Source organism: Coenobita brevimanus, chromosome 102 (assembly GCF_032717465.1).
Source record: "Coenobita brevimanus isolate Jiangsu-jjx chromosome 102, ASM3271746v2, whole genome shotgun sequence".
Lineage (NCBI taxonomy): Eukaryota > Metazoa > Arthropoda > Malacostraca > Decapoda > Coenobitidae > Coenobita > Coenobita brevimanus.
In genome coordinates this window covers 25,455,428-25,527,516 of record NC_137055.1, presented here as the reverse complement: position 1 = coordinate 25,527,516, position 72,089 = coordinate 25,455,428, and the positions used below count along the sequence as shown (strand labels likewise).

The 72,089-nt window shown below is 40.2% G+C and overlaps 1 protein-coding gene and 3 pseudogenes across 1 annotated transcript; 3 read left to right on the top strand and 1 right to left on the bottom strand.

The window, feature by feature from the left end:
* The first annotated feature begins 19,477 nt into the window (after positions 1-19,477).
* Positions 19,478-25,153, top strand: LOC145415326 (NADH-ubiquinone oxidoreductase chain 5 pseudogene; annotated as a pseudogene).
* A 1,047-nt stretch (positions 25,154-26,200) lies between these two features.
* LOC145415300 (ATP synthase subunit a pseudogene) lies at positions 26,201-27,622 on the bottom strand (annotated as a pseudogene).
* Positions 27,623-33,764: 6,142 nt separating this feature from the next.
* On the top strand, positions 33,765-34,168 carry LOC145415487 (small subunit ribosomal RNA; annotated as a pseudogene).
* A 7,597-nt stretch (positions 34,169-41,765) lies between these two features.
* LOC145415420 (zwei Ig domain protein zig-8-like) lies at positions 41,766-65,160 on the top strand. The gene is made up of 5 exons (XM_080284701.1): positions 41,766-42,035; positions 56,257-56,467; positions 56,633-56,760; positions 64,018-64,186; positions 65,060-65,160. The coding sequence occupies exons 1-5, from the start codon at positions 41,766-41,768 to the stop codon at positions 65,158-65,160; spliced, it is 879 nt and encodes a 292-aa protein (XP_080140827.1).
* The last annotated feature ends 6,929 nt before the right edge of the window (positions 65,161-72,089 follow it).

Below are 72,089 nucleotides of genomic sequence, written 5' to 3'. Positions count from 1 at the left end.
ATTCAGAATACTGTGTCCACCTAAAAGGTCAGAAAGCATTCCGTACGTAGCTTCACAGTTACCTATCTTACAGAGTCCTTCCAATGATTGTTATGCTAAAAATGGATGCCAGTCCCTGGTCGTACGTTCGTCTCCACAATATTCATCAAGATACCTAGATCGTTTGTCAGTTCCTTAGCCTTGGTAGATCCTATACTTTTTTTTTTTCCCTCCAACTTCTAGCCTTATCACGTCCCTGCCCACCTTCAGAGTCCCCCCGATATAACTTTTCACCACTCAATTCACACTCATTCTCTCCACATGCCCATTCCATATAAAAACATTCTCTTCAGCTGTTTTCACAGATTCCTTACTTTGCATCTTTTATGGAACACATTATTCCTCATTACACATACATTTCTCGGCAGTCTAATCTCCATTGCGCTTGCGCTTACTCTTGACTTTTCTTTTTAATGCCATGTCAAAATAAGCACTAAAACCCCTTCATGCAAGCCTCTTGCAGCTGCCACACTCAGGCCGCTGCTTCTTATTAAGGTCTTCATAGCACCAGACACTTTTCCTCTTCTATGCCACTCTACGTTCCACTGTTTAGGCACATCTATCTGTTTTTTCTAACGCTGTATCCAGGTACTTAAATTCTCTCACTAATTCCAATCTCTCTCTGTTGATCATAACATCTCACTGGAAATCACCCTTCTTTTTCAACAACCAGCACTTTATTCTTGCTTTGATTTTAGTCATGATGGCATCAGAAATTCATTGCACCACCAGATTTAAAAATTTGGGTCTCACTGAATATTTCGAGGTATCGAGCAGTTGACACCACTTATTTTATTTCTACTTCCGTGAAGTTCGTCACGAGGGCAAGTTACACGGAAACGGGAAGCGTTTTATATGACTACTCCAACATCAGTATCCTCTTGCAAAACTTTGCCCAGCAGCGTTCCTACCTCGACCTCCGGCAGACCTTAAAATTAATTTTTAAACAGTTTCATAAACTCCTATTTAATTAAAAAGAATGTTCATAACAAAGGAAATTTGAACAAGAACACACACACACACACACACACACACACACACACACACACACACACACACACACACACACACACACACACACACACACACACACACACACACACACACACACACACACACACACACACATACACACACACACACATTGGCTTGCGCATATTTTTAACAGTTAAAAAAATGGTAATCCCTGTAAGATGGAGAGTATAATAATTTTGCTTCTAAACTATGACAGAAGTGGTTCAAATACAAGTAATCAAACTGTACGTGAGTCTGTGAAGTAATGATTTTGCTACCTTTCTTTATTCTGGAGGTTAAACTGATATTGTATTTTGCCAATACAACTCAAGTTATTACATCAAAGTCTGGAGTCATCTTTGTACGGGGTCAGCTCAGAAGTCTTAAGGATCAAGTCTCGAGTCAAATCAAAATACCCACTTGTCCAGATCAAATCGCCAGTGTTCAAATGCACTTTAGAGTGTGCTGGCAGACCAGAGAAACACGTCCACTATAATGAGTGAGAGATGCATGAGGACAGTTTAGGAGAAAAGTGAGCATTGTGGTAACAATGATAAATAGATAAAGGTACAATACTGCAGTGAAGAGAGATAGGCTGAAGGAAAATATTGCAAGAAAGTGAACTGATAATTTCAAAAACCTTTGACTTCATCCTGTTTAGAAGACCTGTATGTGGGGAACCTCCCACACCTGTGATTTGTTCTCCACACACGGGTTAATATAGTTTTACAGGAAGTTAAATTCTGTACACGCATAAGGAAAGCATGAACTTGACTTAGCACACCTCATCTTTTGGAAGTGGATTGTGCGAGAGATGTAATATGATCTTTCCATGATACACCCGGAGAAAATGAACTGCCAAAGATAATAAGAGATGATGAAGGGCTTAGCTGTGTCTTGTTAAATACGAAGGGATGCTACTGTGGCTGATTTTGACAAGTATAAATATGGAAATAGGTTTTAATGTAACTAAAACAACATTCTTCTTACCCGATTCAGTTATGACGGCCAGGTCAGAAACTGGCTTTGCCATCGCTTAAATTCGTGATTGTTGAAGCAGATGGTGTGCGGGCCGCTGAGGGAAGCAGGTGGAAATGTGAACTGTGAAGTCATAAGTATATTCACGGATGGTCATTTCAGTCCACCATTTATGAATGCACTGAATGAAGCTGGTGACATAACAGAACCCTATGGAACACCATAATTGATCGTCTTATAAAAGGTTACAAGAGGATGAGAAAAAGGCAGAGTATAAGAGAGAAGTGGAGGAACGATTGGGCAAATATGAATTGGAGCAGATGGGAGACGTGGAAGGTGTGTGTAAGATATTTACAGAAGAAATATGTGCAGCATGTGATGTGGTGTGTGGAAGGAAGAGAAGACGGAGGGGGGTGCAAGGAACAGCGTGGTGGACTGAAGAGGTGAAACAGGCTGTGGCACAAAAGAAGAAAGCATACAATGAATGGGTGAGAAATAGGGGCGTGGAAGAAGTTGAGAGGCGGAAGAGAGAGTTATATGTGGAAAGGAAGAGAGAGGTGAAAAGATTAGTAAGAGAGAGTAAGAAGAGAGTGGATGAGGAATTTGAAAGGAATTTGAGTGTAAAGTGGAGGGACTGTAAGAAAATGTTCTGGAGAGAAGTGAAAAGAGTAAGACAGGGTGGAAGTGAAGTTAGCAGAGGAGTGAAAGATAAAAGTGGTAGATTACTAGTGGAGAAGGGAGAAAAAGTGAGCAGATGGAGAGAACACTTTAAGGAATTGTTGAACGTAGAGGATGGAAGTAATGCGAGTATAAGTGGCTGGGGAATGGTTGGGAGGAGGAGGGAGGTGAGAAGACAGGAAGAAATCAGTAGGATAGAAGTTGTGGAAGCAATGAAGAAAATTAAATCGGGGAAAGCCCCAGGAATTGATGGAGTGTGTGGTGAACTGCTGAAGCATGGGGGAGAGATAGTAGTAGAATGGATGTGGAAGATGTGCAGATTGGCCTGGGAGGAAGGTAGAGTCCCGGAGGATTGGAAGTCAGGTATAATTATTCCCTTGTACAAAGGGAAAGGGGAAAAAGAAGTGTGTGGTAATCATAGGGGCATTTGTCTTCTTAGTGTAATAGGAAAAGTGTATGGTAGGATACTTATAGACAGAGTTAGAGAAAGAACAGAGAAATTAGTTGGGGAAGAACAGGGCGGCTTTAGGAAGGGAAGAGGTTGTGTAGATCAGATATTCATTCTTAGATCTTTAGTGGAAAAGTTTCTAGAGAAGGGAAAGAAGTTGTATGCGGCTTTCATGGATTTGGAGAAAGCATATGACAGGGTGGATAGACAAGGATTGTGGAAAGTGTTAAGAATATATGGAGTAGATGGGAAGTTGTTGAATGCTGTGAAGAGTATGTACGATGGTGTGAAGGCTGCAGTGCGTGTGGATGGTGAACTAAGTGAATTTTTCTCTTTGAAAGTTGGTTTGAAACAGGGATGTGTCATGTCTCCATGGTTGTTCAATCTGTACATGGATGGGGTAATAAAAGAGGTACAAGGTAGGGTAGTGGATGTTGGAGTGGCCCTGGTGAGAGAGGATAGTGTTTGGAAACTCCCTGTACTATTGTTTGCAGATGATACTGTGTTGTTGAGTGAAGACGAAGGGGAGCTGCAAGGCTTGGTGGATGAGTTTGAGAGAGTGTGTAAGAAACGGAACCTAAAGGTGAATGTAGGGAAGAGTAAAGTGATGGTCTTTGAGAGAGGTGAAGTTAGTGAATGTACAGCGAGGTTAGATGGTGAGGAATTGGAAAATGTGAGTACGTTTAAGTATTTGGGTAGTGTGATGAGTAAGGATGGAGGTTTGGAGGGTGAAGTGCTTGAAAGGGTACAGCAGGGAAGAAAGGTTGCTGGTTCCTTGAAAGCAGTGATAAGAAACAGGGAAGTGAGCATGGAAGTGAAAAAGTTACTACATGACAGTATTGTGATACCAACTCTAACGTATGGAAGTGAAGCTTGGACATTGTTGGAAGGACACAAGTCAAGAGTGAGAGCAGTGGAAATGAGTTATTTAAGAGGAGCCTGTGGAGTCACGTGGAGAGACAGGCTGACGAATGAGGATATAAAGGAGCGTTGTGGTGTGGATGTGGATGTGATAGGAAGCATTATGAGGAACACACTGAGGTGGTTTGGCCATGTGGAGAGGATGGAGGGTGAAAGACTGACGAAGAGAGTGTATGTGAGTGAGGTGGAGGGGGGAAGAGGGAGGGGGAGGCCGAGGATGAGATGGAGGGATGGGGTGGAGAGGTATATGAGAGAGGGGGGTGTGAGTTGGGAGCAGGGCAGTGAAATGGCGGGGGACAGGGCGACTTGGAGGCGATTTGTTTGTGGCCACCCCAAACGGGATTGAGGCGTCTGGCAATAGATAGATAGATAAAAGGAATAGTGACAGAAACCTAAGGAGCTCCATTACTGAGAGCCTCAGAAAAAGTTGCGAGTCTACAGCAGCAACTGTAAAGCACCCACAGATGAAGCTTGAAAGGAAGACGCAGATTGAAACTAAAACAGAGCAACCTGTGAAAAAAATTGTACCAGACTTGGTCGATGGCGGTGGTTTGAACAAAGTCCCAAAAGACTGTTGACAAAGATTTATTAATGAAGGTGAGAATATGACCAGTGGAGCATTCCTGGTCGACCCCATGCCGGGGATCGGATGGAAAGTTATGAGAGAAAAGGTGCATTAAACCTTTCTGTTAAGCACATATTCAAAGACAATATATGCATGCAATAGGGAGAAGATTTGATAGCTGGGAATGATCACCCTTTTTAGGAAGAGCTGAGTAAGAGCAGATTCCAGCAAGAATGAAAGGTGCAATTTTACAAAGGCAAAAAGGGTTAGCAAGGCAGGGTGTTTCCACAGAAGCACAACTATTGGAAACAGGAGCTGATATCTTATCAAGTTCATAAGCCTTATGAATGCAGATCTATCCTTTGAAGAAATTTCAATGACAAACATGAGGAAGGCAGAGGCCGATGAAAATGGAGTGATAGTACTAGAAAGACGCAAAGTGAATTTGGGGGAGAGAGTCTGGACAAATGAGCTCTTCCTTATCATTAAAAGAAGCAACTACAGAGCAATTAGGATGGGAAAAAAAGGAGGGAAAGAAAATGGCAATATGTTGAAAGGTTTTGGGCAAGATGAGAGAGGGTCTGGAAGAATACGAGTTGGAGAGTTCAGGCCATTTGGAGCAACAGAAATTGTTTTAGCAAGACGATGAACAAAATTAGCACTGTTCCAGGCAGATATATTTAGAAATAGAAATTTTGGGGTAAATTGGAGCTGGCATCCTTTGCAAGCTGCCTCCTTGTTGTGAAGAGCATACGAAAAAGCATTGTCAAGCCAAAGCTTTTTTTGCATTAGCTAGATAATGCGTGAAAGTAATGCATACGTCTATGCCTAAGAAGATAACCTCCACAATACACAAAACACACTCGGAAGGCTCTTGGCATTGAAATAACTAATCATTCTGATGTAAGTCGAAAGAAGTGTTGCCTGGTATTCTCCCAGTCAGGAACACCAAAATGCCACACTTCTTACTTCTTTGGAAGGTCTACACACCTTAGTGGAGAGGTAGGATAGTTCCTGAGATATGATTGTGATCAGAGGAGACAAAAGAGAGATAAAAGACTGGCCTAGTAAGCAGAAGGATTCGTTGCAAAAAAAGTCAGGTATGTTGGAACTCTCTCGAAAGTAGTCAGGGTTACAGATAGGGTGCTGTACAAGCTGTTCTAGGTCATTACGAATAGGAAAGATGTGGCTCGATCATCAGTTGGATTATGAAAGGAATGGAGAGCCAAAGGTGATGGTGAATACTGAAATCACCTGAATGGACGTGTAGAAGAGGAAGAATTGGAAGAAATGTATTCCACTTTAGAAGTAAGATAATCAAGGAATTTGGCAGCGTCCGTTGAATTACTGGGTACAGACAAATTCGACCAGATGAAGACAGGAGAAGCAAAGGCAAAGTGTAGAGAGTTCTCATGATTGAAGTTCAGGAACACTAAAGTTAATTTATTGCATAAGTGTACGAGTATACAAAATGTACGAAGATAAAAAGAAATGCTTTACTGTTACTCCTTTTAAACAGATGAGTCTTAGTAAGAAAACGCATGTGAGGTTCTGAGAAGAAGTGGTGCTTAAAAAAAAAAAAAAAAAGGACATTAGAGGAAATGCAATGGATGATTCACACATGAATAGATTGAGAGTTAGACAAGGGTCCAGTTCATCTCATTTGGTAATCAATGGGAGATGGTGTTTATGAAGCCTCCCCTGGAAACTCCTTGGACGGGTGTTCATACGCCACTATTACGCCATTTTCCCATTTTTAAAACAAAGTACGACGTGTACAATGAGTGCAGTTTGGTGTAGACAAATGGAAGTGTTTTCAATTGTATTGTGGCATACTTTGTGTGTACCAAAACACTGAAAAATGATCAGCATAGGGGAATGGTCTGGAGCTAGTCCTGAGGGCTGTCTTTTATCACGTCTACTGCATTCCATCCACCTCGGGAGTGCAAATGAGCACAAAGGAAAGCAAACAACAATAGACATAACGGTCCTTTTGAATTTTTTTGTTACTAAAGACTATGATTATGATACCTAATTCTATGAGATGAAGGATGGCAAAACAAGAAGGTTCTCATCCGCCCACCAAACCCTCCAACCAAAACTGGAAAGAGAAAGTGAAAAGGACCGCAGCCATTCACTGGGCTAATTGCACCAAATTTTTTATGTTTCTTCAGTAATTTTTAATGTCACGGAAACAACAAGTGAGATTTGCTTCAGTTTGTTGCTTCAGTCTATAAGGATAAGTATAATGAAATCATACTGTAAAAACATAGCTGCTGCACAAAATAACTCCACTGATGTAAGGGAAAATATGATGGTGCAATGGTCCCCTGGTTTGGAACAATCACACAGGTAAATTTTTGTGCATAAACGTTGTTTGTCAATGGCATTTAAACGTACATACAAACATTAAACACTGCCGAGAACAGGACATTATGAAATATTTGAAAATCATGTATACAAAGAGTTTTTGTTAAATCAAATGAAAATGTACTGACAACGTTTGAAAGGACAAACTTTTACGTATCCTGAAACCCTTGACAAAATATCTTTAAAACACGCATCTCCCCTTAAAAACATCAAGTTTCTCTAATCTCAAAACAATCTGCTCTGTAAATGTGACAGCAGTGTTTGTTCCTCGAAAGTCTGAAACCCAGGCGCACTTTCTGTTATTCCATTCTATGGAAATGCGAACATCGCACGCACTGTTTTCGTCCTTGCTCAGGTTACGTAACAAACCTATATAATGATAGTCTTTCCCATGGCCTCTACTAGGATAGTGCACTAGAACATTATCACCCAATTTTACTACTTGAAACTCCGCTTTTCCAATAAGATGTACTGGTAAATTCGGGACGGTGTTGTCGACATCTGAGGCCTCTGACAAAGTTTCTTTTTCTATAGAATCATCCTGTTCATCGTCAGACGAATCATACAGAGATGCGGCTGTTTTGGCACGTGACCTCCGCGACGATGTCACAGAGGTTGATACGTTTATGTCACCAATGGTCAAACTCTGTCGTGGCTCTGCCTGGATTATCTTGGCTCATGCTCTTAACGGCTCGCCTACAACATCTTCCCTAAGCTTCCTCAGGAGCTCATTCACCAAAAGGATGACAATTTTCCTTGGTGGCTGAGCTGTCGAGATATACTATGATTCAGTTCTTGAATATAGGATATATACTAAATGCACGAAACACACATTTGGCAAGTTACTGTTTAATTTTTTCTGATAATGAACAATACATATTACCTAGTTGTTTATAGTAGGTGAAATATGTTCGCATTAATCAATTATTAACACTATTACATGCATTAATACCATGGTTGCAGTTGCTCCATACGTCCTTGGCACAATTACCGTCTCGAGCTATTGGCCCAAAACTATAAATTCACGTGACTGCTGTAACATATCTTTTGCTATCCAGACTTACCGACAGTATTTTGCAGTATGCAGGCAGTTTTACTCATTTAACACGAAATCTAAGCATTTCCAACAAATACTTTTTTGTAAAGATTCTGGTAAGCATTTTTCTTTAACGAATACAAGCTAAGCATAAAACGTGATTAAATTTTGGGATTATGTAGAATTCTGAGTAGTGAATACATTCCAGATGGTTTTATTTCTATAAGTATGGGAGATCGGATGTAGTTGTTACAATTTTTATATTTTTCCACATCACGTCATAGGTGAAAGGTATAACATAACGATTTTTTCCCTAAAAGAAGGAAAATGTATATGTCAATTATAATTACTGACCAAAAAAATTTCGAACACATTTTTGACAGAGGGTAATTAATGATTTGTGATGGCATGTCATCAGTCAAAATTTACTCCAGATACGAGAGAACTTGTTACTCTCCCTCGGAAATTTATATATATATATATATATATATATATATATATATATATATATATATATATATATATATATGAGAGAGAGAGAGAGAGAGAGATCACCACTGCAGGTCCACTGCAGAACAAAGGCCTTCCCCAGCCTTCACCAAGAATTCCATGACTGAGCCAATCCCTACTACGTTTTGCCTCCACCTCCTATCTGGCCTTTTTCTGCTATGCTTACAGTCTCTTGGAGTCCAGTCAGTCAGCCTCTTGCTCCATCAGTTATCCCTTATTCTTGCTACATGACCTGCTTATTGCCATTTCAGTTTTTTTATAACCTCTATAATGACTTTGTATTCAGTTTGCTCTCTTACCCAAGTTGATCTTTTCGTGTCTGTCAAAGATATTCCCAGCACTGAACTTTCCAATACTCTTTGAGAACGAATTGGCTGATTTTCCATCGATTTTTTCAGTTTCCAGGTCTCACAACCATCCATCATAGCTGGGATTATACATTCGCTATAAATTTTTCGCTTAATACATACAGGCAAGCTACTTTTCATGGTCTCTAGTTTACCGTAAGTTTTCCATCCAATTGTACCGAGTTTTTTATTTAACTATCATGGTCTTTTGTTAGTTTTAGTATTTGCTTCAAGTAATTGAACTTCTCGACTTCTTCAGGATTATTTTTTAGCTTATTCTAATAACGCTCTTTGGTGTATCTGGATCAAACATTATTTTAGTTTTACTGAGATTCATCTTTGCCCCTGCTTTGGAAGTTTCTCTGATCATGTCATTTAACATTTCTTGCAATGTCTCTGCTGTGTCTGCGATTAGGACACTGCCGTCTGCAAATCATAAATGGTTAACGTTTTCCTGTCTCTATCAGCGTTTACTCTTTTGTTCTCCCAGCCAAGTTTTCTTCAAATAAGAATGCTGTGAATAAGTTTTGCGAAATTGTATCTCCCTGATGCTCGCCCTTCTCATTCTTATTTTTTTCCCCCAAGTCTTTATGTAGTTTAACTGTAGCAGTTCCCTCTTATTACAGGCTTTCGAGTAGTTTTACAATGTCCTCATTTACTGTTAATTCCCACAATGAATTTATAATTCCTCCTTCCTCCATTGAGTCAAAAGCCTTTTCATAATCACCGAAACCCAAATACAATGGTTTAATATATTGTTTTTTTTTTTCTCCCAATTTTTGTGGTTGGTGGGGGCGCTTTTGTGGCTTGTGGGGACGCTCACCATCCACTCACTTGGTATAGTGCTGATCTCTGGTGCCTCCCCTTTCCTCTCTTCCTTCCTTCTTTCCATACTTCCTCTTCTTTCTTTCCTTCATTTTTTCCTCCTTCTTTTGTCTGTGGGTGACTCTACAGCGAGTGACAAGCCAAATGGTGTCCCTTTCACCAGGAAACCATTTTCTACACTGGGTGGTAACCATATTGCCAAATTATGGCGACTGGTGGTTTAGTGGGCAATTAAGGTACTCCAATCTGATTGAACATGTGCAGGTTTATATCCAAGGGATGGTTAGGGTTTATTGCTCACGTAATGTCACTCAAGGATCAGGGAGACTGGCCACTCTCATATATATATATATATATATATATATATATATACACACACAGTAGGTACCCACAGACCGCGAGTTCAGAGTATGCAAGGACCAATTTTTTTTTTAATTTTAATGCATTTTTAATAGTGACGCGAATTTAATTCGTAAGAGGCAACACGGCAGCAAAGAGTGGCCCAGATCCGGGGTTTACCCTGAGCACGCGACACTGCCACCCCAAGAAGCGCCAACCACCAGTGATGGAGAGTGGAGACTTGTCGATGAGCCATTTCCTGAGGAGGATCAAGAGGATGATGCAATATCTGAGGTGTCAGAAATAGACTTTGAAGGGTTTATGAACGAAGTGAGTGCATTATCTAGTGAAAGTGTCGTATAAGTGCTGGTGACTGGAGTGGTCAGGAAGGTGGTGTGTCGAGTGGTGCAGGAGTTGCACGCTAGGGTTCAGAGACAATTTGCCGTCAAGTCAATTCTCTGTCAGACAATTCCCCATCAAAGTATGGACGATTCTCCATCAGTATACTTATTATCAATTAATCAATACTTTAATAACTATATTTCAGGGGGATCCATAAAAGTCAATATTCAATAGCATAGGCTTTGGATATTATTATTTATTAGTTGAGCTTTTAGTCAATATTGACTAAAGGTGCAGCTAGAACATAGACTTCGATGGTTGTTAAAGTATTGATTAATTAATAACATTTGTTATTGTTGATGATGGTGGTGGTGTTGGGGATTATTGTATAATACTACTACTATTATTACTACTACTACTGCTACTACTACTACTACTACTACTACCACTACTGCTACTACTACTACTACTTCTACTACTACTACTAAAGCTTAGTCCTGATACACGATTTCAACATGAAGAGGTTGGCTCTGTTACAGGTCAAAATCTTCATTATTAAGCAGGTGATCAGCTGCGTGACAGTTATCTCATGTCGCACATGAAGGTGGAGAGCTGAGTAAAGGGTGGTTACCACGATACGGTATGACTTCACTTCGTGTTCAAAAATCCGTGTGATATAGCACTCTGATAGTAGAACCTACATAACAAAAATTACATTTCGAACATTTACTTCGATACACAACACAGGATCTCAGAAGACGAGGTAATTCTTCTGTGTTACGTAACACACTTCTAAATGGTGTAACTGTTCTAAAAAAATCAATGTGAAGATAATAGTTCTCTAACATACAGTTAAGGTCCTTCCTAATGGTGATACTACCGCGACCATGATAGGGAAGGGTGACCTAATAAATATCTTTAGGGACAGAGTATACTGGTGGGGATGGCTTAAAAAAACGTAAAAAATGGTACTTGGGTATGCACTTTGTTCAAATGGTTATACGGAATTTAAAATGATCATCAAAGTAAGAGTAGCTACAGCAAAATATGGTAAGTTCTATTAATGTGTGTCTTGATACTATCTAATTTATGCAGTTTAGGACAAAATCTAAGGAAATTCAAACCTAGTCTGGTAAAAGTCTCTCTCCTGTACACAGCTTACGAAAAATGATCGCCATGATTATGTACTCGCATGACTGTGTCCGAAAAAGCTAGTTTTGATTCCTTTCCAACTGTATTGGCCAATTTCATATCGAGGTGCAAAGAATTTAAGTATGGTGGTCATTTTGGTTGGCTATCTACAGGAAAGAGACTGGGATTGTGAAAGTGGATGACTGTACAACTGTAGGTCAGTGAATAATATTGAGAAACTGAATCAGAATATGAGATTAAAATTTGCAGTTTCAGGCTCATCTGACATAAACCCAGTAAACTGCAAGAGGACTGACACTTCAGCCTGGCAATCCCAGAGGTCTTTAACTGAGCTAATGTTGAAAGACTACCACTGCAGTTATGGTGGGTGGGAGCATGAGGTGACTAAATGTGTTTTCATGCTTCGGGGTGGGTTGGCTGCATTGCAGTGTGAACATTGTGAATTGTTTCTGAGCTTCATTTTGTGTTGGTACTGAGCATGGAAGAGAGATGGCCATATCAGAGAATTTGAGAGTGAATAAGTGAGTCAGCTAGCAATTGAGAATGTTGTTTACAGCAGCAGCAGCAGCAGCAGCAGCGTGGTCGAAGGATCAGTGAAAGATCGAAAAATTATGAACACAGTGATTCCCAGCATTACAGTCAACAGAAATAAAGAAGGCATTGAGAGGAATGATGAATAGTAAGGAAGCAGATGATTGACCCCTCAAGATGCCGGTCTTTTTGTATTAAATTAGCTAGCAGAACTATTTTGAGACACTAATGAACATACACATAGTCAAGCATCTAGAAATCAATAAATTGATCAATGATCGGCAGTATGGATTTAGACAGGAACGTTCAACTGTAGATATTCTTTGCCTTCTTACCCAGCAGATTAACAAAACAATAGACCAACATGGTGAAACACACACAGTAGCACTTGATATTTCAAAAGCATATGACAGAGTATGGCACCTGACCTTATTGTTTAAGATGTCACACTAAGGCCTTGCATCACTGGTTCCTCTAATTTCTTCTTACCTTCATAGTAGAAAAATACGGGTCATGGTAGATGGAATTTATTCTCAGTTTCATTCCATAAATGCTGGCAAACCTCAGGGATCAGTTTTAGAGCCAACCATCTTTCTCATTCATATAAATGACCTCCTATCTGTCACGCACAACCCAATACACTCTTATGCTGATGACTCGACCCTTCATAGTTCTTTTACATTTAGTACCTCCTTTACACAATTTGATATTATTAATTCCCAAATAAACAGCATTTTCTCTGAACCAGGACCTTTCTAAAATTAATCAGTGGGGACAAAAAAAAATCTGGTCTTATTTAATGCTCAGAAAATTAAATACATTAATTTCTCCAACAGGAGTCCCTCAGACTCTCACATAATTTTAAATGATGTCAGCATTTCCATATCCACTACAATTGATATCCTAGGTGTCACTCTAAACCCCAACCTAAGCTGGACAGCTTATGTTAAATCTCTGCTAAAAATGCTTCTAAAAAACTGGGACTTATGCACTGAGTTCGTGAGTTCTTCACTGACGAGCAGATGGCCACAATGTACAAAAGTCATGTGCGTTCTCAGATCGAATACATTTCACAACTGTGGAGTAGATGTGGAGCGGTTGCATTGAGGCAGTTGGGCAAAATTCAAAATAAAGCCATTAGATTAATCAATAATCCTGCCATAATGCAGGACCTTACTCCATTATCAGTACGTAGAGATGTTGCTTCTTTAGCACTATTTTATCGATATTTTTACCGTAAGTGCTCTAACGAACTGGTTTCAATTGTGCCTCCCCTTCACATTTTTTCCCTAAATACTTGGGCAGCTGGGAGCACCCATGAACTCACACTCTCTCCCCCACAATGCAGAACCTCTGCTTATCAAAATTCATTTATCCGCAGAACTATTACTCTCTGGAATTCACTTCCTGGGATTTGCTTCCCACATACATTTAGTCCTCTCAGTTTCACTTCCTGCGAGTTGCTTCCCACATACCTTTAATCCTCCCAATTTTAAATCCAATTGTTATAAGTATTTTATGAATGGAGGATGCCTTTAGGCACATGGACTTATTTGTTTTTCCTTTGTTTTTCCTTCATTCATTATCAAGGGAAAAAAATACGAAATTAGAAGTCAACACTTTCTTTTATACCTATTGTACTGTATTTCACCCTCACACTCACCGCCTCCTCATTCTCACTAATTCTCTTTTTCTCCGATTTTCACTCAGGCTTGCTCGGACACGCCCCGCCAAACTATCACATAAGCTTTTATTGACACGTGCACTCTCTCTTATACTCGCTTACTCCGCTTACTCACTCACCCTTCCATATTTTTGCATATATATATATATATATATATATATATATATATATATATATATATATATATATATATATATATATATATATATATATATATAAGTACAGAGAGAGAGAGAGAGAGAGAGAGAGATTCATAAATATATGTGATTACATACATACTGTACAAAGAAACCGACTGTTTCACCCCCAATATATATATATATATATATATATATATATATATATATATATATATATATATATATGAGCCTCTGTGGTACAGTGGGAGAGTGTGCGTTTAATACACGGGTGGGCCAGGGTTCGTGCCCCGCCAGGGTAATAAACTTTGGAAGTGTTCACCCGGCCACGTACTGCATTGGCGGACACAAGGGGTGCTGTGGTTGAACCAGTGTCGCTTACTATAAAGTATCCTTGCACCCAGTCGGCTTGCACGGGCCAATTACACTTGGTTCACAGACTACACACACGTCCAAAGCCACTCCAACACTACAATTACTCTTACAAGCACTTCTCACCCTACATACAATCTCTACCAGACAGCCTAAGCCACTTGGTAGAGATACATTGGCTGTATCGTCCCGATTTCGGTCGGGATAGGCCGGTCCTGCAGTGGATACTCAAACGGGTGATGATGATTTTATATATATATATATATATATATATATATATATATATATATATATATATATATATATATATATATATATATATATATATATATATATATATATATATATATATATATATTGTCACTGATGTAGTTATCCAGTAATGAAATGATGAAATAAACGATCTGCAGATAAAGTAGGGAGATAAGACGAGCCATCAAGAATGTTTAATATTTAATTTTTCGAGGGTTTCCATATCAGTTTTGCTGCCCCTAATTGAAGAATTCAAGACTTCACTATTTTCCCTCTGTTTGCCCAGCAGTCAGAAAGTTCTTTAAATATTTTCATGTATTTACGCGTCTATGCAGAATAACATTTAATATTGTTATGAAGGGAGATTTGCCAGTTAGGTAGCCGAGATCTTTCGAGACGTTTCTGGTACCGTGAGTTCGGTACAAGTCAGATTTGCCATTTTGCCTGCTGTTTGTGAGCATAGTTATTTCGTAAGTTATGCATTAATTTAATCTCTATCTATCTATCTATAGCCCGACGCCCTAATCCCGCAAAGGGTGGCCGCAGACAAAACGCCTCCAAGTCACTCTGTCACCCACCATTTGACTACCCTCCCCCCAACTCACCCCCCCCTCCCTCATATACCTCTCAACTCCATCTCTCCACCTCATCCTCGGTCTACCTCTCCCTCTCCCTCCCTCCACCTCACCTACATACACCCTCTTAGTCAGTCTTTCATTCTCCATTCTCTTCACATGTCCAAACCACCTCAGTGTATTTCTCCTAATCTTCTCAACCACATCCACATCCACCCCACAGCGTTCCTTCACTTCTTCATTCGTCAACCTGTCCCTCCACGTCACTCCACATGCTTCTCTCAAGTAACTCATTTCCACTGCTCTCACTCTTGACTTGTTCCCCTCTTGAAAGGTCCATGCCTCGCTTCCATACGTCAGGGCAGGGATCACAATACTATCATGAAGTGACTTCTTAACTTCCATATTCACCTCCCTATTTCTCATCATTGCTTTCAGTGTACCAACAACCTTCCTTCCCTGCTGTACCCTTTCACGCACTTCATCCCCCAAAGTTCCATGCCTACTCATCACAGTACCCAAGTACTTGAATGCACTCACATTCTCCATATCCTCACCATCCAACCTCACTGCACACTCTGTGACTTCATTCCTCTCAAACACCATAACTTTACTTTTGTTTACATTAACTTTCAGATTCCTCCTTCTACACACTGTCCCAAATTCATTCATCAAACCTTGCAACTCCCATTCATCTTCACTCAACAGTACTGTATCATCAGCAAACAGCAACACCGGAAGCTTCCAAATCTCACCCTCATTCATTAGAGCCACCCCCACATCCACTGCCCTACCCTGCACCTCCTTTACAACCCAATCCATGTATATATTAAACATCCATGGAGACATCACACAACCCACACTGAGATCAAAGAACTCACTCAGCTCACCATCCACTCGCACCGCAGCCCTAGCTCCCTCGTACATACTCTTCACAGCACTCAACAATTTCCCCTCCACTCCATATATTCTTAATACCTTCCACATACCTTGCCTATCTATTCTGTCATAAGCTTTCTCCAAGTCCATGAAGGCAGCATACACTTTCCTTCCCTTCTCTAGATACTTCTCCACTAAACATCTTAGAACAAATATCTGATCTACACACCCTTTTCCCTTCCTAAATACCCCTTGTTTTTTCTCCAACTAGCTCCTCTGTCATATGCCTAACCCTATCTATGAGTATTCTACCATATATTTTACCAGTCACACTAAGTAGGCAAATACCCCTATGGTTACCACATACTTCTCTCTCCCCTTTTCCTTTGTATAAAGGAACAATTATACCTGATTTCCAGTCCTCTGGAACCCTTCCCTCTTCCCAAGCCAATCTACACAACTTCCATATCCACTCCACAACAATCTCACCCCCATACCTAAGCATTTCACCACACACTCCATCAATTCCTGGGGCCTTTCCCAACTTAATCTTCTTCATCGCTTCCACTACTTCCGCCCTACTGATCTCTTCATCCCTCCTCTCATCTCTTCTCCCAGCCATTCCCCAACCACTTATACTCGCACTGCTCTCACTCTCTACATTCAACAAATCCTCAAAGTGCTCCTTCCATCTCAGTTTCTCTCTCTTCTCCACCAACAATCTATTATTCCTATCTTTCACTCCCCTACTATTTTCCCTTTCACACTGCCTTACTTCCTTTACCTCCTTCAAAAACAATTTCTTACTCTCCCTCCATTTCACACTCAGATTCCTCCCAAACTCTTCATCCACTTTCTTTCTACTCTCCTTCACCAGTCTCTTAACCTCCCTTCTCCTGCTCACATATACCTCTCTCTTCTCTCTCTCATATTCTCCCCTACCTCTACTCGCTAACCATTCACTATATGCCTTCTTCTTTTGTTCCACAGCTCGTTTCACCTCATCATTCCACCATGCTGTCCCTTGCACACCCTTGCATCTCCTCCTCACTCCACAAACCGCCTCACACGCTGCACCTATCTCTTCTGTGAATATCTTACATACGTCTTCCACCCCTTCCATCTACTCTAGCTCATACCTTCCCAATCTTTCTTCCACTATGCTCTTATACTCTGTCATTTACTCACTATCTTGCAATTTCTCCACTCTTCTCACAGGAGTTGCTTCCTCCTGTCTTCCCCTTCGTCTCCTCAACCACTTTCTTTGCAGCTCTACCTTGGCCATCACTAAGTGATGGTCCGAGACCATTCCTCCACCCTCTCCACACTCTTGCATCCAACACTTGTCTTCTCATTCGCTCATCCACACACACGTAGTCTATCATTGCCTTTCGTTCAACAAGTTCACCATCCATCCTCCTCATTACTCTCCATGTTTACTGGTGGATCATCTTATGCCGAAAGTAGGTGTTGGCTATTGCCAACCCCTTACAAGCACAGATGTCCACCAAAGCACTTCCATTCCCATCTACGTCAGCTGGCACACCCCACTGACCAACCACTCCATCCACTCGTGCATTCCCAAGTTTGCCATTCATGTCTCGAATCAACAGCACTCTCTCGCTCCTCTCAAACTTGTCCATACACGCTTCTACACTCGCCCAAAACTCATTTTTCACTCTTGCCACTCGATCTTCTGTCGGGGCATACACACATACAATCGCCCACGCTTGTATACCTACTTCCTTCCTCACCCATACAATCCTTGCACCCACTGTTCCATACTCTCTTATATTCTCCTTCCACTTCTTGCTTATCATCAGACATACTCCCTCTCTTGCCCTCTCATTTTCATTGACTCCCGCACATATACCTAAACCATATTCCCATTCTCTCACCCTTTCACCTTCCCATTTAGTTTCAGTCAATCCACATATATCCACTTTTGCATCCTCAAGCATCTGAACAATCTCTCTCTCTTTCACTTCATCATTCACTCCTCTCACATTCCACATTCCCACTCTAAGAATGTCCTTTGTCCGTTCCTTAGTCATCAACATATGGTCCGTCCGGGTCCGAGGCGCTTTATTCGCTTTTTTAGTTAGTTCTTTTTACGGGGTGGAGCACTAACCCACCACCAACCCTTTTAGTCGCCTCGTACGACAAGCAGGGATACTGGGGGAGTATTCTTGAAACTCCCCCTACCCCCAGGGGACTAAGGATTCGAACCAGCACTTGCAACTGCGTGAGTACAGCAGCTTACCAAGTGAGCCATTTAGGCGTTTTCTTTATAATGTTTTATTTAAGTAATTACTTGTTAGATTATGTAATTCAAGTTCATATGGTTAATGATTTAGAGTGTTATGTAATGTAAGACAACTCTAGCATGTGTTGATGTCTCGTAGTTGGTAACTGTTGTTGCTAGGGGCTGATGCAAGACAGTATGTCCTAGAATGTTGGAGAAGTAGGAGTTTCGAGAGCAATGCAAGCTTATATAAGATGGGGTAGTGATTATTACAAGGTCAGTCGGGTGTCAAGTCAGTTTGGAGTTTAGTCGGGTTTCAGGTCAGTGAAGGTTGTATATATTTGGTACTTGTGAAAACAGTGGCATACAGTGACGGGATATCGAAGTTTCTATATCAATGGAACTTGAGAAGACAGTGAATTGTATTAAGTGTAGTGTAATTACTGTTAGTGAAGATTATTTTCAGTATTTGTGTAATAAGTGAAGTGTTAGCAAGAATTAAGTGTACTAACTGTGAAGTGTTGTTAAACATTAAGTGTAACTGCAACCTATAAAGTGTGTATAGCTCCAGCGCTTGTGAGAACAGTGAAGTTGGAAAGAATTAAGTGGAATTATTTGGAAAATAAAGACTGAACTTTAAGGAGCCAGTGTTTATTTTCGCCTCAGCTGATCTTGTGTCACACCTAAAGGCTGACCATAAGAAGAACAACTCACTGGGCAACGTCCTTCCTATACTGTACTACTGCTGTTGGAACCTGTGGCAATGTGGGGACTGGGACGTAACACTGGTGTCAGGAGTGTGGGATTATTATTTCAGGGCTGCAGTGAGTCTAACCTTCGACATGGAAACAGAAGGTGTGAAGACAAGATCTAGAGCTGGGCAGGAGGAGGAAATTTCTCTGGCGATAATCGTGAAGCTAATACATGCACATCGTGAAGAACACAAAAAACAAAAGCACAGAGTGAAAAACTCCAAGAACAATTACAAGCACAAAGTGAAGGGCAGAAAAGGCTTGAAGAACAATTTCAGGCACAGAAGAAAGAAATCAAAGAACAAATGCAGGCACAGAACAAAGAACAGATAGAATGATATGAACAGCTTCAGGAGGCACTACAGGAGCAACAGAGGGAATTACAGCTGAGAATGCAAAGACAGTTAGATGCTTTCATGGGGAAAATGAAGGAAGAACACGAACAATTGAAGGAGGAGGTATACGCTGAGCTACGGCAGTAGAAGTATGAGGTAAGAAATTATGTGATAAGAGTGTAAACAGCATGTAGACGAACAGTTTGAAGACAGTTTGTGAGGAAATAGTGAAGGAGTGCAGATGGCATGTAGATAACCAGTTGAAGCATGTAGTTGACCATGTGAAGATAATCATTGAGAAAATTGAGGCTGTAGAGAAATATTACACTACTGATCCTCAGGTTAGTGTACAGGGAGCATATGAAGGGAATGGACAGCGTATGGTGAATCTTGACGGATTCCAGGCATCTAAAGGTAGCATTACAGGGTTGAATAATCAGAGTGCAGAAATTTTAAGTCCTGGCCTTAATTATGATGCCCCAGTTTTTAGGCCCCAAACCAGTGAAGTGCATGGCTATAATCGGGGTCCAATTAAAAAGAAACCTTAGGAATTTGATGGTAGAGTATCTTGGGAAGCTTACCGTTCACAGTTTGAGTTACTTGCGGATCAGAATGGTTGGGATGATGGGCAGAGGGCAGTGCAGCTTGCTACTAGCCTTAAGGGTGCCACAATGGAAATTCTGGGCCAGATGTCAGTCATGGAGAGGAACAGTTATCAGTCCCTAATAGAAGTGCTGGAGTGCAGATATGGAACCATGTACCAGACTGAGGTTTATAGAGCAAGATTCCGGGGCCATGTACGGGCTCGAGGAGAATCCCTACAGCAGCTTGCTCATGACTTGAGAGTATGGCATACAAGGCGTACCCTGGAGCAGCACCTAACCTGTTGGCTATTCTACTGAGGGACCAGCTCATCGATGCTCTTGACAGTGCAGAGTCGAAAGTTCAAGTGAAGCAGGCACAACCAAGAAGCATGCAAGAAGCATTAGCCAGGGCTCTAGAACTTGAGTCCTATGTCAGGTCCAGTACATCATCCTTTCAGGCAGGTCGTAGTGCAGGATTCAAGGCAAGAAAGGGGCAGGTATGTGAAAAGGAAAAATTTCCGGGAAGTTGCTGGTACTGTGAAAACCCATGACACAGAAAAGAGGACTGCTACAAGTGGAAGAGAGAACAGAAGACCGGAGGAGGCTGCTGGTTCTGTGGGAAGTCAGGGCACAAGAAAAAGGACTGCTACAAGTGGAAGAGGGAACAGGAGAAGGTTGCAGAAGACCAGAAAGAAACGGGAAACTAGTGGAGGCTGGTGTGAAGGGGCAACCACCAGCCAGCTCTTCCCAAGTAGCCCCACCACCGAGAAAATGCAAGAGGACGGCGATTGATAGTGTGCGAATAGACGGAAAGATAGACGGAAGGAAGTGTTCCCTGGTGATTGATTCGGCCTCAGAGCAGACTTTTGTGAGGCCTGACGTCTACTTTATCCACTTGCCTTAAAACACCCAAAGGATTATTCGCCCCAGCCTGATGAAGAAACAAAATATGAACCAAAGTCGCAGCAGCAATAACAAATGGAAACAAAAAATGAAAAGTGAAAAAACGAGTTAAAGTAGCATTTTCCACAGCAAATCCACCTCAAATCCACTGAACCAAAGAAGTATCAATATAAGGAATTGCTGAAAACAAATTAGTAATCACAGTCGCACCTCAAAAAGACATTTGACCTCATGGTAAAACATAACCTAAAAAAGCCGTCGCCATTACCAAAAAAAAGAATCACAACACCTACTATTCAGGCGTGAAAAATCATATAAGAACCAAAATACATCCCCCGACCAATATGAAGATACAAACAAATAAAGAAAAAAGACGCCCCATTAGCATGCAAAGTCCGTAATAATCACCCATAATTAACATCTCGTTGAATATGAGCTACCCTAGAAAATGCCAAATCAATATGCGCAACATCATGTATAGCAAGAAACAGACCAGTAACAATTTGAACAACCAAACACAAACCAAGCAATGATCCAAAATTCCAAAAAATAGAGATATTTCTCGGAATAGGCATATCAACTAATGCCCCATTAGCAATTTTTAACAATGGATGAAACTTACGCAATGGTGTTATCATAAGTTATTAACCGCAAAGGACTAGAAGACGAACTTATTACCTTAACAACTACAAACAGCGTCAATAACAAATAGCTAATAATAAACATCGTAAACATAGCCCTAGGTTCATTATAAATAGTCCTCACATTCATAGCAGAGTTTCTAATATCAGAATACTTAGATAAAAAAGTTGTAGTTGACTCTCCTATTTTATTTGCCACTATTACAGGATCCACAAAAATCAGAAAAAACCTCATAATCAATGCCAAAAAAAAGATAAAAAAAAATTCTCTTCTAACCTTAAATTGCTCATTAGCTGCTAAAGACGCAACATAAATAAACAATACCAATATTCCACCCAAAAAAATCAAAAATAAAATATACGAAAACCAGTAACTCTTAGCAAACAATCCAGTAGTAATTGAGATCAAAACCGTTTGAATTAATAGCACAAGACCCGTTGACAAAGGATGAATTAAACGCATAAAAATCAAAGAAAACAAAATAATAAAAGGAAGACCATACATTATCACTCCAATCTCTTGGTGTTTCAAGAAAAAAATTTCATTACTGGTTTACAAGACCAGAGTTTTTATTTAAACTATTAAAACTAATGTTAACTTTAAATAACTTGTTCTTATTTATTGCATTCACTATAATTTTCAGGGGACTATGAGCTTTCGCTTCAAACCGAAAACACTTATTAAATACTCTCCTAAGATTAGAATTCATTATACTTGGAATTTTCTTCTTAATATCCAACTGTCTTTCCTCAATCGGAAACGAATTATTTTTCTCTCTCTTTTTCCTAGTCCTAGCAGCCTGCGAAGGCGCCCTAGGTCTAGCTCTTCAAGTCTACATTGTTCGCTCCCACGGAAATGACTACTTCAGAACCTTTAATAGTTTAGAATGCTAAAATACTTATTCATACTTCTTATATTAATGACATTCGTAAAGGACTGATACCTAATTCAAACAGGAATCCTAACTGTATCGTTTTTATTCGCCATCTTATACAATCACGACTTCTTCATATATAACCTAGGATTTAGACTAGGCACAGACTACCTAAGCTACATTCTAATCCTACTAAGCATTTGAATTATAGCACTCATTGTTATATCCAGAGTAAAAATTACATTCACCTCAAACTTTCCTAGACTATTTCAATTAGTCAACTTAGCCCTATTAATTTTCCTAGTATTAACTCTTAGATCTATAAACTACCTACTATTTTATATTACCTTCGAAGCTTCCCTAATCTCAACTCTAATCCTTATCTTAGGTTGAGGATATCAACCAGAACGAATCCAAGCAGGAGTTTACATACTATTCTATACCCTATTTGCATCCCTACCACTCCTAGCCTCCTTGCTTTACATCTATAGAACAAACGGGACACTCACCATCGGAGCTATTTACCAAAGAATCAACCTAAGAATACTATCCCTTATTTGATTCGTCTCCTCTATTATAGCCTTCATCGTAAAACTACCTATATACTTATTTCACCTTTGACTACCCAAAGCACATGCTGAAGCTCCAGTAGCAGGATCAATAATCCTAGCCGGAGTCTTACTAAAACTAGGAGGTTATGGCCTAATCCGGATCCTACCTCTATTTACCGAAATAAACAAGAACTTAAGATGACTATGAGTTAGATTAAGAATCCTAGGAGGATTCTTCGTTAGTATTATCTGTCTACGACAAGTAGACATAAAATCACTCATCGCCTACTCTTCTGTAGCCCACATAAGATTAGTACTTTGCGGGCTTTTGACCTTTGGGTGATGAGGAATAAACGGAGCTGTTGTAGTAATAGTAGGCCATGGTCTATGTTCTTCAGGGCTATTCTGCCTTGCAAACATAGTATACGAACGAATCAGAAGACGAAGCCTTCTAATTAATAAAGGCCTATTAAACTTTATGCCAAGAATAGCACTATGATGATTCTTGCTAAGAATAAGTAATATGGCCGCACCTCCTTCCATTAATTTACTAGGAGAAATCAACCTAATCATAAGAATCATTAGATGAAACAAATTAACTGCCCTAAGAGTTAGATTACTATCTTTTTTCAGAGCAGCTTACACTCTCTATCTTTATTCACTCAGACAACACGGTGTATTCTCTAGATCCCTCTACTCCTGTTGCTCAGGAAAAGTACGAGAATACTTAGTTTTAAGACTTCATTGAATTCCCCTAAATATCCTAATTCTAAAAAGGAACCTGATTATACCTAACATCTAATCAAACCTTTACCACCTTCTTATATTTTAACTATATTTCAACTCAGCTCGTTCGGGTAGTTTATTACTAAAACGTTAGTTTGTGGCGCTAAAAAAATAAAAATCTTATCCTGAACCATGATTTGAAAAATTTCAATACACCTAACAAGGATAGTTTTCCTAATATTCCTCTCCCTAATCTCATTATTCATATCCCTCCTATGCTTATTCGACAAAACATGCTATGTTATTGAATAAGAAATTCTAAGAATCAACTCATCCTCTATCGTTGCTACATACATTTTCGACTGAATATCTCTAATATTCATAGGATTCGTTATATTTATTTCAGCAATAGTACTTTTTTATAGAGGAAGATACATAGAAGGAGACCCCAACATAAACCGATTTATATACTTAGTTTTAGCTTTCGTTCTATCAATAATCTTTTTAATCATCAGCCCTAATTTAATTAGAAATCTTTTAGGATGAGACGGCTTAGGATTAGTATCCTATGCACTAGTAATTTATTATCAAAACGAGAAATCCGCAAACGCCGGAATGCTAACCGCCCTATCCAATCGAGTCGGAGACGTGGCAATTCTCTTAAGAATTGCCTTAATATTCGTTGAAGGAGGCTGAAATTTCATTTTCCACGTATTTTACCTGGATGACAACTCCACGCTATTAATAAAAAGACTTATTATTATTGCAGCAATAACTAAAAGAGCTCAAATTCCATTCTCCGCCTGGCTTCCCGCTGCCATAGCAGCCCCAACACCAGTATCAGCTCTAGTTCACTCCTCAACCCTTGTTACAGCTGGAGTCTACCTCCTCATCCGATTTAGGCCCGCATTATCAGAAACAACTTTACCAACCCTACTACTATTTAGATCTCTAACAATATTTATATCAGGTCTAGGAGCTAATTTCGAATACGACTTAAAAAAAATCATTGCCCTATCAACCCTCAGACAACTAGGAGTAATATTAAGAATCCTAGCCCTAGGGTTTAAAGACCTCGTATTCTTCCATCTTCTCACCCATGCATTGTTCAAAGCTCTTTTATTCATGTGCGCCGGAGCCATAATTCATAATGTAAAAGAATACCAGGATATTCGGCTAATAGGAAGACTAGTAACCTCCATGCCCCTAACCTGTATATGTATAAACCTGGCAAATCTAGCATTATGTGGAACCCCATTCCTAGCAGGATTCTACTCAAAAGACCTTATCCTGGAAATTGCCTTTATAAGGTGAATCAATACTGTAATCCTATTTCTCTATATCTGCGCAACCATATTAACAGTATGTTACACCTTCCGCCTAATCTTTTACTCTATAACCGGAGAATTTAACTTAGCCAGATTCAGAAACATTGACGACTCATCCTCCATTATAACTTCACCTATACTAGCCCTTAGAAGAGGAGCAATTCTCAGAGGAGCACTATTATCTTGACTAATCTTTCCAGAATCCTACATTATTTGCCTTTCTCCCCTTATAAAAAACCTAGTACTAACAATCAGAATCCTCGGGGGACTAATAGGCTATCTACTCAATATTATAAACGTAAACTTCAAATTAAACTCACTCAATCTCTATCCTCTAGTAGTATTTTCAGGTTCTATATGATTCCTACCATTCCTATCCACCTTCAACCTATCAAAATCTAGCCTTAGTCTAGGCCAAAACTACTCCAAAATAATCGATAAGGGATGATCCGAAATCAGAGGAGGCCAAGGAATCTTCCAAACATTAATAAACTCGTCCAAACTACATCAAATAATCAGTGACAGAAACTTTAAGTCTTTTATAAAAATCTTCCTTATTTTAACCCTTATACTCTCATTCTTTAATATTTACTTTTATAATTTATTTGTAGAATATCGCGTTGAAGTTGCGAAAGAGATGAATACATCTAAAAGTGATTAGCTTCTGAAAAAATATTTTAACTATACAGCGAAAACGTATCGTGTTATACTTACACCACAGAAGCCCTCTCTTGATAGGAAGATAACTTCAATTCAATCATTAACAGTGATTAGCCTCTCCTTTGGCTTCTACCAAAATTAGAGACTACATAGTCAAAGCTTAGGCCGAAACTAAGTGCAAAACTTCGCTTTCTAATCTACTTACTTATTTTTTAACCACCTCATCAATAAATAAAAATTTAAAGGAACAGTCAAACTACATCAACAAAATGCCAATATCATGCAGCAGCCTCAAAACCAAAATGATGAGTCGGAGAAAAATGACACATATAAAGACGATACAGACATACCATCAAAAAAGTAGTACCAATAATCACATGTAAACCATGGAAACCTGTAGCTACAAAAAAACAAGATCCAAAAACCGAGTCAGCAATAGTAAACGGAGCCTCAAAATACTCAAAAGCCTGAAGAGCCGTAAAATAAACACCTAAAAACACAGTAATGCCAAGACTCTGAAGAGCTTCATTATGGTTAGACCCCATAATAGCATGATGAGCCCAAGTCACCGTAGCTCCTGAAGACAAAAGAATAATAGTATTCAAAAGAGGAATTTGAAACGGATTAAACGGAATAATTCCCTTAGGCGGCCAAGTCATACCAATTTCCACAGCAGGAGCCAACCTTCTATGGAAAAAAGCCCAAAAAAACGAAAAAAAGAAGAAAACTTCCGAGACAATAAACAAAATCATCCCCCACCGCAATCCAGCAACCACAACTCTAGTATGTAATCCTTGATAAGTCCTTTCACGTACTACATCTCGTCACCACTGAATTATAGTCAAAATAACAGCAACAAACCTCAAAACAAGAAGGTCTATATTAAACTGATGAAATCATTTAACTAACCCAGTAGTCAATATTATCGCTCTAATAGACCCAGTTAAAGGCCACGGTCTTATTTCTACCAAATGATAAGCATGATGTCCATGTGATGATGCCATTAGTTAATTTCTCTCGCAAACAAAGTTCTTAAAACGGCAAAAACATAAGATTGAATAACTGCAACAGCAAATTCAAGCAAAAGAAGTAAAACCTGAGCAACAAATAAAAGAACTAAAAAATAAGAAGTTAGTGAAGGACCAGTCCCCCCTAAAAGAGTCAACAACAAATGGCCAGCCATCATATTAGCCATCAGCCGAACCGCCAAAGTCCCAGGCCGAATAATATTTCTAATACTCTCAATTAGTACCATAAAAGGTATTAAAACTACAGGCGTTCCCTGAGGAACTAAATGACCAAACATATGCTGAGTATGATTAAACCAACCATAAATCATAAAAGTCAACCAAAGGGGAAGAGCTAACCCTAAAGTCATAACTAAATGCCTAGATCTAGTAAAAACATAAGGCAAGAGACCCAAGAAATTATTAAAAACAATAAACGAAAACAGAGAAACAAAAATAATAGTCCAACTTTGTAATTTAGGCCCAAGAATATTTCTAAACTCTTGATGTAAAGCTATATTCAACTTATATCATACAACAGACCACCGAGAAGGAGAAACCCAATAAATATAAGGCAAAAATATCAACCCCAAAAAAGTAGAAAGTCAATTTAATTCCAACTCCATTAAACCAGAGGAAGGTTCAAAAATAGAAAATAACCTTGCTATCACTTTCAGATCTTTTCTACAATGCCAATCTCCCCCGATCTTGATTCAATTTTTTTTGGAACTCTAATATAATAATTCATTACAATAAAAACAATAAACGTAATTAAAAACATGATAACTAAATTCAGCCACAAAATAGGAGCCATCTGAGGGATCGGATGATATCCTCACAGGATAACTTAAGCCTGACAAACTTATATTATTTTTTAACCAATCAACCAAACAATTATAATCACAAACGGAATCAAAAGTCCAAAAAAATTAACAAACATACAACACGGCGTAACCCATTTGAATCCCTGCTGATCAGCAAAAGAAATTACCAACCTAGGAGTCCTAATAGTCAAAGACATAATTGATACTCGAAGATAAAAGTACAAAGTCACAAGAGCAGAACCAAGAAGCACAACCACCAAAACAAAATTGCCTGCCCCTACCAACTCTTGAATAACTAACCACTTAGGAACAAACCCAGTAAAAGGAGGAAGACCCCCTAACGACAACAAAGAAAAAAATACTAACATCTTCACCTCAGCAGGGAAATTATAAGTCAGAAGATGATTAAAATGGAAAGCTTGCTTATAATGGAAAAGGACAACAATAGATAGAGAAATCACAGAATAAAACAAAAAATAAACACCTATAGTCACTTCTCTTACCAAAATAGAAGAAAGCATCCAACCAATATGATTAATTGAAGAAAAAGCCAGCACCTTACGCAAAGAGGTCTGATTAATACCACCTACCGCACCTACAACAGCCGACAACATCCTAGCCACAGAAAAATACACTTCCATCATCCTCACTCTAGCCAAATAACATAATAAAAACAAAGGAGCAACTTTTTGAACCCTCATCAAAATTATAGCCTGAGGCCAAAGCAAACCGCCCATAACTTGAGGAAACCAAAAATGGAAAGGAGCACCCCCTAACTTTAAAATTAAAGCACAAAATAAAATAACAGAAGCAACCCCAAAATAAATTAATATAAAAGAAGCTGAAAAAATAATCAAAGAAGAACCCAAACTCTGAATTAAAAAATACTTCAAAGCCGCCTCCGAAGAATACTGGTTACTTTTAGTAATTATAAGAGGAACAAATGACAGCAAATTCAACTCCAACCCAACTCAAGCCCTAAATCACGAACAAGATGAAATAGAAAGCAAAGTTCCCGAAACTAAAGTAGAAAAAAACAACAAATTAGGATAAGAAAAATAAATTCAAAAGAGAAAACCTTTTAATTAACATAAATTAATTAACTACTTCTTTCGCAAGTGTAGGTAACATCTAAATTACAAAATTGACATTATCAGCGTCAACCTCACTAAGAACTACACCACTTTAACCACTAAAAAGAGGGAATTATACCCATAAATGGGATATGAACCCATCAGCTTTATCTTAGCTTATCTTTTTAATTACTCACCAGAAGTAATCACTCTATAACAGGTTTAAAAGACCTACACTTAAACTTCAGTCATCTGGTGAAATTTAACCTAAGCTTCATCAGAAGATGTAACTCATGACAAAAAGGACTTAACAGAAACTCTTTCTACTACAATAGGCATAAAACTATGATTAGCTCCACAAATTTCCGAACACTGACCATAAAACAGACCTGGACGAGAAATTAAAAACCTAATCTGATTTAAACGACCAGGAATAGCATCAACTTTCACCCCTAAAGCAGGAACAGTTCAAGAATGAATAACATCAGCCGCCCTTACCAGCACCCGAATCTGAGTATTGAAAGGCAACACAGCTCGATTATCAACATCCAAAAGCCGAAATCCAGCCTCTCCTAACTCCTCAGTAGGAACCATAAACGAATCAAACTCCAACTGAGAAAAATCTGAATGCTCATAACTTCAATAACACTGATGCCCAATAGACTTTAAAGTCACACTTGGATTGTTAACCTCATCCAACAAGTAAAGAAGCCTCAGCGAAGGTAAAGCAATAAAAATTAAAATCAAAGCAGGCAAAACAGTTCAAATCACCTCAATTGTCTGATTTTCTAACAAAAAACGATTAATAAACCTATTAAAAAATAACCTAGCCATTATATATCCCACAAGAGTTGTAATAAGAATTAAAACCACTATCGCATGATCATGAAAAAAAATTAACTGCTCCATAAGAGGTGAAGCCCTGTCTTGCAATCCTATATACCCTCAAGTTGCCATTAATTAGTTCTAAAAGAGAATAACATTCTCATTCATAGGTCCTAAACCTAGTGCATTAATCTGCCATTTTAGAAATTAGAAACTAAAGGAATTTCCATATATCTATGATCTGCAGGGGGGTGAGCATGTTTTCACTCAATAGAAGTAGGAAAATACATCGAAAACACGACTACACGATAAGACACTATTCTCTCTCAAATAATAATAATGAATCCCAATACAGCCACTAAAGAAATCATAGACCCGAGTGATGATAAAACATTTCAAGCCGTATAAGCATCCGGATAATCAGAATACCGCCGAGGCATCCCATTCAACCCAAAGAAATGCTGAGGGAAAAAAGTAATATTAACTCCTAAAAACATAGTACAAAAATGAATCTTCAACCACTTAGGATTTAATGCCAACCCAGTAAACAAAGGGTATCAGTGCGCCAATCCAGCAAAAATCCCAAAGACCGCACCCATAGAAAGCACATAATGGAAATGCGCCACAACATAATAAGTATCATGTAAAATAATATCAATTGAAGAATTAGCTAACACAACTCCCGTTAATCCTCCTACTGTAAATAAAAAAATAAACCCTAATCCCCAACACATAGAAGGTCTATAGTTAATTTGCGTTCCATGAAGAGTTCCCAGTCACCTAAAAATTTTAATTCCAGTAGGAACCGCAATAATCATTGTTGCTGACGTAAAATACGCTCGAGTATCCACATCCATTCCCACAGTAAACATATGATGAGCTCACACTACAAAACCAAGAATCCCAATAGCTAACATAGCGTAAATCATACCTAACCTCCCGAAAGCCTCTTTTTTCCCAGACTCCTGACTAACAATATGCGAAATCATCCCAAACGCAGGTAAAATTAAAATATAAACCTCAGGATGCCCAAAAAATCAAAACAAATGCTGATAAAGAACAGGATCACCCCCTCCAGCCGGATCAAAGAAAGAAGTGTTCAAATTACGATCTGTTAACAACATAGTAATAGCACCAGCTAAAACAGGCAAAGAAATTAAAAGCAAAATAGCCGTAATAAAAACTGACCAAGCAAACAAAGGCATACGATCCATCGTCATACCCCGCGGACGCATATTAATAACAGTAGTCATAAAATTAATAGCACCCAAAATAGAAGAGACCCCAGCCAAATGCAAAGAAAAAATTCCCAAGTCAACAGATGCCCCAGCATGAGCAATAGCCGCAGACAATGGAGGATACACAGTCCAACCTGTACCAACTCCACTCTCTACCATTCCTCTCATTAAAAGCAAAGTCAAAGAAGGAGGCAACAATCAAAACCTCATATTATTCATACGAGGAAATGCCATATCCGGCGCACCTAACATCAAAGGAACCAATCAATTTCCAAAACCACCAATTATAATAGGCATAACTATAAAGAAAATTATAATAAAAGCATGAGCAGTTACTACTACATTATAAATCTGATCATCCCCAATCAAACTCCCCGGCTGACCCAATTCAGCCCGAATTACTAATCTTAAAGAAGTCCCGACCATTCCAGCCCAAGCCCCCAAGACAAAATATAAAGTTCCAATATCCTTATGATTTGTTGAGAAAAACCACCGTTGCATTATAAATCTCATAGTGGAATTGTTAAGACGTTAGATTGCAAATCTAAAAATGTGAGTATTCACTGAGATTTAACGTATATGTAAGTCTATAAGCACAAGAAGTTTTGATCTTCTAAGATAAGGTGAGATTCCCTACCATATATTCTTAACCCAACTAAAGGTTTTAAGTTAATCAAACTAAAAGCCTTCAAAGCTTTCAATAAAAGTAAAAACCTTTTAAACCTTGCAAACTAATGAAAGAGCAATAGCTCACCTTTAGATTTACAGTCTAATACCTTCAAATTTCGGCCACTTCATTCTAAAATGGCAGATGAATGCCTAAGATTTAAGCTCTTATCATGGAAATTAGATTTCCTTTTAGAACACGTTTTTTTAGTATACACAGTATACGTGACTTCCAATCATGAGGACTAGAAACTTCTAGAAAAAACAATGATCATTCTATCATTTATTACAATTCTAACTCTTTTAATCAGATGTGTTGTTATAATCCTAGCTTCCATTTTAGCCAAAAAAACAATTATAGACCGAGAAAAAAACTCACCATATGAATGCGGCTTTGACCCCAAAGGATCCGCCCGTTTACCATTCTCCCTACGATTCTTCTTAATTGCTGTTATCTTTCTAATTTTTGACGTAGAAATCACTCTAATCCTCCCAGTCGCCTACATCTTAGAAATCTCTAATGTCTACTCCTGAAGAATAGTAGGACTATTCTTCATTTTAATCCTCCTTCTAGGCCTTTACTACGAATGAGCCCAAGGAGCACTTGAATGAAGATAATACACTAACCCTACTCTAGGCTATAGTTTAATAAAAAAAATTGATTTGCACTCAAAAGATGTCCTCCTGGACTAGCTTAACCACAGAGATTTAAGCCAGAAGAGAGGCTTCTAACCTCTACTTAAAGCGGTTAAACTCCGTTTACTTCTCTTACACAAAATTATTAGCTCCTCTAAATAGAGTGTTTACCAACTCTCAACACACAGTCTCCCCCTCCCCCCACTAAATTTTTCATAGAAAGTAAAATTCTTAACATAGTAAACACACCCTCAAATATCACCTTGTTATAGTTATATATATCAAATCGCCTTATGTACTAGCTTATACAGGAAAATAAAGACAATGTAGAGCGACAGCCATATACAACTGTAAAAGAGCTGGGCCAAGAACATTCCACCATCAGTCCTGCTTATCTAAGTTATGATATATACACAATCTAGGGTCAAATAAATATACACATCGAATGGGACTAAGTTCTTATCTGGAAGAGCTCGATGCGGCCATATCTCTGATGGAACGGGGTTCGGCTGTGCTTGAATACCCTTTCACACATGCTCTCAACGGCAGTGTTCCCAGGGTCCTCATGAGCCTCACCTCAAGATCGGCCCCATAATTTTTATTCTAAAATGGGTCTAATGCCACTCGTTAACTCAGTATACCCGGGAGGTCTGAGTCAAGTCTCTCTCATGAATATATAGTGGCCCTTTATTTAACAGATTAGGGTATTGGAAAACTAAATTTTACTTTACTAAGTATAGTCTCTTTTTCAAATTGTAGTCAGACTGACAACAGAAACTTTATAGCAATTCCAATCTAGAAGAAATTTTGAGCTCCACAAAATATTTTATTATTTTTTTGTTCCAACCCCCTCTCATGCCGGAACAATCTTTTTAGAAAAATTTTTAAATTCGCTTTCCTTCTTGATCAAATACACTGTAAAAAATTATAGTAATACAACGCTTTATTTTAACTAAAAGACAAAATCAGGTAAGATCAAACCAAGCTTTCCAATACCCTAATCTGTTAAATACAGGGCCACTATATATTCATGAGAGAGACTTGACTCAGACCTCCTGAATATACTGAGTTAACGAGTGGCATTAGAACCATTTTAGAATAAAAATTATGAGGGGGATCTTGAGGTGAGGCTCCTGAGGCTCTATGAGCATAAGTGCTTTCAGCACATGCGGGAGAGCCTCTTAGGCACAGCCGAACCCCGTTCCATCAGAGATATGGCCGCATGAGTCAATACCTTATAAGATCAAGATAGGGTTTCTTATATATCGATATCAGGCGCTTAGAGTTTGCTTGGAATGAAATTGATTGGTTGGGGGTGTAGCTATAGGAGGGGAAGGAATGTGTGATGCTATTTATGTTTGCCTGGATTCTTGTATAATTCTGTATCTAAGTTTTAGTTTGATGTATATATATAACAACGGAGAATTGGAAGAAAATTTACTATATTTAAAAATTTACTTTACATACTTTAAAGTTATACACAATCGAGCGCCATTTATCTCACCAATATAAATATAAGTTTGATTCTTGCTTTAAATATTCGCTTTTCAATTAATAACATATGAAAACTCCAGTACTCCCAAGCTAACAAGTTCAAAACTTCAAGCTTTAGTAGATCTCAGTGTGTATTATTTTCATATCAGTGAAAACTGGAAAAAGTAAATTGAATTATCTCCGGCTAAATCTTGTGCCAGCAGTCGCGGTTATACTCGAAGGGAGAGTGAATACAAATCGATATTTAACTCTTATGCCAGCAAACAATGATTTTTTTAATTTTATAAAGGGTGAAATCAATTTTTCAAAGATAAATAAATCAACCCATCTCAATTAATAAGTTAACAAATAAAGGAAATAAACAAGGATTAGATACCCTCCTATAACTTTAAGAAAAATTTATATCTGATTAGTAACAGCTATGTGCTCTAAATTCAAAGAATTTGGCGGTATTTTAGGCTAATTAGGGGAACCTGTCTTTTAAACGATAAACCACGAAAAATCTTACCTATGTTATATAGTTTGTATACCGTCATTGAGATAACTTTTACAGAACAAGTTATTGAAATAATTACATTAAAATATTAGATCAAGGTGCAGCAAATATATAGGCTAAGATGGGTTACAATAAAATTTATATTATCACGAACAAATTTCAGAATACAAATTTTGAAGGTGGACTTAAAAGTAAGGCTTGCTTTAATAAGACAGCCTGATTTTAGCTCTAAAATGTGCACATATCGCCCGTCGCTTTCATTAACCTAAGATGAGATAAGTCGTAACATAGTAGGTGTACTGGAAAGTGTACCTGGAAAGCAAGATAGAGCTTGAAATAAGCAGCTCGTTTACACCGAGAAGAGTAACTATGGTCTAGGTTATCTTGAAATCAGTAATCTTACTTTTGTTATAAGAACGTTAACATTCTAAGAAAACTAATTTTGCACTTTTCTGAATAGTAGATTTTATCGAAATATGAATATAGTGAAAGTAAAAAGTATTGTGAAAGTAGAAATAACACTTAAAATTCTTAAAAGTAAATATAAAAAATTGTATCTTGTGTATAATAGGTTTTCAAAATTAGATCTACAAATAATCATCCCGAAAAAAAGATAGCTAATTTTAAGAGAAAGTTTTTGTAGCAATAAAATTTTAAACTTAACATTAGAGGTGATATGCCAATCGAGCTTTTATATCTGGTTTTCTAAGAAATAAATTTAATTTACGTGCTCAGCTATTTAGCTATGCAACTAAGAAGATTAGGGTAGAGCTTTTTCTTCCAAAATGAAAAATCATAGAACCAATAAATAGACACTTATAAAAGTAGGCTTAAAAGTAGCCATCTTTTCCAGGTTTTTCAACCAATATAACAAAATATTTTAAATTTTACAGGTTCTTTTTATCAAGTATTAGAAAATTAACTTCAACTTAACTTGTTTAGCTACTATGAAATCATTAGTAAAATTTATATGTTAAAATATTTTTTTATTATAAATAAAATCTTTTAAATATTAAAAATTTATTTAAGGAACTCGGCAAATATTATTTCCGCCTGTTTAACAAAAACATGTCTTTGTGAAGATTTACACAGTCTGGCCTGCCCACTGAATTATTAAAGGGCCGCGGTATTTCTGACCGTGCGAAGGTAGCATAATCATTAGTCTTTTAATTAAAGGCTCGTATGAAAGGTCGAACGAGAGATATACTGTCTTAACAAAAAAAATTGAATTTAACTTTAAAGTGAAAAGGCTTTAATATTTTAGAAAGACGATAACACCCTATAAATCTGTACATCACATTTAGTATTAAGCCAATTTGTTAGTGTAAGGAAAAATACTAAAAAAATGTTTTGTTGGGGCAACAAAGATATAAATAAACTAACTGTTTTTACTTCTAAACAAAGATTTTTGATAATAAATTAATCCTTTCTAACGATTAAAAGATTAAGTTACTTTAGGGATAACAGCGTCATTTTTCTTGAGAGTTCCCATCGAAAGAAAAGTTTGCGACCTCGATGTTGAATTAAAATCTCTACATAATGCAGCAGTTATGAAAGAAAGTCTGTTCAACTTTTAAAATTTTACATGATTTGAGTTCAGACCGGCGTGAGCCAGGTCGGTTTCTATCTTCTAAAAAAAATTAAACTACCTGAGTCATCAGAACAACTGTGTGGCATAACTGGGCACTGTGCGGAACTGAGGGGACCCCTGGATGTCCGGATTGAAGTGGCAGGGCAAGAGGCTACTCTACCAGTCTACGTGCCCGAAATGGAAGATCCTTGCCTTCTGGGTCTGGACTACCTTATGTCCATGGGATGTGAGCTGGACTTCTGCTCCATGAAGATGAAGGTTCTGGGAAGATCGGTTCCTGTCACAGCAGTGAAACGTACCAGTTCTGGTGGCGAGGTGAGGGCGCTTCGTACTACAGTGATACCCCCAAAATCAGAACTGTTGCTCCAGTGTAAGGTGAGTGGCTCTTTTGACAGCTGTATAGGGGTAGTGGAGCCTGATGTACGGTGCAAATCGAAGGCCGGGGTGATGGTGGGGAGAACACTGGTGGAAACAGGTGCAGAAGAAGTGCCGGTTGTGGTGGCCAATTTCTCCCGTGAGCCACAGAAGATCAACGAAGGAGAAATTGTGGGACTGTGCCAGGCTGTGGACCCTGAATGGCATCAGAAGGCCTGTAAAAGGAGCATAGTCAAGGAAGACGGGTACGTGCCAGACCACCTACAGGACCTCTTGTCAAGGAGTTCTCAATGCCTGGATGGTTCACAAGTGCTAAAGTTGACGCAGCTGCTGACGGAATATGCTGATGTCTTTTCCATGGGAGACCTAGACCTGGGGTGCACTGATCTGGTGGAGCATAGTATAGACACTGGGGATCACCGCCCAATTAAACAGCCAGCACGGAGGATGGCACCAGCCCAATGGCAAGAAATGGAAATGGTAATGGAGAATCTTCATAGTCAAGGAGTAATAGAAAAGTCCAGTAGTCCTTGGGCATCAGTAGTGGTTCTGGTGAGGAAAAAGGATGGCTCACTAAGGTGCTGTGTAGACTATCGAGCCCTGAATGAAGTGACAGTGAAGGATGCATACCCCTTGCCAAGAATTGATGACACCCTGGATGCTCTGTCAGGTGCTAAGTGGTTCTCCACCCTGGACATGAAGGCAGGATACCACCAGGTCAAGGTTGCAGAGAAGGGCAAAGAGAAGACAGCCTTTTCATATGGGCGGGGTTTATGGCAGTTTAAAGTGATGTCATTTGGCCTATGCAATGCCCCAGCTACTTTTGAACGCCTCATGGACTGCGTACTTGAAGGCCTGCACTGGCAGATGGCCTTGATCTATCTGGACGATGTAATTGTGTTTGGACAGACTTTCGACCAGGAACTGGAGAGGTTGTCGGAGGTGTTGAAAAGGATCCACGCAGCGCACCTCAAGCTGAACCCCAAGAAATGCTACTTGTTTCAAAAGGAAGTAAAGTACCTGGGACACATTGTAGGTGAAAGCGGCGTCCGTACTGACCCAGAGAAGGTGGCAGCTGTGGAAAACTGGCCAGTTCCAACTTGTGTGAGAGAGCTACGGAGTTTTCTGGGCTTGTGCACCTACTATCGGAGTTTTGTCAAAGACTTTGCAAAGATAGCTGCACCTCTTCACAAGCTGTTAGGAAAAAGGCAGAAGTTTGCATGGACAGCAGAGACTCAGAAAGCCTTTGACGAACTCAAGCATGCATTGGCAAGCTCTCCAGTATTGCCGTACCCAGACCAAAATCAGCCATTTATCTTGGACTGTGACGCTAGTGACCATGGTATTGGTGGAGTCCTGTCACAGAAGAAGGATGACAAGGAGTATGTGGTTGCGTATTACAGCAAGAAGCTCAGCCCACCAGAGCGGAACTACTGTGTGACCCATAAGGAGCTCTTGGCAGTGATGAAGAGTCTTGATTTCTTCCATCCCTACCTGTACAGGTCAAACTTCATCATCAGGACGGACCATGCTGCACTCAAGTGGCTGAAAACGCTGAAGAATCCAGAAGGACAACTGGCACGCTGGCTCGGGAAGCAAGACCAGCACAATTATGAGGTGCAACACCGTCCTGGGCGGGTACATAGCAATGCTGACAGCCTGAGTCATCGGCCTTGTGATCCAGAGTGCTGGCAGTGCAGTAAAAAGGAAGATCACAGTAAGAAATGCAGCTGTACTGCAATGACAAGGCCAGCATCAGATGAAGACCTGCAGAGGATGCAGATGGAGGATGCAGATTTGCAGCCAGTGCTAGAGTGGCTGCAGCAGAGTACAGTGCGACCATGTTGGGAAGAAGTTTCCAGGTTGAGCCCTGCGACCAAGAGTTACTGGAGTCAGTGGGACCTTCTTCGCTTGAGCAACGGACTACTGGAGCGTCAGTGGGAGACAGCCGATGGCCTCAACAAGTATTGGCAACTGGTGGTTCTGAAGAAGATCAGGTCAGAGATCTTGGATGAGTCACATAACAAGATCACTAGTGGCACCTGGGAGTGAAGAAAACTTTAAGCCGGCTGTGACAGAGGTTCTACTGGATTGGCATGCGTTAGGATGTTGAAGAGTGGTGTCAGGCCTGTGATGTGTGCTGTGCCAAGAAGGGACCCAAGAAACGTGGTTGCGCCCCTCTTCAGTTGTACCAAGTGGGTGCACCGATGGAAAGAGTTGTGGTGGACATTGCTCGACCTTTGCCACTCACTGAGAGAGGAAACTGGTATATATGTGTCGCCATGGATTACTTCACAAAGTGGCCAGAAGCCTATGCCATCCCCGATCAAGAGGCTGCGACTGTTGCTCAGGTGTTGGTTGATCAGTTTTTCTGTCGTTTTGGGATGCCACAAGAGCTACATTCAGACCAGAGTAGAAACTTCGAGTCTGCTGTGTTCCGTGAGTGCTGCAAGTTATTGGGGATCAAGAAGACCAAGACGACCCCCCTAAGGCCACAGACAAATGGGATGGTGGAGAAATTCAACTGGACCCTGGGGCAAGAACTGGCCAAGTACTGCATTGATGGACAAACAGACTGGGACCAGAAATTACCTGCTTTGCTGATGGCATATCGGTCTGCATCCCACGAGTCTACTGGCTACACTCCTGCAAAACTGATGTTGGGCCACGAGTTACGTTTACCTGTCGACTTGTTAATGGAAAGACCACTTTGTGAAAAGCTGCCAACAGACACCACCGGCTATGCGAAGCACCTTCAGGAAAAGCTGGCTGAGGTACATCATCAAGTGCGAGGAGCCCTCAAGTTTTCAGGAGAAGTGATGAAGTGCAAGTATGATGCCAAGGCAAGTGAAGTGAGCTTCAAGGATGGTGATCAAGACTGGTTATACAATCCTCAGCATAAGAAGGGACCAAAGTTGCAGAGCCCATGGGACGGGCTTTACACTGCGTTGGACCGCCTATCGGACGTAACATATCGGATTCGGGGAGGCAGGAAGTCTCGCCCAAAGGTGGTATACGTGAATCGTCTGTGGCAGTACCATGGGCCAGGACAGTACAGCTGGGATGTCTCTGAGGAATTGTGCTCACCTGCAGCCGAGGATGTTGAGGACCAAGGAGCTGAAGTGTATGAAGATGGTGACAGTTTCCCGAGGGAAGAATTGAATCAAGAAGACGACCAAGACCTTCCTGGAGGAGTGGACTATGTGGAGAAACAAGGACATCATCGGAAGCGGCATAGAAGAAGACTTGATAAGTTGAAAGATTATTTGGTGTATAGTTAGATGTTCCATTAGAATTAGGGTTTATATTTATGTTTGTGTATACTGTGTAGTTTTGTCGGGACGACAAAGAACTAGGGAGGGGGTAGTGTTATGAAGGGAGATTTGCCAGTTAGGTAGCCGAGATCTTTCGAGACGTTTCTGGTACTGTAAGTTCGGTATGAGTCAGAGTTGCCAGTTTGCCTGCTGTTTGTGAGCATAGTTATTTCGTAAGTTATCCATTAATTTAATGTGCTTTTTCTTCATAATGTTTTAAGTAATTGCTTGTTAAATTATGTAATTCAAGTTCGTATGGTTAATGATTTAGAGTGTTATGTAATGTAAGACAACTCTAGCATGTTTTGATGTCTTGTAGTTGGTAACTGTTGTTGCTAGGGGCTGATGCAAGACAGTATGTCCTAGAATGTTGGAGAAGTAGAAGTTTCGAGAGCAATGCAAGCTTATATAAGATGGGGTAGTGATTATTACAAGTTCAGTCGGGTGTCAAGTCAGTTTGGAGTTTAGTCGGGTTTCAGGTCAGTGAAGGTTGTATATATTTGGTACTTGTGAAAACAGTGGCATACAGTGACGGGATATTGAAGTTTCTATATCAATGGAACTTGAGAAGACAGTGAATTGTATTAAGTGTAATTACTGTTAGTGAAGATTATTTTCAGTACTTGTGTAATAAGTGAAGTGTTAGCAAGAATTAAGTGTACTAACTGTGAAGTGTTGTTAAACATTAAGTGTAACTGCAATCTATAAAGTGTGTATAGCTCCAGCGCTTGTGAGAACAGTGAAGTTGGAAAGAATTAAGTGGAATTATTTGGAAAATAAAGACAGTGAACTTTAAGGAGCCAGTGTTTATTTTCGCCTCAGCTGATCTTGTGTCACACCTAAAGGCTGACCATAAGAAGAACAACTCACTGGGCAACGTCCTTCCTATACTGTACTACTGCTGTTGGAGCCTGTGGCAGTGTGGAGGGACGTAACAATATTTTTCCCAAACTTCGCAGAAGAGGCCTTTGTCCTTGACCACAAGTGGGTGTGACATATAGTGTGGATGGAGCGAAGGAAAATGTTATCCAACCACTGATCAACTTCGCCTTGTGACACCTCTCTGTTGGATAAGGTTTAGGATGTGTCAGCTTGCGATTGGTAGCAAAAGCCTCTATTATATGGGATTGGCTGTAGATGATAATTAAGACGGCCTAGTCGCTAGTTAGCCTGGAGAGGCGGAGTAAAGCTGCCATACTATAAAGCTTGAGGAAGTTGCCAAAGAGTCACTTTTCGACAAATTTCGTTACACGTTTTTAATACATTTTGTCACTCCTTTTGTTACTACCCGTTCGGGACACAGTTCCCATCAGACACACTTTTCACTTTGATTGCAAAACACACTGTTTCTGCATCATTTCCCCTTTTTTGTTCACTTTTCCATATAACACTAGTGTGTGGACTATATCTATGTAGTATCATTGTCGAGTTTTCGTAGTTCCTCAACCTCTGTGAGTACATAGCCTCCACTGATAGTAATTTGGTTAGGTAAGAGAAATAAGTTTTTTTAATATTTATATTGTGAGGCCTATGTGAATCCCTCTTTTTGTGAAAGAACTCTGTCTTGTGTGTGTGTGTGTGTGTGTGTGTGTGTGTGTGTGTGTGTGTGTGTGTGTGTGTGTGTGTGTGTGTGTGTTACAGTGTTAAGTGTGTGTGTGTGTGTGTGTGTGTGTGTGTGTGTGTGTGTGTGTGTGTGTGTGTGTGTGTGTGTGTGTGTGTGTGTGTGTGTGTGTGTGTGTGTATTACAGTGTTAAATAAAGTTAGTTTTCTTGTGAGCTTTACCTTACCCCTTTGGGTGATTAATTAAGGGTTAAGAGTGCACTGTAATATATATATATATATATATATATATATATATATATATATATATATATATATATATATATATATATATATATATATATATATATATATATATATATATATATATATATATAATATATATATATCTCCAGTATATATATATATATATATATATATATATATATATATATATATATATATATATATATAGAGAGAGAGAGAGAGAGATTTAAAGCAATACATACATACGAAGAAACCAGCTCTGCCACGATATCTGCGTCGTAATGACACAAACAAACGTAAAGGAACGGCGTTGGTGTTTTGAGCTGCAGTTGTTGCATATACACAGAGGAACCGAAACATTGGCAACACCTGTATGTTTTTTCATTAACCGAGTTGACCCTTTGCAGACAGTGCATCAGTATTCGAGAGTTTTAACTTTCAGTTCCCAAGGAGCTCAACGTATTCCAAACAGACTCCTAATACTATCTGCTTTAATGAACCTCCTTATGCAATATGTATCAGTATCAACACCTACTCTTCCCTCAACTTCTTTTTCTGCTACTGCTACTACTACTGCAACTACTGCTTCCTCTTCTTCTTCTTCCAGCTCGTGCTCCTGTTCCTGCTGCTGCTGCTGCTGCTGCTGCTGCTGCTGCAGCTCCTCCTCCTCCTCCTCGTTTTCTTTTTTCTTCTCTTCTTTTTTTCCTTTTTCCTCTTCCCCCTCCTCGTCTTTTTTTTTCTTTTCTTTTTTCTATTGTCCTCCTCCTCCTCCTCCTTCTTCTTCTGTGAGGTTTCAGTAAATATTGTTCTCATTCGTCCGTCAGGCATGCTAGCAGTAGGCGCCGACAGTGGTCCCGAAGTTGAAGCCGCCTATCCTCTATCCAGCCCCACCGACCTCACCCCAGCATCCGACGCCACACTAGCCTCAGCCCTGACGCACAGAGGCGTGAAGGAGGGAGGAGCGAAAGAGGAAGTTGAGAAGGAGCAAGAGAAGGGGCCTTACTTCGATGCTTCAATGGTTCCAATTGAAACAGCTTACCTGGGAAAGACTGCTACCCTAACCTGCATTGTTCATGCTGTCAGGAGTGATAAGTCGGTAAGGAGAGAGAGAGAGAGAGAGAGAGAGAGAGAGAGAGATAGTCCGGTTGTACAATGTACAAAGTTGAGAGGAGAAAACAAGCAGAATCGTGGATAATATTAGAAAAGGAAACCTCCTTGAGATTCTTCAATAGCTTGCAAATATTCTGCTCAGTGTCATTTGTCAACAAACTATAATTTACCCGGCCACGCTCACCAATTATTTATTTCACTGAACTCCATTCTGTCCATAACTAGCATAAATATAACTATGTTTCTGTAATATAAGTAAAACATGTTTTACATTTTCGTTATTTATATCATCCATTATACACGACCATTAGTTCTTTGTGTACTCAGAAGAATTAACTCAAGATGAAATGCCGGTACACTAAATGATTAAATTTGCTTCTGAATCTAATACGCTATAGCAGTAGCCGTGTGTGTGTGTGTGTGTGTGTGTGTGTGTGTGTGTGTGTGTGTGTGTGTGTGTGTGTGTGTGTGTGTGTGTGTGTGTGTGTGTGTGTGTGTGTGTATGTATGTATGTATGTGTGTGTGTGTGTGTGTGTGTGTGTGTGTGTGTGTGTGTGTGTGTGTGTGTGTGTGTGTGTGTGTGTGTATTTTGGCCTGCGGAAACTACACATTCAAATCGCACCAAAATTGGCACCAAAAAAAAAAAAAAAAAAATCGCTGATGTGAAAAAACTTGGTCCCATCTCGATTGAAAAACATTTATCATAATTAATGTGCGATCAAAGTTTGACCAAAAAATGCCACTCCCAGCGCGAGTGCATGAAATTAGGGTTGCATACACCATAGAGTTATTGATGGCTTTCTCGATTGGTGATTTTTTATTAGAATTAAGAGTAATCAAAGTTTGGTTCGGAAAACAGTTCATTCGGTACTGGGACTTTTAGAAATCAAGTCTACTCAAGCCATATGCCACGGCCCTATACTTTTTAGACGATCAGAGCCGCCAAATTTAGCATTTTTACTGTGCATTTCCCGCGCTGCTGCCTTGGTGGTTGTTAGACTAGAACAGCACATAAGGTGACTTGGATTACCTGAAATTATCACATTACGTGCATAAAGCACGAGGAAACGAGTGAGAAGAACGAGGAAACGAGTGAGAAGCACGAGGAAACGAGTGAGAAGCACAAGGAAACGAGTGAGAAGCACGAGAAAGCGAGCTCTCTGCAGGAGGAAGTGCGAGAGAGCCCGAAGGGCCCATGAGCAATTGTAAAAAACTATGGACCAGCACCACTACAAGATTATCACACAAAATAAAGTGCAGTTGAAAGAAAAGATTTTAATGTAATTCATCAACTGTACATGGACAAAGTGTTAAAGTAATTTGACATTAAAAGCAGAAGCTAAAATATTCAGTAAAAGGCTGTCTGCCAGGATTTTATTTGAAGGTATATATATTTATGAACAATAACTAGAATGAGAATTTTTTTATGGAGAGCCTACCATTGATCAAATAATGTAATTAATTATTTGGTTGTCAAGGAATATAAATAGTTTTGGTATGTTATGGTCATCAAGTGAAAGTCTAGCTATGCTGTTAATCCTTTTGACACTTGATGCCGCATTAGATGAAGGATATGCTCCACAAACGAACCCCTAGGCGTTTTGTCCCTGGTCTGTCTAGTAATGTGATAACTGAAAGGCTGATATAAGTATGTTATGAAATTAATAAATTCTCCTTTGCTACAATTAATATATTGTAAGAAAGACAAACAGGCATTTTGTGGACGTCTCCCTTCTGTCGGCCACTCAATACTTTACTTACAACCACATTATTATGTAAACACCACATGTAGGACCTGATCGAGAAGATTGAAACCCAAGGAATTAGAGAGTACAGCACCCTACTGACCACAAACTCCTGCCTCTTTTCTACCCGACTCTCTAAAACAAGTGCTACCAGGCATTTCTGTTCTTTCATGCAAATTAACATATCGGATCCAGAATAGCATTTCTCTCTGTCTTTGATTAACATTTCATATGGAATGTGTCCAGACACCTCAAAGTAAAATAATATATCATCAAGGCATTATGGCTTTCACCCTTTGACTCCTTCTGTGAACATTAAAGTTGTAGGCCATTATTCGGCTTTAGTGTTAATTCCTGTAGGATCTTTATGATCGTAACCATAAGAAAAGGGGGTATTGGACATGTTTGGAAAGTAGTGCCAGAAATTTTAAGAGTAAAAAAAAAAAAAAAAATGAAGTGTTTCGTTTGCAGTTCAAATATGAACATTATAAGATGAAAATCAAGGTCAAAATCGATAGAACTGTAAAATGAAAGTGTATTACTGAAAATTCAAAGATTGCCCAAAACCATAAACTGAACATTATGTCCTTCTATCCCGAGCACATCCACTGCTGCCTTCCTGAAATGGGCTTCATGGTCTAGTAACCTTAGAAACCGACGGGTGGGAAGTAGAAGAATAAATCATGTGGAGAGACGGACAAGAGTGTTATGTATATGTATAGAAATAGATGGAGTTGAAAGAAAAAAAAAAGATAGTAAGAAAATAGCAGATGAGGAGTTAGAGACAAACCTAAGAGTAAAGTGGAGGAAATGTAAGAAACTGTTTTGGAAGGAGATGAAGAAGGTAAGACGGTTTTAAGGAAAGGAGTGGATGGGCAGAACAGAAAAATGGCAGGATGTTGGTGGTGAAAGGAAAAATACATAGGAGCAAACATTTTGAAGAATTATTAAATATAAAGAACAAAAGTAAAGCAAGTCGAAGTTGTCAGGGAATGGCTGGGAGAAGAAAAGGAAGCAGTGATGAAGGGATCATTTGACAAAAAGTATCATAAGCAGAGTGACTTTACACTCCCTCTTCTGTCTTTCATTCCTTCATTCTTTCTTCTTCCTTCTGCTTATGGGTGACTCTACACTGGTTGACAAGCCAAATAGTTTCCTGTACACCAGGAAACTATTTGCTATGCTGGGTGGTAACCATATAACCAAATTTTGGTGCCTGGTGGTTTAGTGGGTAATTATTGTGCTCCAATCGGATTGAGCCGGTGGTGGTTTATATCCAAGGGATGGTTGGGATTTATTGCTCACGTAATGCCATTCAGGGATGAGTGAGGTTGGTCACTCACATCTTAAATGTCAGGACCAACTGCCTAGCCCCGGGCTCCTATGCTCCTCATGGGGCAACGTAGGATTGGATGATGGATGGATGGATGAATGGATGGAGGAGAAAGGCAAAACAGGGAAAGCCTCAGAATTTGATGGAGTGTGCACAGCACACCCTTGATGCCCGCGGGGGTAAGGGAACAGAGACCCCCCTCGAGAATGGAAAATCCACGAGCATCAGAGAAGTTACCCCTCCCTCTCTGAATATATGCCTGCACGATAACGAAAACGGTTTCTGATGCTTTAATGATGAGGATCAATGATTATGCATGAACATAATGCTAAATACTATAAATTGTACAATAAAAGGTTTTAAAAATACCATACAGTACAGTAATGTCAATATATTCTCATCAGTTCTCATCAGCGTACAATACAGGGTCCTCAATTCACCTTTCTGTAGGAACATTAATTATTGAAAATGTAGTTATGATCGATGTGTGATGTTTATTGTGCATCGTCTGCTTCTCCGTTGGCACCAGGGGAGAAGGGAGGAGGGTCATCGAGTCAGTCAGTTGATGAGGTTAGTAAGGCGGTGGTCAGTGTGTTTGGTTGCGTTACCCCTGTGGGTGATGGTTGAGGGATTGCATAGCGAGGTTGAGTAGCTATAGGTGTGTCTGTCTATCAGAGAATGTGGTTATCTTGGGCTAGGATTGTTGCCTCCTTAGCTGGTCTTTTAATTCTTTGGGCCATGTTGACAGGAAATTGAAGAAAATTAGATGAGAGTGGGGTACAGTGCACAAACACAACCGAAGTTTGGGCGGGAGCTGACTCATGACTGAGCGACGCTCTGCCATCAGGTGGCCACCAAGTACATATGCACCTGCTATTCAAACTCTGCATTTTTTTTTTTTTTCATTTTATGCCACTGTTCATTATTATTTATCACCAGAGTGAAAATCCATGAATAGTTAAATCCGTGAGCTTGAAATACGGGAGAAAGTTAGTTATACAATGGATATGGAAGCTGTGCAGATTGACCTGGGAGGAAAGGTAGGGTCCCGGAAGAATAAAAGTTAGATAAATTGTTCCCCTTTACAGGGAAAAAGGGGAAAGATTAGTTTATGACAATCATAGAGGCATTTGTCTTGCAAGAATAACTGGAAAAATGTACGCTACGATGCTTAACGACAGAGTTAGGATATTAACCGAAGAATTAGCTCTAGAAGAACAATGCATTTTTAGGAAGAGAAGAGGCTGCATATATCAGATATTTGTTCCGAGATGTTTAGTGAAGAAGAACGAAAAAACAGAGCAAAGATGTTGTAGCATGCCGTCATGGATCTGAATAAAGTATATGACAGGTTGGATGGACAAGGAATGTGGAAGGTACTAAAAATAAATGGAAATTACGTAATGCTGTCAAGAGCATGTAAGAGTTCGCCAGTGGCTGCATTTACATGTGGATAGTGGAGAGTTTTTTTTAATTTTTTAATCTAAGTGTTGGATTGAACCAATGGCGTGACATGCATCTGTGGTTCTTCAGTTTGCCGATGGAGTTATACTAAGTTGGGAAGTTGATTAAGTGGAGTCTCTAATAGGAAACGGTCAGGCTTGGCTTGGAAACTTACTGTACTGTTGCCTGCTGGTGATTCGGTGTTGTTAACCCCTTAATCGCGGGGCGTCACTTTCGTGACGCTCGGCTACAATGGATCATACCGCGGGGCGTCACTTTTGTGATTCTGTGTTATTTTGAATTATCCCGGGCTCTCAAGTGGTGGCTTGTATCATCTATCAGTACTGCCAATGTCCAACACTAGTCAGCACTCCAAATCTCATCTGTACTCCCATCCATTTTTGACATTCTAGCTATTTTACCCCCTTCGTGACTCCCCTCCCTACCTGCCCTCCATTACCCTCTCCTCTCACCTCCCACACCGCACTGCGCTACGGAAATTTCCCCCTTCTTTTTCCACAGATTTCATCCATTGAAATAAGCCCTATGCCCTATATTTTTACCAAATAATATATACCAAAAAAAAACAGGTAAGTGATAGTGTTATACTCCAGAAATTGGCTAATTATCACCTGACAACACCTCACGTGCATTCATTCGCTACATTACCACGGTAATTTCCCCTTTGATTTATGCCTTGTAATCGATGTCTGTAATAAAAATATATATCAGAAAGGAAGGGAGAATCCTAATTGACATTTACATTCACCTGGAACAACCTATTTATTTATTGCCGAGATTTTCTACCTATAAACAATTAGCCTGTAAGTTAGCAGCAGTAAGCCTAAAGTGTCATTGTCAACCCTTCCCTTCTCAGATTTACCCCCTACATGACTCCCCTCCCTACCTGCCCTCCATTACCCTCTCCTCTCACCTCCCACGCCGCGCTGCGCTACGGAAATTTCCCCCTTCTTTTTCCACAGATCTCATCCATTGAAATAAGCCCTATGCCCTATATTTTTACCCAATAATATATACCAAAAAAAAAAAAAAAAACAGGTAAGTGATAGTGTTATACTCCAGAAATTGGCTAATTATCACCTGACAAAACCTCACGTGCATTCATTCGCTACATTACCACGGTAATTTTCCCTTTGATTTATGCCTTGTAATCGATGTCTGTAATAAAATTATATATCAGAAAGGAAGGGAGATTCCTAATTGACATTTACATTCACCTGGAACTACCTATTTCTTTATTTATTGCCGAGATTTTCTACCTATAAAAAATTAGCCTGTAAGTTAGCAGCAGTCAGCCTAAAGTGTCATTGTCAACCCTTCCCTTCTCAGATAAGCCGCGGCATTTAGTTCCTTGTCCTTCACTGTAGAGACAACATGTCGCACTCGCGCCCCGCCATTCCTGCCGCTTCTGCGCCCATTGCAAAGGGCCCCGTGACCTCTACGCCAAAGAAAAGTGTTGAGGCAAGCAGGAAAGGCCTCAGTGACTCTGCAGTGGCACGAGAACTTGCAGAATTGTCCATGATAATGATGGACAGTGACTTTGACGATTCGGGTGAATCGTGTGATGAGCCGGGTGAGGTTATCGCGCCAGAAACAGCGACAACAAGTGCTTCTACCAGTGAATTAGTGTCTAGCTCCAAGGGAAAGGAGCCTTTAGTGCAGGAAGGACAAGAATTTGGGAAGGGAGTGAAAAGGCGGCGTGTTAGCCCCAGAACAATGCCCCCACGTGACCCAGCCCGCCATGAGTCACGAGTGCATTCACCTCCCCGTTCCCCAAGCCCTGCTTTACTCATCTCGTCATCAATGTCGGCTGAGTTATCTCCGGAGTCTTCGTCGTCGGGGTCACCACCAGCATCAATAGTGAAGGCAGGCCGTAGAGGTAGAGGTAGATCTAAGAGAGTGAAAAGTAGTGTAGCTAGTAGGGTAAGGGCTGCTAGTGCTGTACGGCAACCTAGGGTCAGTGAGAGTGACCTTGACAGAGATAAGCCTCCCTCTCAGCCAATCTCCACCACCACCACCACCACAAGCCCTCCACCGCCACGCCAGGGAATCCTGGACGTCTTCGCGTGGACGGAAGGGTCAGATTTTGTCCCCGAAAACCTGGTTTTCGATGAGAGCTCGTCAGGAGTTCAGCCTGCCTTCACTATGGACGAAAATGCTGAGTGTGTCGACTACCTTTTGGCCTTCCTAGATGACGAAGTCATGCAGCACATATGTGATGAGACCAACAGGTACGAATCACAACGTGCTGCTAGTGGTACAGGTGCAGCCAAGATGCAACAGTGGACCATGCTGGGAGTGCAGGAGCTGTATGTGTTCTTTGCCCTCATGCTTCTTATGCCACACTCCAAGAAGCATGAGTTGGAAGAATACTGGTCCATGGACCCCTTACTACCCTCACCGACCTTCAATAAGTACATGGCCAGAGATCGCTTCCGGAACATCATGGGAAACCTGCACTTTGCCGATAATGATGTACCTTCCCAAACCGACCCACTCTGGAAGATCCGGGAGATTCTGAACAGAATGAAGGATAAGTTCATGTCACTCTTCCACCCATTTCAGAAGGTTGTCATTGATGAATCCTTGGTTTTGTTCAGAGGACATCTTCGGTTTGTTCAGTACATTCCAAGCAAACGCCATCGCTTTGGAATTAAGTTCTTTGTACTGTGCGACTGTAAGACGGGGTACATCCTTGACTTCGTCATATATTCAGCCAGCACTGTCGATCTCGATAAAACTCACCCCCTTGGCTTCTCAGGCTGTGTAGTGAAAGTGCTCCTAGAAAAGTATTTTGGTGGGAATCATGTGCTGTATACAGACAACTACTATACAGCACCGAAACTTGCCAAATACCTTTCTGAGCACGGCATTGGCTCCTGCGGCACTGTGAAAAGTAATCATGCCAACTTCCCCAAATTCCCAGAGGCGGGAAACTCGCAGCGAGGAGACGTGCACCTACGCAAGTGTGAGAAGATGCTGGCAATACGGTGGCATGACAAGAGAGTCGTGCACATGCTCACCACCGTACATAAGGGGAAGATGAGAGACAGTGGGAAGGTCGACCATAGGACAGGCGAACCTGTGATGAAACCTGATGCTGTGTTGGCCTATAATATCAACATGCGGCTGGTGGACAAGTCCGACATGATGATTGGTGAGATCGACTGCCTCAGGAAGAATACTAGGTGGTACAGGAAAGTTTTTCTGCATCTCATAGATATGACGATGCTGAACGCCTTCATCCTGTACAAGATGAAGGTCAAGCCACCCAAGTCCTTCTCCCTGAGGTTGTTCGCCAGGACTTGTGTCCAGCAGCTGCTGGAAAAATATGGTAGGGTGCAAGCAGCAACTCCAAGGCGCCATCCAGTTACACTTCCCGACCGACTTGAGCAGAGGGCGTATATGGATCGGCACAGACTTGAGCTAATGCCTGCCACAGGGAAAAGGAAGGCTGCGATTCGCAGGTGTCAGGTATGTGCGCATACCACACGCCGCACACCTGAGCATAAACGCACCTCTTGGCAGTGCGCTGAATGCCAGGTTCCCCTCTGTGTAACCTGCTTCTTCAATTATCATAGCCAGAAGCAGTTCTAACATTGCAAGTGTGGAAGCAGAATTATTTGGAAATAATGTGTAAATAATGTGTAAATAGCAGGTGAAAGCAATGGATGTTCAGTTCATATGATTGAACAGTGTATTATAGTTTTATCTTACTGAAAGTGACAGTGAATAACATAGTGTAAGTAAAATAGAAGGGTAAATATTGAAAATAGAATAGAAAATGTAAATTGTAATGTAAGTAATTAGTAATATAAGAATATGAGTACAAATAATTTATGTTATAACAGTGAGAGTGAATCCGTGGCTCTCTACGTATTTTACTGACTGAAAAATTGAATGACTTCAGTGACAATAAACTAATACGACTGAAGAAAACTTATGGAGAAAGACTCCAGATATATATAAGTGTGATATAGTAATAGAAATATAAAGTGTGAGGGGTTTTGTGAATAATAAATGACAGAGTGCCTAGAGCGAACTAGCGCAAGTGCGGCGATCAGACGCGCTCGTAATTTCCATTGCTTTCACAGTGTTTTTTTTTTTTTAGTATGGATCCCAAACTACTTGAAAATGGTAGAATAGTATTTATAGTGTTTGTATCTGGCTGTGGTAATCATATTACGGGTTGTCGGGAAGTGTAAAGTGGAGACTTAGTTACCCTACTTCAGAGGTCTCCACAAGTCCTACGGTAACCGACGAAGGCTCAACAATCATTCCAGGAGAAAGCTGAAGGTATGTGCAATAAGCATATATAATTTTATTATTCTAGGACTAATAACTGATTTTTGGCAAATATTTTTTGAGAGTCTGTCGGAGCCCAAATAACCCCACGGGACACGCAAGTCATTGGTAAACAAGCCCGCGGTGTAGGGGTTAAGGAACAATGAAAGTGAAATGCAAGGCATGGTGAATGAGTCTGGGAGTGTATGAAGGAAACGGAATCTACAAGAGAATGCAGAATAGTCACAACATGCACAGTTGGGTTGGATGGTGAGAAAATGGAGAATGTGAGAGTATTCAAGTGTTTACAGTAGGCTGTGTGATAAATAAGGTTGGAAGTTTCGAGAATGAAGTGCTTGAAAGCGCAGAACATGTAGAATGATTGGTGGTTCACTGAAAGCAGTGATCAAGATCAGGGAAGACAGCATGGAAATAAAGAACTCGAGGATGACAGTATTTGATCCCAGCACTAACACATGGGGATGAAGCATGAACCCTGTTGGAAGGACACAAGCAAGAGTGAGAGCAGTTGAAAAAGGTAAACAGCTTCAGAGAGCACAAACTTCCCCCAACGTCAACAGGAGAGATCCCAGATCACCACCAAAAGTTACTAAACTCTTACTTATTCCATTACCCACATACTGTATACACAAAATTTCATCGCAATCCACCAATAACTTTTTTCTTATATATAGTGAAAAAAGCGTCCTGAGCGGCCAATTTTTAACTAACTCTTTGTTGGCCCGTGACGTACAGTCAACAAGAGTACCACCTGGACCACCTAGTCGCGGGATATGACTAACGTGGCAACAGCGCGTGTGTGTGTGTTCGTGTGTACATGCTCGAGAATTTTTCGAATCATCAAGCTTCATCCTCTTTGCCGTATTATATTATTATGTGGTCGTTGTATTATGCTGTGATATTGGCTACTAAATACCGTGTGATTGGGATAATGAGCTGTGCACTATGCTATTTATAAAGTCTGATTTATATAAAATAATTCTTCTCTTATCTTGTACCGTGAACCAAGATACAGGTTGAGTTATGGTTCAGAAACATCACTCCATTTATGGGTGACCTTGCTCACTGTATCTGAACCACACGCGTTGTGCCACGTTAGCCATATCCCGCGACTAGGTGGTCCAGGTGGAACTCTTGTTGACTGTACAAATTCACAAAATTTCATTGAAATCCATCAATATTTTTTATAGATATCTTGTGGAAACAAACAGACGAAAGTGAATACCAACTTCCTCCGAACTTTGTTGATAGAGGTATTGAGTTATTTAAGTAGCGCAAATGGAGTAACACAAAGAAGGAGACAGACAACTGGGAAGTAAAGGAGCAATGTGGTGTTGACGTGGATGTGAGTAAAAGTTAAGAGAGAAATTTTGGAATGGTTTGGTTATGCGGGAAGTATGGGAATGAAGGACTGGCTTGATGAGTGTATGCAATTGAGATGAAGGGGGAAAGAAGGAGGGGGATACCAAGGATGAGATTTAGGGAATGAGTGGAGAGATATATGAGGAAAGGGGTGTCAGATGGAGGACGAAGTGGAGGTGATTTGTTTTGGGCCACCCTTGACGGAATTAAGGCTTTTAGCAGTGGATACATAGATAAACAGAGAGATAAGGAGAGAGAGAGATTTATAATGTTGGTAATTTATTGGGCATATAAAGTTACCCTAGGTTTAGGCCAGTCACCTATCCGTCAGCATTATGGACTTCAGTGGTCTTGCCTCTGGCGTCTTCTCTTTGCAGGAAGTAAAATGGAACTGGCAGTATTTATCTGTTATATTTCGCTCAGCCACAAGTGACTGCTATCCTTGCAGCCAGAAGACCAACCACAGAACATAAATCAGAAACGTCAATATCCATTTTCGGTTTCGTTCATTTTTAGAATACTTAATTCAAGCATCCCCAAAGACCCTCCAGCCTATTGCAGGACGTGCATAATTTTTTTTTTCCTAGAGCCGGGCAAGGGACTCTCCCAGTCTCTTTGATACAAAACATTTACTTGCTGATGGTTGAGGTCGATATACGAGCATAGCTTTACTCCTCCTATTTGGCGATGTAGAATCTTAGTTACAAAAACTCTGAAAGTTTGAAAAAAGAAAATGATTCAGATTGATTTAAAAAATCTTCAAATTGCCTTGTGATAAATAATCTCGTTACACAGCTGACTTGGGGAAATGGCAACTCGGTGTGTATCAATTTTCTTATATAAGTCATATTACACTTTCTTCCAAGGACTTTGCGGTGTGATTGGTTCTGTGATGCAATGATATTATGACGCAATCCATGTGGTCCCTCATTTGTATACCAAAGAGTTGAAAAATAAAATAATCAAGCATGTCCGAATATTCACACAGAATTATTAACCCATACACCACGGGGATGTTTTCGTCGCTCCTTGCACCTCCCGTGGGGATATTCGTGCTCTGACTGACTTTTTAAAAATATTTGCCAAAAATCAGTTATTAGTCCTAGAATATTATAATTACATAAGCATATGACACATACCTTCAGCTTTCTCCTGGGATGTTTGTTGAGCCTTCGTTGACAACCTTAGGACTTGTGGAGACTTCTGAAGTTGGGTAACGAAGTCTCCACTTTACACTTCCCGACACCCCGTAATATGATTACCACAGCCTGATATTATCACCAGAAACACTAATCTATGGTTTTCAAGTAGTTTGGAATCCATACTACCCCCCAAAAAAAATCACTGTAAAAGCAATGTAAATTACAAGTGCATATGAGCTTCCCACCCGTGATCATGCCCCGTTGGTATTCTGTCATTTATTACTAATAAATACACTCACACTTTATATTCCTATTACTTTATTACATTTATATATATCTATAGTATGTATCCATAAGTTTCCTTCAGTAATAGTAGTTTATTTTCACTCCAAGCATTCATTTTCATCTTAGGTAAACTACGTAATGTATTTTCAAAATTACATTTCTGTTTTATTTACACTATGTTATGCACTGTCACTTGCAGTAACTTATAAAACTATTTTCCACAGTTCAATCATATTTACATGCACTGTTTTCACTTGCTATTTACACATTATTAGCACATTATTTACAATTCCACTTGCATTGTTTTAGAGTCACCACAAAGATCGTAGTCACTGTCCAACATTATCATTGATATTAGCCAGTTCACGTTCCATAGCAGAGTCACTTAGCCCTTTACCCCTTCCCACATGAGGTTTACTAGGGGTAGAGGTCACAGGGCCCTTTGCATGGGGCTAAAAAGCGGCGGAATTGGACAGGCGCGAATCCGACGTGGTTTCACCTTGAAAGACGACAGTAAACTGAATGCTGTGGCCTAGGGGCGGTGAAGGGTTGACAATGACAGCTTGATGACAGCTGCTAATTTATACGCTATGAAATGATTGGCAGGAAATCTAGACAATACATAATAAATTAGGTAGTTCCGGGTGAATGTAAATATCACTTAGGCTTCTCTCTTCCTTTCTTATACATATTTTTATTATGAGAACAGGTCATACGGCATATTTCAAGGGTAAATAAACAGGAAAAATTAGCGAACAAGTGCACGTGGGATGTTGCCAGGTGATAATAGCCCATTCCAGATGTATGGCAGTATCAATTACCTTTTCTCTTTCTTTTATATATTATTATGTATAAGAATAGGGCATAGGGCATAATTCAATGGATAAAATAAGTGGAAAAATCCATTCAGAATTTGTGTAGCGCAGAGCAGCTGGGCAGGCGGGAGGAGAGGGTAATGGAGGGGAGGTAAGGAGAGGAGTCAAGGACAGGGAAAAAATGGCTAAATTGTCAACAGTGGATGGGAGTACAGATGACATTAGCAGAACTGAGTATAGCTGGACACTAGTACTGATAGATGATACAAGCCACCACTTGAAAGCCCGGGTGAATTCAAAATAACACAGAATCACAAAATTGACGCCCCCCGGTATGATCCCTTGCTCCCGAGCATCACAAAAGTGATGCCCCCCGGTTAAGGGGTTAACGATCCATACAAATACTTCCTCCCCTGTCTTGATGACATTATTCTGCTTTTCACGAGACTGTCAATATACACTTTGCTGTGTTTGGTAACGGTAAAGGGAGTCGCAAGTTCGTGAAATCAGTATTGTGCCACAGGGATTAACAAAGACCTCCATACACTAATAGCAAACATATATGTAAGCAGTTACATCACTCTATTAATGGCAGACAGATATACAATAATTATTCATCCATAAAGGAGATATGATTCATTTTAGAAATTACAGTATAATGCTGCTCTCATACAATGAAAAAGCAGTCAACAATGAATATCGAATTTAACTTTCAACATAATAAAACCTATTTTTAGCGTCCACCTTTGGCAAGGCGAGACGATATAGTTTGTGTGTGTGTGTGTGTGTGTGTGTGTGTGTGTGTGTGTGTGTGTGTGTGTGTATTTGTTGCGAAAATAACTCTAAAATTTGTGGACGAATTTTAATTAAACCTTTAGGAAATAACAACTATGTGGATGCACAAAAGCCTATTACTTTTAGTGAGACTTTGATCAAAGATGAGCGAATGCCAACCGCCATATATACAGTATATATATATATATATATATATATATATATATATATATATATATATATATATGCAATGGCTTTTGTTAGACGTGGTGACTGAATTCAGTAGTTTTGTTAATTTTCTTCCAATTTGGTTTGTAGGACGCTTATACCTCAGCCAACAACATTTTTTGGAAGGTGATTTGCATTTAGCCCCCGGATGATTTTGTTTCATTGATTATAATAAAACCGCCATACCTCAAGCTTCACTTATGAATCATTCACAGAAAATGCAAAAAATTATACTGCTAATTATGTTTGCACTAGAACCTTAATACTGGTCTTCTGGCATAATAAGAATTCAGCAATATCCCAAGAATTTATAAAAGAGTTATATATAATCCCATATGCCCCCCAGTTTGGTATCTGTTTTTTTTTTTTTTTATGAATAATTCTCCTCTAAAAGATAATACAATGCTGCAGCTAATTTGTTTTACACAAGGACAAGATATTCATTTGGCATAATGGATATGCAGTCGTTGTTTTAAGGGAGTGGTGACTAAGTAATTCAAATACAACTTGAGTTAGAGGTATGGTAAGAGGAATAATGATGTGGGTAGTACAGATACATATATCAAGCAGGTGGAGTGTTGTGGTGCCATGAGGGTTCAAGTGTCGTTATATGATGCAATTTCACCATTACAGTTTGTGAACAACTGCTCTGCATTAATTTACATCACACACAACAGAACACACCCCTAGATGTCTCAACAGGTTAAACACATTTATAGTCTCGTAATGTCAGTTGGTCTGTGTTAATACTCAGGTGACGTGGTTAAGGGGGCGTGACCTGCGCATCCTGACAGTAGGTCGGTACACATACACCACAGACCTGAGGTTCCAGGCACTGCACCAGGAGGCCAGCTCGGAATGGATGCTTAGGATCAAATCAGTGCAGCTGAGGGACCAGGGCAACTATGAGTGTCAGATCACCACCAGACCTGTGCGCACCTTCACTGTCTTCCTCAAAGTTGTCGGTGAGTCACCTGGTTGATAGTTTGTTAGATTCAGCTTCCTTTACAATCACCAGGCTCGCCTAAATTTGAATAAAATCATCTAGCAGTAGCAGTGAAAAAAATATTTACTTATAGTGAAAATGTTTTCACTTCCCTTTACGTACCACGCTTAACTTTTCTATACAGAGCCATGGGTGGAGATTCTAGGGGCGCCTGACATCTACGTGAACAGAGCCAGTATGATCAACCTGACGTGCATTGTCCACCACGCACCGTACCCACCAGAAGCCATCACATGGTATCATGACAACAAAGTTAGTTTATGCGAACATTTGTATAATGTACGAAAAGAACAACACATTGTTTTATGCATCAGATGGACATTATATGACGGACAAACTTGTAAATTAATTTTACATTCATTAGTTTATTTATGGGGAATGAGAAAGCTCATAATCCATTCATTCAATGCCGGGCTACCCTTAGCCAAATGATTTCCTGTGGAGGAAAACATCTACAGTGTAGGATACTAACTATATCACCAAATAAACGTGCTCTCTACGTGGGTTTGCAGAAAGTTAGTATCCTCCCCTGTATGATGACAGACTGAAAATACAAACATAAAGCCTCAGCCTCAGAAGAGCCAACCGTTCACGACTAAGGACAGGACAAGGGGCACGCTAAGGATAACAACGTGGAATGTAAGGTGCAATTAATGGGTGAAGGAAAAAAAAGAGTATGAAGGTGTTTGAGATGCAAATTTAGATATACATAGTCTGACAGAGGGACTAAATGACTGTGGGAGAGAATTAGAGAATGGACTGTTTTTATGCTGGAAGTGCAGTAATGAGAATGAGAGGGCAAACTGGGATGTAGGCATTGCTATATACAAGAGATGGAGCATACGGAGTACTGATCAATTGGTTCAAGGATTATTTGGGTGTGGATGAAAGTAGGAATATATGTGTGAACGACTGTTTCCGCGTATGGTTCGGCGGAGGATCGAGAAACTAAAGCAAAATACGTGTCGTGGGTAGATGTGGAAACATGCTTGGAGAAATTTTTGAGATCTGGGACAGTGTTTCTGGCTGAAGATATGAATGGAAAGAATGGAAAGAGAGGAATGCTGGAACAGCTGAGGAGAGGTGTGGTAACCAGTGGAGCTTAACTACCTAAATGGATGGGAGTGGGAATGGTAGTGCCCACATGGATATACAGTATGTGCAGACAGGGTTGGTAATGAAAAACACCTTTTTCAGGGAAATGATCCCCAAGTGCACAAGACGACTGAGAAGGAGGATGAGAGGTTACTTAGATACCTAAGGCAATAGTAACTTGTGTGTGTGTGTGTGTGTGTGTGTGTGTGTGTGTGTGTGTGTGTGTGTGTGTGTGTGTGTGTGTGTGTGCAGATGCGAAGATTTGTGCTTGGCAGGGACTGGATGAAGCATTATCTGATTACTACATGACGTTTTCCAAAATAGGGGTGCAAAAGAAATGGTTAAAAGGAGGTAGACGAGGACTGAAATATGCAGCTCTTGCAAAGAGAGTAGGGAAAAAGTGTCAGGAAGAATAAAATAATAGGGAGGTTAAATGAGACATGTTAAGGAAAGACTGGGTAGATCGGACTGGGAGAGTATGGAGGAGATGAAAGGAATGTGTAAGGTATTCACAGATGAAATCAGTGTACCATTTGAGGTAGTGTGCTGGATGAAGAGACCACGTATGGGGAGAAAGGAGCAGCGTTGTGATATGAAGAGGTGAAATGAATTGTGGATGGGAAGAGAAAATGTCATATAGTGAATGGATGAGAAGTGGAGGAATGGAGGATGTGGAAAAATGGGAAACAGAGTTGTATGCAGAGTATATGTGAGAACTGAAGAGACTTGTGAGAGTGAGATGAAAAAAAAGTGGGTGAGTTTGGAAGTAATTTGAGAGTATAATGGAAGGGGGAAAAAAACTGTTTTGGAAGGTCATAAAAGTAGCACAGAGTGATAAATGATGTAGCAAAGGAGTGTGAGATTAAACGGGCTGAATTTGGGTGGAGAAGGCAGAGAAAATGGGTAGATGAAGGGAACATTTTCAGGAAATGCTGACTATACAGAATGAAAGTACTGCAAGTAAAAATGGTTGGGGAACGGTTACAAGAAGAGAAAACGCAATATGGGAGGAAGAGATTAGTAGGTTGGAGATTTTTTAAGCAAAGAAGAAAGTCAAAAATGATAATATCCCGGTTCCTGATTGGGTGTATGGTGCAGTGCTAAAATACGAGGAAGAGTAAGGAGAATGAGTAAGGAAGATGTACAGAATGGCCTGGGGGATAGGTAGGGTCCTTCAGAATCGGCAGTCAGGCATAACAGTTCCCATATACAAAAGAAAAAGGGAATGACAAGTTTGTGCCAGTCATAACGGTATTTGTGTTCTCAATATAACAGGAAAAATGTATTATAGGATACTTTTCGACAGAGTTTGGGAATTAAGCGAGGGACTAGTTCGAGAAGAACGAGAATTTAGGAAAGAAGAGAGGTTGTGTAGATTCGATATTCATTCTAAGATGTTTGGTGGAAAAACATCTAGGGCATTGTTGTCTTCGTGGATCAGGAGAAAGCATATGACAGTACTGATAAAATAGGGCTATGGAAATTGCTGAAAATAAAAGGAATAAATGGGAGGTGTTGAATGCTGCCTTGTGTATGTATTGGGGTGCAGTGTATGTGGAGAGTAAACTAAATCAGTTCTTTAATCCGAATGTTGGACTGAAACGAGGATTTGTCATGCTCCGTGGCTGTTCGTTAACTTTATGGATGGCGAGAGAAACTTGTACTTTACTCAGGAATAATCATCCAATATATTACCATTATGCCGGGTATGTGTAAAGTACAGGTTTCTCTCTTCATTCTGATTTGCCATAAATGCTCGGGGTAGATTAAAAGCATCTACAATACTTGCTCATGTGCCAAGGGGTTATCTCAGCCTCTTCATGCCCACAGTTGGGGAGATGGGACGTTGGTTACAAGATTGTTACAATGTGGGATAACTTTTACTTGGTCGTAGCTCAGTGGATTGCTGCCTGGCTCCCACCTGAGAGTCCCTAGTTCGATTCCCGCCATAATGGTAATATATTGGATTTATGGATGGCGTTATAAAAGGGATACAAGGTAGGGAAGTGGATGTTGAAGTATCTTTAGTGTGAGACGGTACGGTATGGAAACCGACTGTGCTGTTGTTGGCTGATAATACTGTATCGTTAAGTGAAATGTGACTTGCAAGGCTTGGTGAATGAGTCCGGAAGTATATATAAGAAATGAAATCTGTAAGGAAATGTTGTCACGGGGGAAGGTGGAATTACGAATAAGATGCTAATATATAATCGGTTGACACAAAGTGAATCGACTTGTGAAATCAAGTAGTAAACTTTACTTTATTCTAGCTTACTTCGCCGATTGTCTAAAGACGAGAATTTTATAAACTTTCTCAACAGTACACAGCGGTGACTAATCACTGACGAATGCTGGATCATTAGTACTGTTGGCCTCTGAGAAAGTGACTTAACCCCTGGCAATCAATAACTATCTATCTATTGCCAGACGCCTCAATCCCGTTTGGGGTGGCCACAAACAAATCGCCTTCATGTCGCCCTGTCCTCCGCCATTTCACTGCCCTGCTCCCAACTCACACCCCCCTCTTTCATATACCTTTCCACCCCATCCCTCCATCTCATCCTCGGCCTCCCCCTCCCTCTTCCCCCCTCCACCTCACTCGCATACACTCTCTTCGTCAGTCTTTCACCCTCCATCCTCTCCACATGGCCAAACTACCTCAGTGTGTTCCTCATAACGCTTCCTATCACATCCACATCAACACCACAACGCTCCTTTATATTCTCATTCGTCAGCCTGTCTCTCCATGTGACTCCACAGGCTCCTCTTAAATAACTCATTTCCACTGCTCTCACTCTTGACTTGTGTCCTTCCAACAACGTCCAAGCTTCACTTCCATACGTTAGAGTTGGTATCACAATACTGTCATGTAGTAACTTTTTCACTTCCATGCTCACTTCCCTGTTTCTTATCACTGCTTTCAAAGAACCAGCAACCTTTCTTCCCTGCTGTACCCTTTCAAGCACTTCACCCTCCAAACCTCCATCCTTACTCATCACACTACCCAAGTACTTAAACGTACTCACATTTTCCAATTCCTCACCATCCAACCTCGCTGTGCATTCACTGACTTCACCTCTCTCAAAGACCATCACTTTACTCTTCCCTACATTCACCTTTAGATTCCGTTTCTTACACACTCTCCCAAACTCATCCACCAAGCCTTGCAGCTCCCCTTCGTCTTCACTCAACAACACAGTAGTATCATCTGCAAACAACAGTACAGGGAGTTTCCAAACACTATCCTCTCTCACCAGGGACACTCCAACATCCACTACCCTACCTTGTACCTCTTTTATTACCCCATCCATGTACAGATTGAACAACCATGGAGACATGACACATCCCTGTTTCAACCCAACTTTCAAAGAGAAAAATTCACTTAGTTCACCATCCACACGCACTGCAGCCTTTGCACCATCGTACATACTCTTCACAGCATTCAACAACTTCCCATCTACTCCATATAATCTTAACACTTTCCATAATCCTTGTCTATCCACCCTGTCATATGCTTTCTCCAAATCCATGAAAGCCGCATACAACTTCTTTCCCTTCTCTAGAAACTTTTCCACTAAAGATCTAAGAATGAATATCTGATCTACACAACCTCTTCCCTTCCTAAAGCCTCCCTGTTCTTCTCCAACTAATTTCTCTGTTCTTTCTCTAACTCTGTCAATAAGTATCCTACCATACACTTTTCCTATTATACTAAGAAGACAAATGCCCCTATGATTACCACACACTTCTTTTTCCCCTTTTCCTTTGTACAAGGGAATAATTATACCTGACTTCCAATCCTCCGGGACTCTACCTTCCTCCCAGGCCAATCTGCACATCTTCCACATCCAATCTACTACTATCTCTCACCCATGCTTCAGCATTTCACCACACACTCCTGGGGCTTTCCCCGATTTAACTTTCTTCATTGCTTCCACAACTTCTATCCTACTGATTTCTTCCTGTCTTCTCACTTCCCTCCTTCTCCCAGCCATTCCCCAGCCACTTATACTCGCATTACTTCCATCCTCTACGTTCAACAATTCCTTAAAGTGTTCTCTCCATCTGCTCACTTTTTCTCCCTTCTCCACTAGTAATCTACCATTTTTATCTTTCACTCCCCTGCTAACTTCACTTCCACCCTTGTCTTACTCTTTTCACCTCTTTCCATAACATTTTCTTACAGTCCCTCCACTTTACACTCAAATTCCTTCCAAATTCCTCATCCACTCTCTTCTTACTTTCTCTTACTAATCTTTTCACCTCTTTCTTTCTACATATAACTCTCTCTTCCGCCTCTCAACTTCTTCCACGCCCCTATTTCTCATCCATTTATTGTATGCTTTCTTCATTTGTGCCACAGCCTGTTTCACCTCTTCAGTCCACCACGCTGTTCCTTGCACCCCCCCTCCGTCTTCTCTTCCTTCCACACACCACATCACATGCTGCACATATTTCTTCTGTAAATATCCTACACACACCTTCCACGTCTCCCATCTGCTCCAGTTCATATTTGCCTAATCGTTCCTCCACTTCTCTCTTATACTCTGCCTTTTTCTCATCCTCTTCGAACCTTTCCACTCTCCTTGCCACTACTCCTTCCTCTTGTCTTTCCTTTCTTCTATTCCTCCATCTTACTTGAAATCTAATTCTGGCCACCACCAAGTAGTGGTCAGAAAGTCCACTCCCCCATCCTCTATAAACTCTTGCATCCATTACACATCTTCGCATCCTTTCATCCACACACACATAATCAATCGTTGCCTTCCTTTCATTCAGTTCACCACCCACCAATAACTAATACTAATAATAATGATCAGGATCTCGCTGGTGCAAACTCCTAGTTGGTACAACGGATTTAAGAATTAATACCAAAGAACTGGCCTAAATACCAGTTGTGATTAATATAGGAATTTTGTGCAAACTGGGAGAAGCAAATTAAAGAAAGCACAATGTGGAGAAATCAAACACGATTCTACATTTACATGAAGCTCAAAGAAAGGAACTGTAAAGTTATTAATTACAAAAGAAAATCTCAAATTGTAATTCAAATATCAAAACAAAGGAAATACACTCACTCACTCACATTCAAATAGCTAAGTAATCTTAATCCTAGGATAAAGAACGGAAATACTAGTCAGTGGAGGAAACAGAGCAATAGCTGCGAAGAGGCTGGGCATCTCTAACTGCTAAGGCGCTACAATTCACTGCTAAGTCCACAACTGCCGATCACCAACTCGGTGGTAAGATACGGGAAATCGAAGAACTGCTGAAGACTAGTCGCTACGATGAGGGTCCTGGTCCCTGCACTGGCTCGACGACACCTACTCTCGTGGCTGTCCGGCACTAACTGACTGATGTAATCAAGCCGTGTACAAGGGCGTGAGAAATGGGCGTGGCTTAACTTAATGGCCAAAAGAGGCAGGGAGTACGATATGCATACGCAGCAAAATCAATCAATGAAGTACTTATGTCGTGCATAAGAACTGTCACTTTTGAAGCAGTGACGAATGTTCTGAAAAACCATCCCAATCAAAGCGCATACAGGGACGGTTAAACTGAGTGATACACAGTGGATCTTCCACCAGAGTTCGTGGCTTCCCACCAAAGTACAGTGTCAAAAATTTTGTACAAATACACAATCTCGGGAATTCGTGACAAATGTTGCTAGGAGTAAAGCAATGGTTTTTTAAATAAATAAAGTCACAGAATGCGAAAAGAGACAGGATGATCAGGAAACTGAGACTGTGAGTGCCTTCGAGTACGTAGGTAGTGTGGCGAATAGGGACGGATGTTTAGAGGATGATGTGAATGAAATGGTAAAGCAGGGAAGAAAGGTTGCTGGTACATTGAAACAGTGATAAAGAATAAGGAAGTGAGAACTGGAAAAAAAAGAAAACAGTGGTGCTGCGTGATAGTACACCTGCTCTTATCCATACAATGACGTATGGAAGGGAAGTTTGGACCTGCTGAAAAGACGCAAATCAAGAGTGAGGGCAACAGAACTGGGTTATTTGAGAGAAACCTATGAGGTTATATGGAGAGACAGACAAATGAGCAAGTGGAAAAGCATTGCAGTGTTCATATGGATGTGAGTGAATGAGTTGGTAGAAATATATTGGGATGGTTTGGCCATTTGGAAAGGGTGGAAAACGAAAGGTTGGTGAGTCAGGTGGAGAGCAGGAGGGAGTGAGACAGACTGATAATGAAATGGTATGGAGTGTAGAGATATATGTGGGATATGTGAGAGGAGGTGGGAGTTGGAGGTAAGGCAGCAGACAGAGTGACCATAGGCAGTTTGTGTCTGACTGTCACGTATTGGAGTAATGCGTCTGGCTGTAGATAAACAAATAGATAAATCAGCCTCATTACATACTATTTTGTATAGGTGAGAGAAATTACTTTCCCCGACAGAGCATCGGGTACACTTCCCCACGAGGTGGTGTGAGTATGGTGGAGGAGCGGGCAGAGACCACAACCAGCTTCCTACTGTTGCAGAACGCCAGGCCCTCAGATACTGGTACCTTCAAATGCCACCCTCACGGCATGACGCCCGCCACTGCCAACCTACACGTACTCAGCGGTCAGTTCTGAGGGTTGTTACTAACAGGTGCTCAGAGGGAGTAAGGCAGATTTAGGCACAGGCACGTGGTTGCTAGCATTTTTCTTGGGTCACTTCTTACTGTGCTAGAAGTATAAAAGATGGTAAGGGAGATTTACCCATGTGACTGATGGGATTTTTGTTTGTTGAAGTACATGTTTTCCTGCTTACCTTGATAATATACCTAAGCGACGTGTTTCCTACGTGTCAACAAGTAGGTTGTTGGAAGGTTAGTGCCCCTTCCCGTAAAACAACTAACTCAAAGTCAAATGGCCACCCCTAATGGGGATTATGGCATCTGGCTATAGATAGCCAGAAATAATAGAACTGCAAGGGTCAAGTGAGGCAGCTTATGATACTTGGACTATATTGGCTTCTCTTAGGTGAAATAGAAATATTATGCCATACTGCCTTTTTGTGATGCTGATCAATGTTTGCCACTGGGACACGACCCGTGAAAATGCTGTGAGAAAATAATGACCAAATAAAAAAGAGTTGGGCACGTTTTTGCTGTTAATGTTGTACCAAAGGGGGCCTCTTCAGAGGATTGTAAAAATTTTGACTATGCATGGTCGTGACAGTAAAAGTTTATCCAAAAATAGGTGGCAGTGGCATTACCACTTAGGAACAGTGGCTGCCATTTCGTGAGGTCGCATTCGACATGAGGCAGAAAAATGGATGGAATCTCTGAATATGGGACTGGTCTAGGTTTAGACTGCAATCATATGTCTAACCTACACCTAACCAAACCTAAGGCCACCTAACTTAACGCTACTGATGTAATTAATGTACTAATTCTACCACGGTGTGAGGTATACTACACTTACTTGACGTGTTCTCTCGTTTTCTCTGCAGGTGAACAACAGCAGGCGATACAAAGCAGCGTGAGTGAGGTCAATCTTTCCTTTGTTGTCTTCATACCTACAGTCCTTGTCACCATAGCGCTGTCTGGCTGAGGATGAATGCGAAGTCAGTCTACGAGTTAGTTATTCAGTTATTCACTGAAGCAGACATTCCACCGATCACCCCACGAGTCAGTCACGCCATCAGCTGATCACTACACTCAGCCACCCCACTTTTCAGTCATTTCATTTGTTTGTCAGTCAGTCATTCCTAAATGCTAAAAATAATGTTTACGATACTTGAGGCTGGAAAAAGTGCACACTGTGTTCAAGTGTACACTTTGGGGGCTCCTAATCACTGCATAAATATTCCAATCCACTTCATCTTTACTGGTTAATCTGGCAAGGCCTCAGTAGGTTTCGACATGGTTGGCAGAATAAGTAAAGGAACAATGGATGGAAATTGTTTGTAGTACCTTTAGAGATCAGAATAATTGTGTATGAACGAAGTAAGTTCAGAGAAATGGAACTGTGGCATGTAAGTAAAAAGAGTCTTACTATCAAAAACTTATTAAATTCATTTAAATATATTCTATAAGTTAACTTTTAACCTAGGCAAAAAGTAGAAGGCCAATGAAAGTAACGAAGTCGCCAATATAAAATTCCTTCACACCCAGGAGTTTACATAAATCAGATATGTAACATTAGATGACTCACCTGCATAAGGTTTTAAGCGCTCAGTATTTCATTTGAACTATCTTGAAAGTTTTTAAACAGAAATCAGTGAGATCTTGTTTAATTCAGGTCTAATACACAAGCGGGTAGAAGAGTTGTTAAAGTGGGATTCATGAGTTCTCAGCGGCAGACATTTCAAAGGCTACTGGACACAACTGTGCCAGAATTAGCCTGTGTACCGGCCAGGATGAAAAAAAGTAATCTGAGCATGAATGAATTAGTGGTTGCCACAGAACATTAACTCACTAATCCCATGATACATTTTGTATTTCCTTCTTGCACTAATCAGACGACTTTATTCAACCTAGAAGAGACTTTTTAAAACTGCAAAAACTAAATATGGCAATCATTCACCTCATCATCAATTGAGTGCCCTCTATACTTGAATGAAATCATCGTGAAATAGTAAACATAAAACAAAATTTACAGTATATCCTCATGCTAAAGGCCTTAATTTTTTGGAGCTTAGGTTATGGTAGAGGCCTAACATTACAATAGGACTGTGAAGTACAACCTAATCTGAAATGGAAACAAAAGAGTAGCCTAGTACCGCTACTTGCATGAATTTCTTTGGTACAGCCCTTCAATATGAATACATTTACTTTCAGTTTATTTTAGGAATTTTGATTTTTTTTCTTGCATCTTAGAAAAAATCTGTCGGACTGAAAGCACCAAAGAAGGTGATACCTAATAAATCCAATATAAAAAAAAAAAGTATATCCCAGGCTGAAACATATGGAATGGAGATAACAACAGAACAAAAAGGACATATTTGGAGTAAAGTGACGAAGTACAGCTTGCTTTTGAATTTGAAACAATATAATATACGAATCTTACATTACTGGTGGACTTCTTATATCATGTTACTCCCGGGTTAATACAAGTGTTGAAATCAGGAATAAACATTGCTCCTTATAATTTCCTGCGCCGATAGCCAGTAGGTCAATAAGTGGCCAGCGTTCTTTTTCTTCTTCCTCTGCTTCTGGCGGATTACTTAAAAGAAGGTCTTTGGAGACATAAAAATGGTACCATATACAGTAATTTGACATGGAGAATCAAAATCTGCCATCAGCTGACACCTGAGGTGACTCCATCTAGCGACAACTATATTAATTGTGCTTAATTTAAGCCTATTGAGACATAAAAGAGCGTCGCCACAGGTCCCAGAGCAATTCAGCTCTTGTTTTCATGAAACTTTACCTGAGCGATGTTTTTGTATCGGCTAGTATTTTTGGAATTATCAGAATATGAATGACAGACACGAGAGTGACATACTGATATGAAACTGGACACCTTGCACAGTATTACAGTGAGGCAGTGTTTTGAAATGTAAGGTACAACGAGAGACAACAGTGTTTGGGTTGATGTGCCTTCGGAAAAATTTGGCTGTACAGTCAAAGTCATAGTCATCTTCACTAACCCTTACTGAACATTTTTTAATTCAGAACGTTTAGCTTCGAAAACGCAGTTCTGCATGTTTTAAATTATTTAAATAACCATATTTAATTTTTTTATCCTTTATTGTCGTGATCAATCACGCCCATGGATCGAGCTAGTACTTCTGTAATGTTTTACATTACTCACTGAAGTAAGCAGAACACTCCCAAATGAAAATTACCTACCGTAATACACCGAAATTTTATGAGAAACATAGCTCACGCATGGTATGATCAGGTATATAGTATTTTTTTTTTTTTCTGATCGTAAGAAGTATGCATATTTACAATGTAATAGTTAAAGCCGGCTTATAAACCTTCTGTTTATATATTACAGAAAATTTTTTGTTTGTCTTCCCTTTCCATATAAACAATTAAACATGGAAAACTGTGTTATGATGATGATGATGGTACTGCAATGTGTGTGTGTGTGTGTGTGTGTGTGTGTGTGTGTGTGTGTGTGTAAAACAGACTGCGTATGAAACAGGTATGTATATGGCATGCTTTGCGAATAACAGACCAATAAATGCCCGAAATAAGTTTATATCTGCAAATGGTGTCAGTTTACATTATATTTTTGTATATTGTGCAAATCTGTATATTTGTACGCGGTTAGAGAAATAAAACATCACTGTCTGATATTTGGCCCATTCATTCTCCTTTTTGCTCATATTAACTCCTTCCTTTCAAATGGACAAATTTGCATAGTGGTAGCAAGAGCAGTATAACAAGTAGAAAAATCCTACACAGATACGGCGCCATGTGGGGTTTCGTAAAGCACTGTATGGGGCTTCGCTAGAATAAAGCACCTTACAAGTGAAAATCCTTCTGCTGTGACTGATCGACAGAGCCGCTCCTAGAGATGCTCCTGCATCTAGCAAGGTTTGCACATAAGTTATCAGACGATCTTACCAAACAGATAATTTTGTAATCATTTTACTACCAGACGTCTCTACTAATTTAAATCGTCAGGTCCAGCCGAATTAAAATGGAAGCGATATCATGGTAGCCAACTCCTTCAGTACGAGAGGCTTGCCATATGCTGAATAAAATAATGCATTGACAGCAAAAGTAATATTAAACCGTATCATTGTAGTGAAAGGATCAGTAACAGGTAATGAAAATAATGGACGCTACAAATATTTATAGAAATGGGGTCATTTTCTTCAGCTGGTGGTATACAGTAGACACGTCAGATTGAAGTTCACGAGTCGTGGCAGCATTGATTCCAGTCCTAAAGAGGCGACATTTTCACACATATTATGCCAATGTGGGCGTAGACTGAGCATTTACCGTTTCCAGATGTTGTATAGCCGTCAGCACAAATGCCCTGCAAGCCTGCTCGTGTGATGTGGTTGTTTTGTCTGGCAACAGTGTATGGGAACTTGTTGCCACAGAGGGTTTTATACACATTAAAGACGTGTTTGAAAGAATTAGTACTATAAATCGCCCAGAATGCATTATCATTTATATCTGATTAGCCAAAAAAAAAAAAAAAAATGTGTAAAAGATGACAGAAGAATGTTGTGGAATGAAACTTCCGCTCCCTCCTCCACACCCCTCCCGATGACCCTCTCGAGGCTACCTCTCACCACACCTCCCCCCTGCTCTCCTTCATCTCCATTCCTCTCTCTCCTTACCCTGCCTACCGTTTAAATTTTTTATTCACCAAGCTAACCTACGTAATTAACCGCACTGTTCTCTATTTCTTGTCTATTCCTGTAACCTTTTTGCTCCTCTGCATTCGTGAGCTTCTTGCCATGCCACAGTCTTTTCCTCCCATTCTCTACTCCAATCATGATGCAGCAATTCGAGACATTATAGTTCTAATACTGCTTCATGATTCAGTGAACAGTATGATGAGAATGGGAACATTTTCCCAAGGATGAGAGGGGGCGATAAATAGGACGAATGGGCACAAATATTTAGTTGGCCTACTGAAATAATAGCCATCAACTGACAGTCTCACTCAAAATACACACACACACACACACACACACACACACACACACACAGTAAGGAACACATCACAAGAACGAGACCTCAAACATTTCTGTATCTTGCGGATGTTGGTAGTGACAAGGGGTGGAGAAAAGAATAACAACTGGAATAAAAGGAGTCGGAAGGACACAGAGAGGGTGAGAATGGGACTCGAACAGGAAGGAATATTGATCAAGCCTTGGCTATAGTTAGTTTTATTAAAGTATTTCAAGCAACTGAGAACAAGAAGGACTGGGTTTAGTAAACAGTCAAGAGAGAATTGTGATGCAACAGTCGGGTTAGTGCTGTGGATGAATGAATGAAGGTAGAGAGCGTGGGAAGCGGCTTGAACGTGAGTGGGGGGTAGGACGGAGAGGGAGGGGTGGGGGGACATTGGGGGAAGTAAGGGGAGAGAGGGGAAGGGAGCTTAGACACGGTTATAATGAGGAATACCAAAGTATTACGTTCATAAGTCGTTCCAAAAAATTTGTCAACTCTCACACTTGTTTATACTATTCTAATACGGTATACAAAATTGTACTCTATGCGGTCTCTAGTGCTACTACGGTATGTAAAAAGACGTCTTTAAAGTGTATATGAGTCTGTGGCAACTAGTCCCCTTACACTGTTGCCAGACAAAAGGACTCACATCACACGAGTAGACTTGCAGTGAGTTTATGCTGACCACTGTACCTGTATAATGATACTGGGGATTAAATATGTAACAAAAAGATGATATTTCCGTACCATGGTCTCTGTACTGTTTCATCCATTAGTCTATTAACCCATAGCTTCTGGCATATATTCCTACCAGCCCTTCTCCTAGCCGGGCATTTCTGAGAAACTGTCTATTTTTCAACCTTCATATCTCGGCAAATACTTAACGAGAAGTTAAAAAAAAAAAAAAAATGTCATAATACTCAACAATCCTTCAACTTCAGGCTGATTGTCTCAGATGGTCCGTGAAGTGCGTGTAATCAGAGTGAGCGGGGAAGAGTGGCAATTTTTGTTGTCCATATGCATGGCAGAGGTGTCGTGACACAACTAAGGCTTAGACTAGCCTTCCACAATAACAAAACTTTTTCAGAAGACCGCAATCCACCACAAACACTATTCTTGTGTATATATTCCAAAAGTGTCGAGTGATTGCTCTTGCGAGTCCGGTAACCATAGCAACGACCTTGAGGCAGGCTGGCTCAGGTGCCTGCACGCCTCACCACCTCCTCACACACACACACACACACTCGCCAGCTCAGTGGTAATGCTTTCGATTAGCATCTGCTAAGACCGGGATCGTGTCTTGCTTAGGATGAGAAAAGTTTCACTGACAAAGCGGGTGGTCACTGTCCTCCCTGAGCAAGAGGATGGGTGTGTGCATGTGTGAAGGTCAAGGCTTTGCCCGTAGATTGGACTATATGAGCTCTCAGCTCTCTTCTAGGAGGGTAAAATGCTGATGACCACAACCATCATGTGATCCTGACCGACCCAGTGAATTACACACACACACACACACACACACACACGGAAGTATATGTTTGGCTTGCACTGTCGCTCGATTCTAGCACCGCTGTGCCACTAGAAGTCTGGGTATTATAACAACAAATATTACTACTACAACTATTACTATACAACTACCACTACTACTACAACTACTACTACAATTACCACTACTACAACTATTATGACTACTACTACTACTACTACTACTACTACTACTACTACAACAACTACTACTACTACTACTACTACTACTACTACAACTACTAGTACTACTACCACTACCACTACTACTACAACAATTTCTACTACTGCTATATAAAACCTTAAGAAAATATTGTGAACAAAATAGTTATTCACATACTGTCCATAATCGAAAATATTTTCCACTATAACACAAAAATTTTTCCTGTGATTTGTACTTTTCCATCGTTATTAATATACAAACAAAAACTTCCAAGAAAAAATAAGGCACTGATTTCATCGCGAAAGAAACTTTCTGCTTCCATTATTCACATAGACACAGTGGTGGTGCGAGGCTTGCCTCACCGCATTTCCTTCTCCCTCCCTCCTACATCTCCTCCCCTTCTCCACTCCATTATATTTTCTGCTATATTTTTTTTTTCTTTGATTTGTACTTTTTCAACATAGCAAACACAAACACACGAAAACTTTCAATAAACAATAAGGCACTGCTTTCATCATGAAACAAACTTTCTGCTTCCATTATTCATGTAGACACAGCAGTGGTGCGAGATGCTGCACCCCGCTTCCTCCTCCCTCCCTCCTCCACCTCCTCCCTTTCCCCATTCCACTATATTTTCCACAATGACAGATTTTTTTTTTCCCCTGTATTTTTTCATCATAACAAACATATACACAAGAAAACTTTGAATTAACATTAAGGCACTGATTTCATCATGAAACAAACCTTCTGTTCCATTAATCACACAGCGGTGGAGCGAGATGCTGCACTGCTCTTCCTCCTCCCTCCCTCCTCCATCTCCTCCCTTTCTCCACTCCCTACCACCTCCTCCATCTCCTCCCTTTCTCCACTCCCTACCACCTCCTCCATCTCCTCCCTTTCTCCACTCCCTTCCACCTCTTCCATCTCCTCATCCGTGCCCATATCCCCCCTCTCCAGGATTGTCAATACTCTCTGAAGCATTCCCGCAATCAGAAATAGCAGATAAATGTACAGGGGGAAATGATGGGCACATTCGTGGGCTTTGACTTTAATTATTCCTCTAGTTTTGTCTTGAACTTAATCCTGTGTGTTTTTATTTTAATCTCCCCATATCCACAATACAGAGGATGAGCAATATTCAAGCTGAATGTGCACATGACTTGTAAATTTATAGCTAATAGCTCCTCAGTGATGAAGTTACAAGCTCT

Excerpts from the sequence above, each read along its gene's own strand:
- LOC145415420 (XM_080284701.1), top strand. The coding sequence starts at position 41,766 with ATGCTAGCAGTAGGCGCCGACAGTGGTCCCGAAGTTGAAGCCGCCTAT. Across the intron at positions 42,036-56,256 it reads CTGTCAGGAGTGATAAGTCG|GTGACGTGGTTAAGGGGGCG; the intron begins GTAAGGAGAGAG and ends GTTAATACTCAG. Across the intron at positions 56,761-64,017 it reads CATGGTATCATGACAACAAA|AGCATCGGGTACACTTCCCC; the intron begins GTTAGTTTATGC and ends TTTCCCCGACAG.